This window comes from Schistosoma haematobium, chromosome ZW, assembly GCF_000699445.3.
Source record: "Schistosoma haematobium chromosome ZW, whole genome shotgun sequence".
Lineage (NCBI taxonomy): Eukaryota > Metazoa > Platyhelminthes > Trematoda > Strigeidida > Schistosomatidae > Schistosoma > Schistosoma haematobium.
The window spans coordinates 12,838,728-12,896,428 of record NC_067195.1 but is presented as its reverse complement, the minus strand read 5'-3'; the positions used below and the strand labels follow the sequence as shown (position 1 = coordinate 12,896,428).

Sequence of the window (57,701 nt, the reverse complement as noted above, 5' to 3'; positions counted from 1 at the left end):
ATTTGTCTATTTGAGAAACTGTTCCTGTCAGAGTGCCTCAGGATACAGTTATCGGGTCAGCATTATTTCTCCCGTACGTAGATGACCGTCATAGTCTTATATGATGGTCGACTTTGTTATATGTTGACGATGTCAAGATGTGTGAAGCGACAAATACTAAAAGTGATAGTTTAGCGATTCAAAATGGTCCCGAGTAATTATCTGAATGGTGTAAAATTTATAAATGCTTCCAAGTGCATTATGATGTATATTAGTTATCACTGTACAGATATATACACAGTGAATAACACTGAGCATCCTGTTGTGGAGACACACAGTGACTTAGGAGTCATCATCAGTCAATACATAAAACTACTGTTGTTGTAATCTTGGTGAAATTCACACCAACTTTCCAACATTTTTGATCATATAATTCGTTCTTTTCTCAGCAATAACTTCAAACCAGTGGGTATTAACTGGCCACTGATTTACTAATTAAAGTCATACTTAGATAACTGGCTCATTAGTGTCGATATAGTCTGTTCTATTTTTTGGGCTTCTGTGTGTTGTGGTGAGAACTTTCCTTTTGTCATATTCAATAAAGTTCTCTCTTTGGAATCTATCTTCTGAAACACTTCATTTTGCTGATATCTTAAAGCCTTGGAGAGAATTTCACGGTAGACAGAAAAAACTTGTACATCAAGGGGTTCTGACATGCCTTAAAATGTAGGCAGACAACAATAGATTCGTACTGACTACGTATGATGAATTTATCTCAGCTTCTGAAGAAAAGATCAAACCCACCTTTCGGGTTTTCTGGAAAAAATACATCAGTCCTTCTAACCGATTCGCTTCCAACATTGAACGTTTTCAGGCCTGTGTGCTCGTAGTAAAGAATATGTGTTTATATACTGTTAACATCTGAAATGTGGTCTATTTTCTTACAAAAGACGATTTACAGTCAGATCCCGTGACGTCGCTAACCTCCATTATATGCCACCTCTAGGTAAAAGTTACCACATAGTCCTAGTCTCTGTTCTACGTATGGTTTTCGATAACAAGGACCTATCAGCTCATGCTAGATCAAAAGTTTATAAAGCAGATATGTAAGATATTATACACTCATTATTCTCGTCAGATTGATCAGTAGAACGAGTCTTTCATTGAAACAGCTTCGTATGTATTCAGAAATCTGTACACAAAAACGTCAATGCACAGCACATCTCTTGGACTAAACCAAGGAGTTCAAGAAACTCCCCACTGTGAATCAATAAAGATTTTCTTGTCAGTCTCTGTAAGAAGAGAAGAACATGAGAAAGATTTAGGTTAATGGGAACTGACAAGACAAAATCTCACTACCGAGAAGCTAGAAATATTATTCGGAAGTTGTTTGAGGAGCACGACGAATACCGAATTCTTTCGGGAAAACAGATTATTCGTGCCCCACCGATTTACTGTTAGCCCGTAAAAATTGGTGGACTCCTAACGACCAAACGTTACCTATAGATTTACTCTACCTTGACGTCAGAAAGGTTTTCGACAACGTACCACACAACTAGCTGTTACATAAGTTAAGTAATATCGGGATTGGTGTCAGTTAATCAATGTGGATAAAATATTTCCTAGTTGGGCGTCAACAGAGAGGACGGATGAACTTAAATTTGTCTATTTGAGAAACTGTTCCTGTCAGAGTGCCTCAGGATACAGTTATCGGGTCAGCATTATTTCTCCCGTACGTAGATGACCGTCATAGTCTTATATGATGGTCGACTTTGTTATATGTTGACGATGTCAAGATGTGTGAAGCGACAAATACTAAAAGTGATAGTTTAGCGATTCAAAATGGTCCCGAGTAATTATCTGAATGGTGTAAAATTTATAAATGCTTCCAAGTGCATTATGATGTATATTAGTTATCACTGTACAGATATATACACAGTGAATAACACTGAGCATCCTGTTGTGGAGACACACAGTGACTTAGGAGTCATCATCAGTCAATACATAAAACTACTGTTGTTGTAATCTTGGTGAAATTCACACCAACTTTCCAACATTTTTGATCATATAATTCGTTCTTTTCTCAGCAATAACTTCAAACCAGTGGGTATTAACTGGCCACTGATTTACTAATTAAAGTCATACTTAGATAACTGGCTCATTAGTGTCGATATAGTCTGTTCTATTTTTGGGCTTCTGTGTGTTGTGGTGAGAACTTTCCTTTTGTCATATTCAATAAAGTTCTCTCTTTGGAATCTATCTTCTGAAACACTTCATTTTGCTGATATCTTAAAGCCTTGGAGAGAATTTCACGGTAGACAGAAAAAACTTGTACATCAAGGGGGTTCTGACATGCCTTAAAATGTAGGCAGACAACAATAGATTCGTACTGACTACGTATGATGAATTTATCTCAGCTTCTGAAGAAAAAGATCAAACCCACCTTTCGGGTTTTCTGGAAAAAATACATCAGTCCTTCTAACCGATTCGCTTCCAACATTGAACGTTTTCAGGCCTGTGTGCTCGTAGTAAAGAATATGTGTTTATATACTGTTAACATCTGAAATGTGGTCTATTTTCTTACAAAAGACGATTTACAGTCAGATCCCGTGACGTCGCTAACCTCCATTATATGCCACCTCTAGGTAAAAGTTACCACATAGTCCTAGTCTCTGTTCTACGTATGGTTTTCGATAACAAGGACCTATCAGCTCATGCTAGATCAAAAGTTTATAAAGCAGATATGTAAGATATTATACACTCATTATTCTCGTCAGATTGATCAGTAGAACGAGTCTTTCATTGAAACAGCTTCGTATGTATTCAGAAATCTGTACACAAAAACGTCAATGCACAGCACATCTCTTGGACTAAACCAAGGAGTTCAAGAAACTCCCCACTGTGAATCAATAAAGATTTTCTTGTCAGTCTCTGTAAGAAGAGAAGAACATGAGAAAGATTTAGGTTAATGGGAACTGACAAGACAAAATCTCACTACCGAGAAGCTAGAAATATTATTCGGAAGTTGTTTGAGGAGCACGACGAATACCGAATTCTTTCGGGAAAACAGATTATTCGTGCCCCACCGATTTACTGTTAGCCCGTAAAAATTGGTGGACTCCTAACGACCAAACGTTACCTATAGATTTACTCTACCTTGACGTCAGAAAGGTTTTCGACAACGTACCACACAACTAGCTGTTACATAAGTTAAGTAATATCGGGATTGGTGTCAGTTAATCAATGTGGATAAAATATTTCCTAGTTGGGCGTCAACAGAGAGGACGGATGAACTTAAATTTGTCTATTTGAGAAACTGTTCCTGTCAGAGTGCCTCAGGATACAGTTATCGGGTCAGCATTATTTCTCCCGTACGTAGATGACCGTCATAGTCTTATATGATGGTCGACTTTGTTATATGTTGACGATGTCAAGATGTGTGAAGCGACAAATACTAAAAGTGATAGTTTAGCGATTCAAAATGGTCCCGAGTAATTATCTGAATGGTGTAAAATTTATAAATGCTTCCAAGTGCATTATGATGTATATTAGTTATCACTGTACAGATATATACACAGTGAATAACACTGAGCATCCTGTTGTGGAGACACACAGTGACTTAGGAGTCATCATCAGTCAATACATAAAACTACTGTTGTTGTAATCTTGGTGAAATTCACACCAACTTTCCAACATTTTTGATCATATAATTCGTTCTTTTCTCAGCAATAACTTCAAACCAGTGGGTATTAACTGGCCACTGATTTACTAATTAAAGTCATACTTAGATAACTGGCTCATTAGTGTCGATATAGTCTGTTCTATTTTTGGGCTTCTGTGTGTTGTGGTGAGAACTTTCCTTTTGTCATATTCAATAAAGTTCTCTCTTTGGAATCTATCTTCTGAAACACTTCATTTTGCTGATATCTTAAAGCCTTGGAGAGAATTTCACGGTAGACAGAAAAAACTTGTACATCAAGGGGGTTCTGACATGCCTTAAAAAGTAGGCAGACAACAATAGATTCGTACTGACTACGTATGATGAATTTATCTCAGCTTCTGAAGAAAAGATCAAACCCACCTTTCGGGTTTTCTGGAAAAAATACATCAGTCCTTCTAACCGATTCGCTTCCAACATTGAACGTTTTCAGGCCTGTGTGCTCGTAGTAAAGAATATGTGTTTATATACTGTTAACATCTGAAATGTGGTCTATTTTCTTACAAAAGACGATTTACAGTCAGATCCCGTGACGTCGCTAACCTCCATTATATGCCACCTCTAGGTAAAAGTTACCACATAGTCCTAGTCTCTGTTCTACGTATGGTTTTCGATAACAAGGACCTATCAGCTCATGCTAGATCAAAAGTTTATAAAGCAGATATGTAAGATATTATACACTCATTATTCTCGTCAGATTGATCAGTAGAACGAGTCTTTCATTGAAACAGCTTCGTATGTATTCAGAAATCTGTACACAAAAACGTCAATGCACAGCACATCTCTTGGACTAAACCAAGGAGTTCAAGAAACTCCCCACTGTGAATCAATAAAGATTTTCTTGTCAGTCTCTGTAAGAAGAGAAGAACATGAGAAAGATTTAGGTTAATGGGAACTGACAAGACAAAATCTCACTACCGAGAAGCTAGAAATATTATTCGGAAGTTGTTTGAGGAGCACGACGAATACCGAATTCTTTCGGGAAAACAGATTATTCGTGCCCCACCGATTTACTGTTAGCCCGTAAAAATTGGTGGACTCCTAACGACCAAACGTTACCTATAGATTTACTCTACCTTGACGTCAGAAAGGTTTTCGACAACGTACCACACAACTAGCTGTTACATAAGTTAAGTAATATCGGGATTGGTGTCAGTTAATCAATGTGGATAAAATATTTCCTAGTTGGGCGTCAACAGAGAGGACGGATGAACTTAAATTTGTCTATTTGAGAAACTGTTCCTGTCAGAGTGCCTCAGGATACAGTTATCGGGTCAGCATTATTTCTCCCGTACGTAGATGACCGTCATAGTCTTATATGATGGTCGACTTTGTTATATGTTGACGATGTCAAGATGTGTGAAGCGACAAATACTAAAAGTGATAGTTTAGCGATTCAAAATGGTCCCGAGTAATTATCTGAATGGTGTAAAATTTATAAATGCTTCCAAGTGCATTATGATGTATATTAGTTATCACTGTACAGATATATACACAGTGAATAACACTGAGCATCCTGTTGTGGAGACACACAGTGACTTAGGAGTCATCATCAGTCAATACATAAAACTACTGTTGTTGTAATCTTGGTGAAATTCACACCAACTTTCCAACATTTTTGATCATATAATTCGTTCTTTTCTCAGCAATAACTTCAAACCAGTGGGTATTAACTGGCCACTGATTTACTAATTAAAGTCATACTTAGATAACTGGCTCATTAGTGTCGATATAGTCTGTTCTATTTTTTGGGCTTCTGTGTGTTGTGGTGAGAACTTTCCTTTTGTCATATTCAGTAAAGTTCTCTCTTTGGAATCTATCTTCTGAAACACTTCATTTTGCTGATATCTTAAAGCCTTGGAGAGAATTTCACGGTAGACAGAAAAAACTTGTACATCAAGGGGTTCTGACATGCCTTAAAATGTAGGCAGACAACAATAGATTCGTACTGACTACGTATGATGAATTTATCTCAGCTTCTGAAGAAAAAGATCAAACCCACCTTTCGGGTTTTCTGGAAAAAATACATCAGTCCTTCTAACCGATTCGCTTCCAACATTGAACGTTTTCAGGCCTGTGTGCTCGTAGTAAAGAATATGTGTTTATATACTGTTAACATCTGAAATGTGGTCTATTTTCTTACAAAAGACGATTTACAGTCAGATCCCGTGACGTCGCTAACCTCCATTATATGCCACCTCTAGGTAAAAGTTACCACATAGTCCTAGTCTCTGTTCTACGTATGGTTTTCGATAACAAGGACCTATCAGCTCATGCTAGATCAAAAGTTTATAAAGCAGATATGTAAGATATTATACACTCATTATTCTCGTCAGATTGATCAGTAGAACGAGTCTTTCATTGAAACAGCTTCGTATGTATTCAGAAATCTGTACACAAAAACGTCAATGCACAGCACATCTCTTGGACTAAACCAAGGAGTTCAAGAAACTCCCCACTGTGAATCAATAAAGATTTTCTTGTCAGTCTCTGTAAGAAGAGAAGAACATGAGAAAGATTTAGGTTAATGGGAACTGACAAGACAAAATCTCACTACCGAGAAGCTAGAAATATTATTCGGAAGTTGTTTGAGGAGCACGACGAATACCGAATTCTTTCGGGAAAACAGATTATTCGTGCCCCACCGATTTACTGTTAGCCCGTAAAAATTGGTGGACTCCTAACGACCAAACGTTACCTATAGATTTACTCTACCTTGACGTCAGAAAGGTTTTCGACAACGTACCACACAACTAGCTGTTACATAAGTTAAGTAATATCGGGATTGGTGTCAGTTAATCAATGTGGATAAAATATTTCCTAGTTGGGCGTCAACAGAGAGGACGGATGAACTTAAATTTGTCTATTTGAGAAACTGTTCCTGTCAGAGTGCCTCAGGATACAGTTATCGGGTCAGCATTATTTCTCCCGTACGTAGATGACCGTCATAGTCTTATATGATGGTCGACTTTGTTATATGTTGACGATGTCAAGATGTGTGAAGCGACAAATACTAAAAGTGATAGTTTAGCGATTCAAAATGGTCCCGAGTAATTATCTGAATGGTGTAAAATTTATAAATGCTTCCAAGTGCATTATGATGTATATTAGTTATCACTGTACAGATATATACACAGTGAATAACACTGAGCATCCTGTTGTGGAGACACACAGTGACTTAGGAGTCATCATCAGTCAATACATAAAACTACTGTTGTTGTAATCTTGGTGAAATTCACACCAACTTTCCAACATTTTTGATCATATAATTCGTTCTTTTCTCAGCAATAACTTCAAACCAGTGGGTATTAACTGGCCACTGATTTACTAATTAAAGTCATACTTAGATAACTGGCTCATTAGTGTCGATATAGTCTGTTCTATTTTTGGGCTTCTGTGTGTTGTGGTGAGAACTTTCCTTTTGTCATATTCAATAAAGTTCTCTCTTTGGAATCTATCTTCTGAAACACTTCATTTTGCTGATATCTTAAAGCCTTGGAGAGAATTTCACGGTAGACAGAAAAAACTTGTACATCAAGGGGGTTCTGACATGCCTTAAAATGTAGGCAGACAACAATAGATTCGTACTGACTACGTATGATGAATTTATCTCAGCTTCTGAAGAAAAAGATCAAACCCACCTTTCGGGTTTTCTGGAAAAATACATCAGTCCTTCTAACCGATTCGCTTCCAACATTGAACGTTTTCAGGCCTGTGTGCTCGTAGTAAAGAATATGTGTTTATATACTGTTAACATCTGAAATGTGGTCTATTTTCTTACAAAAGACGATTTACAGTCAGATCCCGTGACGTCGCTAACCTCCATTATATGCCACCTCTAGGTAAAAGTTACCACATAGTCCTAGTCTCTGTTCTACGTATGGTTTTCGATAACAAGGACCTATCAGCTCATGCTAGATCAAAAGTTTATAAAGCAGATATGTAAGATATTATACACTCATTATTCTCGTCAGATTGATCAGTAGAACGAGTCTTTCATTGAAACAGCTTCGTATGTATTCAGAAATCTGTACACAAAAACGTCAATGCACAGCACATCTCTTGGACTAAACCAAGGAGTTCAAGAAACTCCCCACTGTGAATCAATAAAGATTTTCTTGTCAGTCTCTGTAAGAAGAGAAGAACATGAGAAAGATTTAGGTTAATGGGAACTGACAAGACAAAATCTCACTACCGAGAAGCTAGAAATATTATTCGGAAGTTGTTTGAGGAGCACGACGAATACCGAATTCTTTCGGGAAAACAGATTATTCGTGCCCCACCGATTTACTGTTAGCCCGTAAAAATTGGTGGACTCCTAACGACCAAACGTTACCTATAGATTTACTCTACCTTGACGTCAGAAAGGTTTTCGACAACGTACCACACAACTAGCTGTTACATAAGTTAAGTAATATCGGGATTGGTGTCAGTTAATCAATGTGGATAAAATATTTCCTAGTTGGGCGTCAACAGAGAGGACGGATGAACTTAAATTTGTCTATTTGAGAAACTGTTCCTGTCAGAGTGCCTCAGGATACAGTTATCGGGTCAGCATTATTTCTCCCGTACGTAGATGACCGTCATAGTCTTATATGATGGTCGACTTTGTTATATGTTGACGATGTCAAGATGTGTGAAGCGACAAATACTAAAAGTGATAGTTTAGCGATTCAAAATGGTCCCGAGTAATTATCTGAATGGTGTAAAATTTATAAATGCTTCCAAGTGCATTATGATGTATATTAGTTATCACTGTACAGATATATACACAGTGAATAACACTGAGCATCCTGTTGTGGAGACACACAGTGACTTAGGAGTCATCATCAGTCAATACATAAAACTACTGTTGTTGTAATCTTGGTGAAATTCACACCAACTTTCCAACATTTTTGATCATATAATTCGTTCTTTTCTCAGCAATAACTTCAAACCAGTGGGTATTAACTGGCCACTGATTTACTAATTAAAGTCATACTTAGATAACTGGCTCATTAGTGTCGATATAGTCTGTTCTATTTTTGGGCTTCTGTGTGTTGTGGTGAGAACTTTCCTTTTGTCATATTCAATAAAGTTCTCTCTTTGGAATCTATCTTCTGAAACACTTCATTTTGCTGATATCTTAAAGCCTTGGAGAGAATTTCACGGTAGACAGAAAAACTTGTACATCAAGGGGGTTCTGACATGCCTTAAAATGTAGGCAGACAACAATAGATTCGTACTGACTACGTATGATGAATTTATCTCAGCTTCTGAAGAAAAAGATCAAACCCACCTTTCGGGTTTTCTGGAAAAATACATCAGTCCTTCTAACCGATTCGCTTCCAACATTGAACGTTTTCAGGCCTGTGTGCTCGTAGTAAAGAATATGTGTTTATATACTGTTAACATCTGAAATGTGGTCTATTTTCTTACAAAAGACGATTTACAGTCAGATCCCGTGACGTCGCTAACCTCCATTATATGCCACCTCTAGGTAAAAGTTACCACATAGTCCTAGTCTCTGTTCTACGTATGGTTTTCGATAACAAGGACCTATCAGCTCATGCTAGATCAAAAGTTTATAAAGCAGATATGTAAGATATTATACACTCATTATTCTCGTCAGATTGATCAGTAGAACGAGTCTTTCATTGAAACAGCTTCGTATGTATTCAGAAATCTGTACACAAAAACGTCAATGCACAGCACATCTCTTGGACTAAACCAAGGAGTTCAAGAAACTCCCCACTGTGAATCAATAAAGATTTTCTTGTCAGTCTCTGTAAGAAGAGAAGAACATGAGAAAGATTTAGGTTAATGGGAACTGACAAGACAAAATCTCACTACCGAGAAGCTAGAAATATTATTCGGAAGTTGTTTGAGGAGCACGACGAATACCGAATTCTTTCGGGAAAACAGATTATTCGTGCCCCACCGATTTACTGTTAGCCCGTAAAAATTGGTGGACTCCTAACGACCAAACGTTACCTATAGATTTACTCTACCTTGACGTCAGAAAGGTTTTCGACAACGTACCACACAACTAGCTGTTACATAAGTTAAGTAATATCGGGATTGGTGTCAGTTAATCAATGTGGATAAAATATTTCCTAGTTGGGCGTCAACAGAGAGGACGGATGAACTTAAATTTGTCTATTTGAGAAACTGTTCCTGTCAGAGTGCCTCAGGATACAGTTATCGGGTCAGCATTATTTCTCCCGTACGTAGATGACCGTCATAGTCTTATATGATGGTCGACTTTGTTATATGTTGACGATGTCAAGATGTGTGAAGCGACAAATACTAAAAGTGATAGTTTAGCGATTCAAAATGGTCCCGAGTAATTATCTGAATGGTGTAAAATTTATAAATGCTTCCAAGTGCATTATGATGTATATTAGTTATCACTGTACAGATATATACACAGTGAATAACACTGAGCATCCTGTTGTGGAGACACACAGTGACTTAGGAGTCATCATCAGTCAATACATAAAACTACTGTTGTTGTAATCTTGGTGAAATTCACACCAACTTTCCAACATTTTTGATCATATAATTCGTTCTTTTCTCAGCAATAACTTCAAACCAGTGGGTATTAACTGGCCACTGATTTACTAATTAAAGTCATACTTAGATAACTGGCTCATTAGTGTCGATATAGTCTGTTCTATTTTTTGGGCTTCTGTGTGTTGTGGTGAGAACTTTCCTTTTGTCATATTCAATAAAGTTCTCTCTTTGGAATCTATCTTCTGAAACACTTCATTTTGCTGATATCTTAAAGCCTTGGAGAGAATTTCACGGTAGACAGAAAAACTTGTACATCAAGGGGGTTCTGACATGCCTTAAAATGTAGGCAGACAACAATAGATTCGTACTGACTACGTATGATGAATTTATCTCAGCTTCTGAAGAAAAGATCAAACCCACCTTTCGGGTTTTCTGGAAAAAATACATCAGTCCTTCTAACCGATTCGCTTCCAACATTGAACGTTTTCAGGCCTGTGTGCTCGTAGTAAAGAATATGTGTTTATATACTGTTAACATCTGAAATGTGGTCTATTTTCTTACAAAAGACGATTTACAGTCAGATCCCGTGACGTCGCTAACCTCCATTATATGCCACCTCTAGGTAAAAGTTACCACATAGTCCTAGTCTCTGTTCTACGTATGGTTTTCGATAACAAGGACCTATCAGCTCATGCTAGATCAAAAGTTTATAAAGCAGATATGTAAGATATTATACACTCATTATTCTCGTCAGATTGATCAGTAGAACGAGTCTTTCATTGAAACAGCTTCGTATGTATTCAGAAATCTGTACACAAAAACGTCAATGCACAGCACATCTCTTGGACTAAACCAAGGAGTTCAAGAAACTCCCCACTGTGAATCAATAAAGATTTTCTTGTCAGTCTCTGTAAGAAGAGAAGAACATGAGAAAGATTTAGGTTAATGGGAACTGACAAGACAAAATCTCACTACCGAGAAGCTAGAAATATTATTCGGAAGTTGTTTGAGGAGCACGACGAATACCGAATTCTTTCGGGAAAACAGATTATTCGTGCCCCACCGATTTACTGTTAGCCCGTAAAAATTGGTGGACTCCTAACGACCAAACGTTACCTATAGATTTACTCTACCTTGACGTCAGAAAGGTTTTCGACAACGTACCACACAACTAGCTGTTACATAAGTTAAGTAATATCGGGATTGGTGTCAGTTAATCAATGTGGATAAAATATTTCCTAGTTGGGCGTCAACAGAGAGGACGGATGAACTTAAATTTGTCTATTTGAGAAACTGTTCCTGTCAGAGTGCCTCAGGATACAGTTATCGGGTCAGCATTATTTCTCCCGTACGTAGATGACCGTCATAGTCTTATATGATGGTCGACTTTGTTATATGTTGACGATGTCAAGATGTGTGAAGCGACAAATACTAAAAGTGATAGTTTAGCGATTCAAAATGGTCCCGAGTAATTATCTGAATGGTGTAAAATTTATAAATGCTTCCAAGTGCATTATGATGTATATTAGTTATCACTGTACAGATATATACACAGTGAATAACACTGAGCATCCTGTTGTGGAGACACACAGTGACTTAGGAGTCATCATCAGTCAATACATAAAACTACTGTTGTTGTAATCTTGGTGAAATTCACACCAACTTTCCAACATTTTTGATCATATAATTCGTTCTTTTCTCAGCAATAACTTCAAACCAGTGGGTATTAACTGGCCACTGATTTACTAATTAAAGTCATACTTAGATAACTGGCTCATTAGTGTCGATATAGTCTGTTCTATTTTTGGGCTTCTGTGTGTTGTGGTGAGAACTTTCCTTTTGTCATATTCAATAAAGTTCTCTCTTTGGAATCTATCTTCTGAAACACTTCATTTTGCTGATATCTTAAAGCCTTGGAGAGAATTTCACGGTAGACAGAAAAAACTTGTACATCAAGGGGGTTCTGACATGCCTTAAAATGTAGGCAGACAACAATAGATTCGTACTGACTACGTATGATGAATTTATCTCAGCTTCTGAAGAAAAAGATCAAACCCACCTTTCGGGTTTTCTGGAAAAAATACATCAGTCCTTCTAACCGATTCGCTTCCAACATTGAACGTTTTCAGGCCTGTGTGCTCGTAGTAAAGAATATGTGTTTATATACTGTTAACATCTGAAATGTGGTCTATTTTCTTACAAAAGACGATTTACAGTCAGATCCCGTGACGTCGCTAACCTCCATTATATGCCACCTCTAGGTAAAAGTTACCACATAGTCCTAGTCTCTGTTCTACGTATGGTTTTCGATAACAAGGACCTATCAGCTCATGCTAGATCAAAAGTTTATAAAGCAGATATGTAAGATATTATACACTCATTATTCTCGTCAGATTGATCAGTAGAACGAGTCTTTCATTGAAACAGCTTCGTATGTATTCAGAAATCTGTACACAAAAACGTCAATGCACAGCACATCTCTTGGACTAAACCAAGGAGTTCAAGAAACTCCCCACTGTGAATCAATAAAGATTTTCTTGTCAGTCTCTGTAAGAAGAGAAGAACATGAGAAAGATTTAGGTTAATGGGAACTGACAAGACAAAATCTCACTACCGAGAAGCTAGAAATATTATTCGGAAGTTGTTTGAGGAGCACGACGAATACCGAATTCTTTCGGGAAAACAGATTATTCGTGCCCCACCGATTTACTGTTAGCCCGTAAAAATTGGTGGACTCCTAACGACCAAACGTTACCTATAGATTTACTCTACCTTGACGTCAGAAAGGTTTTCGACAACGTACCACACAACTAGCTGTTACATAAGTTAAGTAATATCGGGATTGGTGTCAGTTAATCAATGTGGATAAAATATTTCCTAGTTGGGCGTCAACAGAGAGGACGGATGAACTTAAATTTGTCTATTTGAGAAACTGTTCCTGTCAGAGTGCCTCAGGATACAGTTATCGGGTCAGCATTATTTCTCCCGTACGTAGATGACCGTCATAGTCTTATATGATGGTCGACTTTGTTATATGTTGACGATGTCAAGATGTGTGAAGCGACAAATACTAAAAGTGATAGTTTAGCGATTCAAAATGGTCCCGAGTAATTATCTGAATGGTGTAAAATTTATAAATGCTTCCAAGTGCATTATGATGTATATTAGTTATCACTGTACAGATATATACACAGTGAATAACACTGAGCATCCTGTTGTGGAGACACACAGTGACTTAGGAGTCATCATCAGTCAATACATAAAACTACTGTTGTTGTAATCTTGGTGAAATTCACACCAACTTTCCAACATTTTTGATCATATAATTCGTTCTTTTCTCAGCAATAACTTCAAACCAGTGGGTATTAACTGGCCACTGATTTACTAATTAAAGTCATACTTAGATAACTGGCTCATTAGTGTCGATATAGTCTGTTCTATTTTTGGGCTTCTGTGTGTTGTGGTGAGAACTTTCCTTTTGTCATATTCAATAAAGTTCTCTCTTTGGAATCTATCTTCTGAAACACTTCATTTTGCTGATATCTTAAAGCCTTGGAGAGAATTTCACGGTAGACAGAAAAACTTGTACATCAAGGGGGTTCTGACATGCCTTAAAATGTAGGCAGACAACAATAGATTCGTACTGACTACGTATGATGAATTTATCTCAGCTTCTGAAGAAAAGATCAAACCCACCTTTCGGGTTTTCTGGAAAAATACATCAGTCCTTCTAACCGATTCGCTTCCAACATTGAACGTTTTCAGGCCTGTGTGCTCGTAGTAAAGAATATGTGTTTATATACTGTTAACATCTGAAATGTGGTCTATTTTCTTACAAAAGACGATTTACAGTCAGATCCCGTGACGTCGCTAACCTCCATTATATGCCACCTCTAGGTAAAAGTTACCACATAGTCCTAGTCTCTGTTCTACGTATGGTTTTCGATAACAAGGACCTATCAGCTCATGCTAGATCAAAAGTTTATAAAGCAGATATGTAAGATATTATACACTCATTATTCTCGTCAGATTGATCAGTAGAACGAGTCTTTCATTGAAACAGCTTCGTATGTATTCAGAAATCTGTACACAAAAACGTCAATGCACAGCACATCTCTTGGACTAAACCAAGGAGTTCAAGAAACTCCCCACTGTGAATCAATAAAGATTTTCTTGTCAGTCTCTGTAAGAAGAGAAGAACATGAGAAAGATTTAGGTTAATGGGAACTGACAAGACAAAATCTCACTACCGAGAAGCTAGAAATATTATTCGGAAGTTGTTTGAGGAGCACGACGAATACCGAATTCTTTCGGGAAAACAGATTATTCGTGCCCCACCGATTTACTGTTAGCCCGTAAAAATTGGTGGACTCCTAACGACCAAACGTTACCTATAGATTTACTCTACCTTGACGTCAGAAAGGTTTTCGACAACGTACCACACAACTAGCTGTTACATAAGTTAAGTAATATCGGGATTGGTGTCAGTTAATCAATGTGGATAAAATATTTCCTAGTTGGGCGTCAACAGAGAGGACGGATGAACTTAAATTTGTCTATTTGAGAAACTGTTCCTGTCAGAGTGCCTCAGGATACAGTTATCGGGTCAGCATTATTTCTCCCGTACGTAGATGACCGTCATAGTCTTATATGATGGTCGACTTTGTTATATGTTGACGATGTCAAGATGTGTGAAGCGACAAATACTAAAAGTGATAGTTTAGCGATTCAAAATGGTCCCGAGTAATTATCTGAATGGTGTAAAATTTATAAATGCTTCCAAGTGCATTATGATGTATATTAGTTATCACTGTACAGATATATACACAGTGAATAACACTGAGCATCCTGTTGTGGAGACACACAGTGACTTAGGAGTCATCATCAGTCAATACATAAAACTACTGTTGTTGTAATCTTGGTGAAATTCACACCAACTTTCCAACATTTTTGATCATATAATTCGTTCTTTTCTCAGCAATAACTTCAAACCAGTGGGTATTAACTGGCCACTGATTTACTAATTAAAGTCATACTTAGATAACTGGCTCATTAGTGTCGATATAGTCTGTTCTATTTTTGGGCTTCTGTGTGTTGTGGTGAGAACTTTCCTTTTGTCATATTCAATAAAGTTCTCTCTTTGGAATCTATCTTCTGAAACACTTCATTTTGCTGATATCTTAAAGCCTTGGAGAGAATTTCACGGTAGACAGAAAAACTTGTACATCAAGGGGTTCTGACATGCCTTAAAATGTAGGCAGACAACAATAGATTCGTACTGACTACGTATGATGAATTTATCTCAGCTTCTGAAGAAAAAGATCAAACCCACCTTTCGGGTTTTCTGGAAAAAATACATCAGTCCTTCTAACCGATTCGCTTCCAACATTGAACGTTTTCAGGCCTGTGTGCTCGTAGTAAAGAATATGTGTTTATATACTGTTAACATCTGAAATGTGGTCTATTTTCTTACAAAAGACGATTTACAGTCAGATCCCGTGACGTCGCTAACCTCCATTATATGCCACCTCTAGGTAAAAGTTACCACATAGTCCTAGTCTCTGTTCTACGTATGGTTTTCGATAACAAGGACCTATCAGCTCATGCTAGATCAAAAGTTTATAAAGCAGATATGTAAGATATTATACACTCATTATTCTCGTCAGATTGATCAGTAGAACGAGTCTTTCATTGAAACAGCTTCGTATGTATTCAGAAATCTGTACACAAAAACGTCAATGCACAGCACATCTCTTGGACTAAACCAAGGAGTTCAAGAAACTCCCCACTGTGAATCAATAAAGATTTTCTTGTCAGTCTCTGTAAGAAGAGAAGAACATGAGAAAGATTTAGGTTAATGGGAACTGACAAGACAAAATCTCACTACCGAGAAGCTAGAAATATTATTCGGAAGTTGTTTGAGGAGCACGACGAATACCGAATTCTTTCGGGAAAACAGATTATTCGTGCCCCACCGATTTACTGTTAGCCCGTAAAAATTGGTGGACTCCTAACGACCAAACGTTACCTATAGATTTACTCTACCTTGACGTCAGAAAGGTTTTCGACAACGTACCACACAACTAGCTGTTACATAAGTTAAGTAATATCGGGATTGGTGTCAGTTAATCAATGTGGATAAAATATTTCCTAGTTGGGCGTCAACAGAGAGGACGGATGAACTTAAATTTGTCTATTTGAGAAACTGTTCCTGTCAGAGTGCCTCAGGATACAGTTATCGGGTCAGCATTATTTCTCCCGTACGTAGATGACCGTCATAGTCTTATATGATGGTCGACTTTGTTATATGTTGACGATGTCAAGATGTGTGAAGCGACAAATACTAAAAGTGATAGTTTAGCGATTCAAAATGGTCCCGAGTAATTATCTGAATGGTGTAAAATTTATAAATGCTTCCAAGTGCATTATGATGTATATTAGTTATCACTGTACAGATATATACACAGTGAATAACACTGAGCATCCTGTTGTGGAGACACACAGTGACTTAAGAGTCATCATCAGTCAATACATAAAACTACTGTTGTTGTAATCTTGGTGAAATTCACACCAACTTTCCAACATTTTTGATCATATAATTCGTTCTTTTCTCAGCAATAACTTCAAACCAGTGGGTATTAACTGGCCACTGATTTACTAATTAAAGTCATACTTAGATAACTGGCTCATTAGTGTCGATATAGTCTGTTCTATTTTTTGGGCTTCTGTGTGTTGTGGTGAGAACTTTCCTTTTGTCATATTCAATAAAGTTCTCTCTTTGGAATCTATCTTCTGAAACACTTCATTTTGCTGATATCTTAAAGCCTTGGAGAGAATTTCACGGTAGACAGAAAAAACTTGTACATCAAGGGGGTTCTGACATGCCTTAAAATGTAGGCAGACAACAATAGATTCGTACTGACTACGTATGATGAATTTATCTCAGCTTCTGAAGAAAAAGATCAAACCCACCTTTCGGGTTTTCTGGAAAAAATACATCAGTCCTTCTAACCGATTCGCTTCCAACATTGAACGTTTTCAGGCCTGTGTGCTCGTAGTAAAGAATATGTGTTTATATACTGTTAACATCTGAAATGTGGTCTATTTTCTTACAAAAGACGATTTACAGTCAGATCCCGTGACGTCGCTAACCTCCATTATATGCCACCTCTAGGTAAAAGTTACCACATAGTCCTAGTCTCTGTTCTACGTATGGCTTTCGATAACAAGGACCTATCAGCTCATGCTAGATCAAAAGTTTATAAAGCAGATATGTAAGATATTATACACTCATTATTCTCGTCAGATTGATCAGTAGAACGAGTCTTTCATTGAAACAGCTTCGTATGTATTCAGAAATCTGTACACAAAAACGTCAATGCACAGCACATCTCTTGGACTAAACCAAGGAGTTCAAGAAACTCCCACTGTGAATCAATAAAGATTTTCTTGTCAGTCTCTGTAAGAAGAGAAGAACATGAGAAAGATTTAGGTTAATGGGCACTGACAAGACAAAATCTCACTACCGAGAAGCTAGAAATATTATTCGGAAGTTGTTTGAGGAGCACGACGAATACCGAATTCTTTCGGGAAAACAGATTATTCGTGCCCCACCGATTTACTGTTAGCCCGTAAAAATTGGTGGACTCCTAACGACCAAACGTTACCTATAGATTTACTCTACCTTGACGTCAGAAAGGTTTTCGACAACGTACCACACAACTAGCTGTTACATAAGTTAAGTAATATCGGGATTGGTGTCAGTTAATCAATGTGGATAAAATATTTCCTAGTTGGGCGTCAACAGAGAGGACGGATGAACTTAAATTTGTCTATTTGAGAAACTGTTCCTGTCAGAGTGCCTCAGGATACAGTTATCGGGTCAGCATTATTTCTCCCGTACGTAGATGACCGTCATAGTCTTATATGATGGTCGACTTTGTTATATGTTGACGATGTCAAGATGTGTGAAGCGACAAATACTAAAAGTGATAGTTTAGCGATTCAAAATGGTCCCGAGTAATTATCTGAATGGTGTAAAATTTATAAATGCTTCCAAGTGCATTATGATGTATATTAGTTATCACTGTACAGATATATACACAGTGAATAACACTGAGCATCCTGTTGTGGAGACACACAGTGACTTAAGAGTCATCATCAGTCAATACATAAAACTACTGTTGTTGTAATCTTGGTGAAATTCACACCAACTTTCCAACATTTTTGATCATATAATTCGTTCTTTTCTCAGCAATAACTTCAAACCAGTGGGTATTAACTGGCCACTGATTTACTAATTAAAGTCATACTTAGATAACTGGCTCATTAGTGTCGATATAGTCTGTTCTATTTTTTGGGCTTCTGTGTGTTGTGGTGAGAACTTTCCTTTTGTCATATTCAGTAAAGTTCTCTCTTTGGAATCTATCTTCTGAAACACTTCATTTTGCTGATATCTTAAAGCCTTGGAGAGAATTTCACGGTAGACAGAAAAAACTTGTACATCAAGGGGGTTCTGACATGCCTTAAAAAGTAGGCAGACAACAATAGATTCGTACTGACTACGTATGATGAATTTATCTCAGCTTCTGAAGAAAAAGATCAAACCCACCTTTCGGGTTTTCTGGAAAAAATACATCAGTCCTTCTAACCGATTCGCTTCCAACATTGAACGTTTTCAGGCCTGTGTGCTCGCAGTAAAGAATATGTGTTTATATACTGTTAACATCTGAAATGTGGTCTATTTTCTTACAAAAGACGATTTACAGTCAGATCCCGTGACGTCGCTAACCTCCATTATATGCCACCTCTAGGTAAAAGTTACCACATAGTCCTAGTCTCTGTTCTACGTATGGCTTTCGATAACAAGGACCTATCAGCTCATGCTAGATCAAAAGTTTATAAAGCAGATATGTAAGATATTATACACTCATTATTCTCGTCAGATTGATCAGTAGAACGAGTCTTTCATTGAAACAGCTTCGTATGTATTCAGAAATCTGTACACAAAAACGTCAATGCACAGCACATCTCTTGGACTAAACCAAGGAGTTCAAGAAACTCCCCACTGTGAATCAATAAAGATTTTCTTGTCAGTCTCTGTAAGAAGAGAAGAACATGAGAAAGATTTAGGTTAATGGGAACTGACAAGACAAAATCTCACTACCGAGAAGCTAGAAATATTATTCGGAAGTTGTTTGAGGAGCACGACGAATACCGAATTCTTTCGGGAAAACAGATTATTCGTGCCCCACCGATTTACTGTTAGCCCGTAAAAATTGGTGGACTCCTAACGACCAAACGTTACCTATAGATTTACTCTACCTTGACGTCAGAAAGGTTTTCGACAACGTACCACACAACTAGCTGTTACATAAGTTAAGTAATATCGGGATTGGTGTCAGTTAATCAATGTGGATAAAATATTTCCTAGTTGGGCGTCAACAGAGAGGACGGATGAACTTAAATTTGTCTATTTGAGAAACTGTTCCTGTCAGAGTGCCTCAGGATACAGTTATCGGGTCAGCATTATTTCTCCCGTACGTAGATGACCGTCATAGTCTTATATGATGGTCGACTTTGTTATATGTTGACGATGTCAAGATGTGTGAAGCGACAAATACTAAAAGTGATAGTTTAGCGATTCAAAATGGTCCCGAGTAATTATCTGAATGGTGTAAAATTTATAAATGCTTCCAAGTGCATTATGATGTATATTAGTTATCACTGTACAGATATATACACAGTGAATAACACTGAGCATCCTGTTGTGGAGACACACAGTGACTTAGGAGTCATCATCAGTCAATACATAAAACTACTGTTGTTGTAATCTTGGTGAAATTCACACCAACTTTCCAACATTTTTGATCATATAATTCGTTCTTTTCTCAGCAATAACTTCAAACCAGTGGGTATTAACTGGCCACTGATTTACTAATTAAAGTCATACTTAGATAACTGGCTCATTAGTGTCGATATAGTCTGTTCTATTTTTGGGCTTCTGTGTGTTGTGGTGAGAACTTTCCTTTTGTCATATTCAGTAAAGTTCTCTCTTTGGAATCTATCTTCTGAAACACTTCATTTTGCTGATATCTTAAAGCCTTGGAGAGAATTTCACGGTAGACAGAAAAACTTGTACATCAAGGGGGTTCTGACATGCCTTAAAATGTAGGCAGACAACAATAGATTCGTACTGACTACGTATGATGAATTTATCTCAGCTTCTGAAGAAAAAGATCAAACCCACCTTTCGGGTTTTCTGGAAAAAATACATCAGTCCTTCTAACCGATTCGCTTCCAACATTGAACGTTTTCAGGCCTGTGTGCTCGTAGTAAAGAATATGTGTTTATATACTGTTAACATCTGAAATGTGGTCTATTTTCTTACAAAAGACGATTTACAGTCAGATCCCGTGACGTCGCTAACCTCCATTATATGCCACCTCTAGGTAAAAGTTACCACATAGTCCTAGTCTCTGTTCTACGTATGGTTTTCGATAACAAGGACCTATCAGCTCATGCTAGATCAAAAGTTTATAAAGCAGATATGTAAGATATTATACACTCATTATTCTCGTCAGATTGATCAGTAGAACGAGTCTTTCATTGAAACAGCTTCGTATGTATTCAGAAATCTGTACACAAAAACGTCAATGCACAGCACATCTCTTGGACTAAACCAAGGAGTTCAAGAAACTCCCCACTGTGAATCAATAAAGATTTTCTTGTCAGTCTCTGTAAGAAGAGAAGAACATGAGAAAGATTTAGGTTAATGGGAACTGACAAGACAAAATCTCACTACCGAGAAGCTAGAAATATTATTCGGAAGTTGTTTGAGGAGCACGACGAATACCGAATTCTTTCGGGAAAACAGATTATTCGTGCCCCACCGATTTACTGTTAGCCCGTAAAAATTGGTGGACTCCTAACGACCAAACGTTACCTATAGATTTACTCTACCTTGACGTCAGAAAGGTTTTCGACAACGTACCACACAACTAGCTGTTACATAAGTTAAGTAATATCGGGATTGGTGTCAGTTAATCAATGTGGATAAAATATTTCCTAGTTGGGCGTCAACAGAGAGGACGGATGAACTTAAATTTGTCTATTTGAGAAACTGTTCCTGTCAGAGTGCCTCAGGATACAGTTATCGGGTCAGCATTATTTCTCCCGTACGTAGATGACCGTCATAGTCTTATATGATGGTCGACTTTGTTATATGTTGACGATGTCAAGATGTGTGAAGCGACAAATACTAAAAGTGATAGTTTAGCGATTCAAAATGGTCCCGAGTAATTATCTGAATGGTGTAAAATTTATAAATGCTTCCAAGTGCATTATGATGTATATTAGTTATCACTGTACAGATATATACACAGTGAATAACACTGAGCATCCTGTTGTGGAGACACACAGTGACTTAGGAGTCATCATCAGTCAATACATAAAACTACTGTTGTTGTAATCTTGGTGAAATTCACACCAACTTTCCAACATTTTTGATCATATAATTCATTCTTTTCTCAGCAATAACTTCAAACCAGTGGGTATTAACTGGCCACTGATTTACTAATTAAAGTCATACTTAGATAACTGGCTCATTAGTGTCGATATAGTCTGTTCTATTTTTTGGGCTTCTGTGTGTTGTGGTGAGAACTTTCCTTTTGTCATATTCAGTAAAGTTCTCTCTTTGGAATCTATCTTCTGAAACACTTCATTTTGCTGATATCTTAAAGCCTTGGAGAGAATTTCACGGTAGACAGAAAAAACTTGTACATCAAGGGGTTCTGACATGCCTTAAAATGTAGGCAGACAACAATAGATTCGTACTGACTACGTATGATGAATTTATCTCAGCTTCTGAAGAAAAGATCAAACCCACCTTTCGGGTTTTCTGGAAAAAATACATCAGTCCTTCTAACCGATTCGCTTCCAACATTGAACGTTTTCAGGCCTGTGTGTTCGTAGTAAAGAATATGTGTTTATATACTGTTAACATCTGAAATGTGGTCTATTTTCTTACAAAAGACGATTTACAGTCAGATCCCGTGACGTCGCTAACCTCCATTATATGCCACCTCTAGGTAAAAGTTACCACATAGTCCTAGTCTCTGTTCTACGTATGGTTTTCGATAACAAGGACCTATCAGCTCATGCTAGATCTAAAGTTTATAAAGCAGATATGTAAGATATTATACACTCATTATTCTCGTCAGATTGATCAGTAGAACGAGTCTTTCATTGAAACAGCTTCGTATGTATTCAGAAATCTGTACACAAAAACGTCAATGCACAGCACATCTCTTGGACTAAACCAAGAAGTTCAAGAAACTCCCCACTGTGAATCAATAAAGATTTTCTTGTCAGTCTCTGTAAGAAGAGAAGAACATGAGAAAGATTTAGGTTAATGGGAACTGACAAGACAAAATCTCACTACCGAGAAGCTAGAAATATTATTCGGAAGTTGTTTGAGGAGCACGACGAATACCGAATTCTTTCGGGAAAACAGATTATTCGTGCCCCACCGATTTACTGTTAGCCCGTAAAATTGGTGGACTCCTAACGACCAAACGTTACCTATAGATTTACTCTACCTTGACGTCAGAAAGGTTTTCGACAACGTACCACACAACTAGCTGTTACATAAGTTAAGTAATATCGGGATTGGTGTCAGTTAATCAATGTGGATAAAATATTTCCTAGTTGGGCGTCAACAGAGAGGACGGATGAACTTAAATTTGTCTATTTGAGAAACTGTTCCTGTCAGAGTGCCTCAGGATACAGTTATCGGGTCAGCATTATTTCTCCCGTACGTAGATGACCGTCATAGTCTTATATGATGGTCGACTTTGTTATATGTTGACGATGTCAAGATGTGTGAAGCGACAAATACTAAAAGTGATAGTTTAGCGATTCAAAATGGTCCCGAGTAATTATCTGAATGGTGTAAAATTTATAAATGCTTCCAAGTGCATTATGATGTATATTAGTTATCACTGTACAGATATATACACAGTGAATAACACTGAGCATCCTGTTGTGGAGACACACAGTGACTTAGGAGTCATCATCAGTCAATACATAAAACTACTGTTGTTGTAATCTTGGTGAAATTCACACCAACTTTCCAACATTTTTGATCATATAATTCGTTCTTTTCTCAGCAATAACTTCAAACCAGTGGGTATTAACTGGCCACTGATTTACTAATTAAAGTCATACTTAGATAACTGGCTCATTAGTGTCGATATAGTCTGTTCTATTTTTTGGGCTTCTGTGTGTTGTGGTGAGAACTTTCCTTTTGTCATATTCAGTAAAGTTCTCTCTTTGGAATCTATCTTCTGAAACACTTCATTTTGCTGATATCTTAAAGCCTTGGAGAGAATTTCACGGTAGACAGAAAAAACTTGTACATCAAGGGGGTTCTGACATGCCTTAAAATGTAGGCAGACAACAATAGATTCGTACTGACTACGTATGATGAATTTATCTCAGCTTCTGAAGAAAAAGATCAAACCCACCTTTCGGGTTTTCTGGAAAAAATACATCAGTCCTTCTAACCGATTCGCTTCCAACATTGAACGTTTTCAGGCCTGTGTGCTCGTAGTAAAGAATATGTGTTTATATACTGTTAACATCTGAAATGTGGTCTATTTTCTTACAAAAGACGATTTTCCTGCTGATCCTGTGAATAACTAGCAAATGATGATTCCTCCCTTTTTTTCATAAATAACTGTATGAAATATGTAATTCTGGAAATTTCTTCGTTTCTGACTTTCTATTTTTTTTCATTGCTTAATAGAATGCTTGACGAAATGTTTACGCCATCAATGATATATCACTTGTCATCATCAATAAAGTCAACACTTGATTTCAGATGGACGAATAACTTTGAAAAAGGAAAACAGGTAATACGGAGTGTTACTTACGCTATAACTAAATACGAAACGATTTTCCATTCGAAATGTCATTGCTTCTCAATGATCAAAAATCATCGGCCGACAGTGACCTATACGCCTTTGTAGTCAATATAACATGAGCAAATTTGAAGCTCATATAAGTCAGCTTGTTCTCAAGATGTCTTATGAATTTTAACTACATTTATTCGCACGATTTAGAACATGCAAACAGTAATTATTTGTCCTGTTTGAATAAGGTGAAAATAATCTCGAGCGTAATCAAATATGATTCATGATAACCGTTTAAATTTTTAGTGCCTTTTAAACACTGGGATTTATCTGTTATTATATAGGCAGTTCGGAGGAGACCTTGAACGGTGCATAAAATTGTCAAGACCCAATGACGTTCGACCCCAAGACGAACCTTTTGTTCAATTGAATGTCAGATATTGAAGATGCCTTTACTAACCAGGAGATTATTTGACAGTGTGAAATAATAATGTGATAATTCAAGTATTAAGAACGTTCGTGCGCGAGACCGAAGGTCCTGAGATCAAACCCTGTGTGCGTGAACGTGGATGCTCACTATTAAAGAGTCCCACACTAAGACGAAACGGTCAGCCGGTGCTTCCACGTTTTTATTGGAGGTCTTACATTAACCGATTCATGATATCAGTCGAAAACTTAGTAATATCCACAACCCCACACAGATAATAGCAAATAAGCTTATTAATTGGTAATGCGCGAGAAGACGAAGTTGAAAGAATTGAGGGGGAAACCGAAAGGTCAACAAGAAAGATAGGAGGTAGTTAATGATACGAGACATTGACACTCATCTGGTACGACAGGTCCAAAAGGGGTATACTAATCCATGAGTTAGTAGGTGTTCGGCGAGTCTCACCTTAAAGTTACCCACTACGAGGAGCCATTGGTCACTTAAGCTAGGAGAGCATACTAAACAGCGGCAACTCCTTACGAAAAAAAGTGAGTGGGTACCTGGGTGTTTGTTCCTTGATGTGCAATTTTCAAGAGTTGCCTCTAGGAGTACGGTGGCGATCTTCAGGCGGGATGCTGGTGTTATGGTGACTTCACATAATAAATAGGGTGTATGCCATTACCAGATCACCATTTGTTTTCCCATAACTCAGCAAGATTAGTCCTAGGTTCAGGAGTCCGTCCTCATAAGATTTATGTTTTAGTCCCACTACTCATTTAGTTGCCCGTCTCTGTACTTAATCTAAGAGATTTTCGTCTCCTTTGAATATAGGGGGAGCAACGACAATGTAAGATTCAAGGTGTGGCCACGTATAAATTATGAGAAGAGTTGGGAACGGTTCTGGGATGATTGCTTCAAGTTGTCTTCGAGTAAAGTGAAAGGTCGCGTTTTACTTGATTCCTTCCCTTATTTAGTTTCATTTGGTTTCCAAGCTTTCCGTTACTACCAGACTAGGATCAAGCACTCAAGAGACAATCTGGAGCATATTTTCATGGAGGACATGAGTTGTTCGAGTCCAATATGGAGAACGTTCATATCATGACATTTCCATAGGTTACGTTTAGACCCATTGTCGGCTTCCTGGCAGCTCTTGTGATTGAGAAAAGTACCTCAAACCGTAACTAACACTTTCGCGATTCATGTTGAAACACATTTGTCTCGTCCTGGTGATACACTTCAACTATGCACAAATGTTTTTTTAAGGCAAAAACCTAGAAAAACATTCGGCCTAAAAAATGTAGAAATTCAAACACATCAAATGATCAAACGTGTTTCCGTTCTCGGTTGCGGTTCTTGGGGTACTGCTATAGTCAAAGTTGTTGCTGACAATGTTGCATCGTCAGGCGAGTTCTATTCTGAGGTTACTTGTCCTGCATATGGTTTTTACCTCACAAATGTTTAGGTTTATTGGTATGTACGAGATGAAGAACATGACGATCAAAGTTTAACCACCTGGATTAATAAAGATCACACGAATCCCAACTATTTACCAAAATTAAAATTGCCTACAAATATTATCGCATCTTCTGACATCAGAAAAGTTGTTGAAAGTGCTGATATTATCATGGCCGTCTATCCTCCGTTTTACATCATATGGTTGGTAAACCATGTCAAAGAATTTGTCAGGGAGAAGGCTTATTTTGTTTCATTTTGTAAAGCAAGTTTACAAAAAGCCCTTCGCTGCTTTGATCACATCTGGTTTCATGTTTGTATATATCCCTAGTTTTGTAGGATACATACTTTTTATGTAGTTTGTGAGTACCAAACTCTGTCATAGCAGACTTTCGTTGATTAACTTAGACACTTGCTACTGTTAAATTTTACAGAATAATAGGATTATCGGCTAAAATTGCTTAGGAGTTTAAAATATTTGATTTGAGGATCAGATCAGACCAGTTACTTCTGTTAATTATCTAATCCATTCGTCTATTGCTATGTTATTATCACCCTAATTTGAATATCATAAAATTCAAGGGATATAATCACTTATCAAGGTGAAGTGTCAATTGTTGCTGCTATAAAGATCGGTAGTTCAAGTCATCCAATTTAGACACGTAGTTATTTCGCATGTCTTTGAGTTACTAAACTGCTAGATTACCTTTACTAAGATGATTGTTAATATTGTAAATACGGCAGTCGGAATACGATATGATAAGGAGTGCTGTATTTTACCCATGTCGTGCTAGCAAACAGGATATATAGTTACCAGAAATAGGCGGAAGTGTACGTTGTATTGTGTTGTTTCAACAATTGTTGTATGAAATATCATGTGAATTTATATTAGCCCATAGACTTAGTGCGATGAGATTACCTGTAAAACATAAAATATTTCGTATATATGCGAAAATTTTCAAGGACCGAAGTTCATAACTCGTCACACAAATGGATATAGCATAACCCATTGGGTGAACATGACTCATTTACTTATGATTTGGTTGTTCAGCCTTATTGCCAATTTAAACAATAACAGGCTTGATAAGATAGGTGCTATTTTAGCTCTTAATGTATGAGATTAGGCCTATGCTTTAGAACATGAGCTTTCAAAAATATACTTAGTTATGATAAAGGTCTTTTGTCTAATATTTGCTTCTCGTTTACAATAGTTTGGTGACAGTAAAAAAATAAACCTAGTTACTGAGAATACTTGCACATCTTTTATACTTGGAACAATATAGACATTTTTGAGGCAGAAAAAATCGATTATCTACTAAATAATAAAATATGTGTAATTATGCATGCACTCACTTTTATAGTACAACAAATAAGTAAAGTTGTGGGTCATAAGATAATTATTTATTTTTGTTAGTTTTGAATTAGTTTAATATATTTACAGGAAAGTAATCCCCATACAGATTACTTTTGGTAAATTGGCTTATAACTTTCTAAGACGTTTTATTTAAGCCGCAAGAGAAAATATAAAGCTTTATTAACGATTATCACTACTATTTTTATTCCTGTTACTGTCAATTAAAATTAATTTATCCATAGACCTTTTTGAGTCTGAACTTGGTGATAGGTTTTGAGAGTTTTGTTAAGTTTTACCCTACGTAAACATTCGATTTCAGTATTACGCTTAAGATTTCCCTTTAACATGATGGTTCTACAGTAAATTGAGATTAAAATTGAGGGAAAACAATCAAAACTGAACATAAGATACTTATCTTCTATATAGCCTTACATAGACGATGCTATTTGAATATTTTATGGTCAGCTATGCCCTCAACTAGAATTATTGTTAAAATATAAGTATGAAAGATACTTAACGTTACTGTTTGATATTCTATAAAAGTAAGTTGTTCTATTTGCTAACCTACGACTCAGCTTTTTTAGTAATGAACAGTTGTTACTATACGTTTCTAATCAGACAACATGAACACCAATATCCGTCGTCCTCCTTGGAGTTCTCCATGTTGGCGCACCTGATTCTTAGTGTTGATGTCCTGTTGAGACTCAGACATAGTGTCTGTTGCTCTAAACGCCAAGTTGTCCACGAAGCTATTGAGTGCAGAACTGTAGAGATCAAAATATGTTGTATCGGAAAACGAACACTCAAGATATTTTTAAAACCAAATATTGTAGGAGAGGATTATAAACACTAAAGATGAGTAAATGCTTTAGTGTGCATTCGTTTTTGATTACCGGTATTTTTCAACTATATTCTGGATTCGATTAAATTTATTTACTTCACTAAGTCTATAGAATAAAACAAAATCACAGGATTAGGTGTTGTGAGATTTTTTTAGTGTAAATGCGATTCTCAAGTAGTTTATTCCTCCCACTATTCAATAATAAATGGAGCCATTAATTAGCATCAGCCTAAGAATTACTGCTTATCAGTTTGACCTATTTGATCTAATTTTTAAAGCGGAACCTTTATTGTCAATAAAAGTTCACTTTCTTATACACTGCTATGGAAACACAACATAGTGATCTGAAAATGAAGCTACTAGTGTCAGAATTTATCGACTCAGCAAAAGTGAAACCTTAGATTTATATAAATTTTACTTTCACCATAGTTTAGCATTAATTAAATTATGAACTATCTGTTGTTAGCTAATCCGGATTTTTGACTAGTTGAAATTGGTTTTTTTTTCTAGAGAAAATTAATATAAGTGATAAGCGCAAAAACGATTCAAAATACTAAATTGTTTGCTTACGAAGAAGCTATAAAGATCATAGACTTGACGAAAAAACCTGCATTTTCTCAAAGTCGACACGCAAGATGAAAATTATTAGTGCTTGGTGGGCCCATGGCCTCCCTAAAAATTCCTTCATACGCTCCACTTTTATATGTTAATTATATTTGGATAGTAGACTGAAGCCAAATCTATGGCACGTTTTGTAAGCTTTTTTCACCAGACTTTTCACGAAAGTGTGTGAAGACATTTGGAGAGTAAACTAGTTTCGAATAACCCTTTCATGATTTACGACTGACATAATGTGGTTTCTGACAATAAAATTGTCAGTTTGAAAGATGTTTAAAAGTATGTGCGCGATTGTGATCTTATGAACATACATCTACCCACTAAGATAAATCCACGGTTTTTTAAGTCGTAACCAATCATTTTACTCACAAGTGGAAAACTGGTTTAGAATACTGAATTTTATGTCAAACTTGTTTAATAACTTTTAAAACAACTTGATGAACATTGATGTTTATTTGTTTATTTGATCTGTTTCGTTGTAATATGTCAAGAAGTTACCATATCGTCACCTTTTATGTATGCCAATAGACGTTTGTTTAAAGCTTATTAATATGTAAAAAATGAGTCAAGCTTAGAACTTAAATATTACGAAATAACAAGATTGCCGTTAGGTTTTCGATTTCAATCAATTGACGCAATGAAATATCTAAGTGAATGCTACAAAGTAAAACCGACAGTTTTGTCATCAAGAGGAGTAACTGAAAAGTATTAATTTATAAGCATACTATTTTTTAGATAATCGGTCAACTTGAGAGAGTAACCAATAAACTCTCTGTAGTTTTCAGTGATTCGGAGTATAAAGTACTTTTGCTATAGGGTTAGTACGTGGGCTTTATGAAGCAATCACAATGTATGAGCTAGGTCGCTTGAGGTATATCATCATAATCATGTATTACATTCAACGTTAATTATTACTTTTGTCTTTAAAATTCAATCCACCAAAGTAGATCATTGCGAACAGTCTAGGTAATAAGATAACACCGGTTCATAATGAATTTAAGGTTTGGACTCGTCACAATTTTAAAGACAAATTCTGAGTAAAATATTATAGACAACTTATCAAAAGGGTTTTTTGTTGAGTTGTTGCCTACATGAACTGCTTTATGATTATTTTCTTCTTGAAAAGTACGCATAAAACAAGTCTATTTTAATTAGAATAATTCTACATTTCTGACATATCTTCTTCCCTAATTTACTATTAACGTAATAAGTCTGAGCTAGAGTTTACTGAAGACTTCTTTCCTCGATAATTTAGTGTTATCAAGAGAACTCATTTTACAAAAAATATTTAAGTGGCCTGATTTATGCTCTTTAGAAGATTGAGTTTTGCACAAAGTACATTTTCAGTGTAAACTGTAGAAGTATGACCTAATTTGAATGACATAGTACATGGATACTTTAAAAATTTTCCTAAATCAAGTGACTGAATAATAAGCAATAAAAATTCTCCATAATAACTTAAGTCTTACTAGTCCACAAGAACACAAATAAAATTAACTGAGATTATACCCGTGAAAAAGATCAGTAATTTGTTTCCAAAGAGACCGTACTTTTTTCTATCAACATCAAAATACAATGGTAAAGTAAATTATTTGTTAATATTAATCATTTTAGTAGTAGTAACAGCATCAAACGTAAAAACCACTTGTAGCGCAGTAAAAAAGTAGATTTCATTAGTTAGTGGATTATAACATTGATTTCCAGTTTGGTCGTGTGTTGTCATGCATCCTTCTATTCGTGAAAGTGTAAGAACGGATTTCTGTCTCACTAAATAATACCAGTTATTATTATTACTAACATTATTACTATTATTATTGTTGTAAATTTTTGTGAATAATGTTGAATTTAAAGTCTAACATTACGTCCTGACACTGGTTAATACAACGGTTGATGACAAGGAAACACTAGACGGAGTGAGAACTCAGCAGCACACATCCACAAATCCACCATAGATTGAACTCACAACCTTCAGGCCATATGACTAGTTTTGAACCTTAAAATAAGTATCTTAACGTCTACTGGCTAACATTCTGAATTTAACTTATTTCGCAATATTCCCTGTCACTGTTGATATTTGTTTCAGACTCGACATGATTGATCTCCAGTAATCATAGATTCTCACTAGGACTTTGGGCATTGTCTCTCGAACTTAGCTAACAGTAACTACACAATGCGTGGCATTATTCGATATTGAGTAGACTGTTTATTTATATTATTAGGATCAGACTAAGGTTCAGCAATTATTATTCTATTAATTGCCACGTGTACTAATTTTTTCAAATGATAATTTATTTTGTTCAACAATGTATTTTTTAAATTAAGGGTCTAATTTTATGTCCTGGCGAAAATAGAATCAGGTTAGTAAGCGATCTTATACGAGAGCAAACTGGTAAACGTTGTTTGGTTGTTATTGGAGCAACAACAGCTCTTGAAGTGGTTGGAGAACAGTTCACCGAACTAACTGTTGGTTCTAAGAGTCTTGAATGTGGACATGAAGTTAAAAGACTTCTTCAGGTAATAACAGGTGGATATAATGAATATCTCTGAAGACCTTTAGCAATAATTCAATTTTTAAAATACAAAAAACACTGTTTATAACATCACAGTAAGAACAGAAAATCTGAACACTGTTTATCTAAGATTGCTTTGAATTCTGTTCAAAAAATTCGATAATATTCAAACTATATAGTGAAGTAACACAATGAAGTTGTTAGTTTTTAGTATACTGGTCATCTAATTAACATTTAATGTAAATCGTCTTCATTAGTCGTTTAGTTATTTGAAGTATTGAAAAAGGAAATTAAAATTTCTAACGAGATCTACCAGGAAAATCAATTAAATTAAATGAAAATTTTCAATCTCATCAAACTGGTGACATGACCCATCCTCTTTGGTAAGCTATCATACCTGAACTCGATGGTGAAAACGAATAAAAAACCCTAAGAGGCTGTCTTTAGGAATGTAGAGTGAATTTATTTTACAGCCCACTTGTATTGGTAAGTGGACTGGCTCCGAAGTGAATATATAAATGTATACCTCGGCTACAAAAATATAGTATTTAACACAGCTCATTTCTGTTTGAATTTGACATACCATTTATTCTTAAGATATTGTACAGGTTGTTTGATTTCCTCAACACATCACAAACAAACAGTTAAATAATCATCCAACGAAATGATTTCGAAAAGATTCTAATCTCAATTTCAGCAGCTAATCAAAAGCAAGTTGAAAGTGTCCCATCTTAAAAGCTGCATTAGAATTTGTGATTAATAACATAGCTTCTTATGTAATTGGTACAATCTTAAATAAACACAATTTATTGAACTTGAAAAATGATATGCTGGTTGAGTCCATGTATATGACATCCATATGAGCATATGGTAGATGGCAGCTTTCAAAGGAAGTAAGCTTTTATTTCAAACAGTTTATGCAAATCATTATGTTTCGACATATCTATCAGGAATAGATAAATAGATATATCAGAACGGGTTTGTGGAGATTTTAGAAATTTCACAGATTGAAATCATGAGTCAGTTGAAGCTAGACCACCATGGAAAACCTGGAAGCACTGGACGGCCGTTTCGTCCTAGTATGGGACTGCTCAGCAGTGCGCATCCATGATCCCGCACCCCGTGGGATTCGAACGCGGGACCTACTGGTTTCGCGCGCGAGCACTTAACCATTAGACCATTGAACCGGCCGGCATCCAACGGTGTTAATGTCTAACTTCAACCAATCCACGAAGCTTCAACTGACTCATGATTTCAATCTGTAAAATAGATATATACCAATGAGTTTGTGTACATTTTGATTCGACTTGAAAATTACATATTCCCAGTTATCTTAGTCTTCTTACTCACACACCAATTTAAAATTGAGTATAAGGAGCGTGTATATTAGCATTGGGTTGGTGGAGTATAGAAAAAACCAAATTGGAAATACTGAACAAATGAATCAAATAATGGAAGTCAGTATTGTTAAAAAGCTGTTCCAGTAGTACTTTAGCCGCTGCTTTCGTACACAGAAGTACATGGTACCTCTAATATTTAGTCATACTGAAACAGTAAATTCTGAATTTATTTAAATCAACGAATTTCCAGTATTCTTAAATCGAGACAAACCTTGCAAGTGTATAAAAGCAATCACAACTGTATGCTATAAACTCATCAGTTTAACGCAGTTCAACATATTTTATGAAGACACAAATGAAATAACAGTTATGGCTTACAATAAAATTTCTAATGAAAACTACACTCAAATGGTTAATATTCATTCAATAATTGAGACAAGATAATGTCCAAACAACTGAATTCTCCATATTAAATGAATAAAGAAATGTTGCTTAAAACCTAATCTAATTTGATTTTGCCAAGTCATTTACGCACTTTTTAAAAATAATTTGTACCTCATTCCATACTGACATAATCCTCTTTTTGAACGTGGAAAAAATAGTTAAGCTTGGTGAGATGACTAAACTGTCAGTAAATTATATTGTTCAAATGTAAATTATTGATAGTTAATATCTACTATTCTGTATGTTCTATTTGCATACGTCAATGCACAGACAGATTATATGAAATTAGTCATAACTCAAGACGATGTTGGTGTTGAATTATGCGGTTCATTGAAAAATGTCGTAGCGATAGCAGCAGGGATATGTGATGGTCTAAAGTTAGGTGATAATACGAAAGCAGATGTAATAAGAATTGGTTTCTGGGAAGTGTCTGAATTAATGCATGAACTATTTCCTGATAGAGGTTAGTTGAGTTGTGTTGTTATTTTGTTTTTTCGTTTCATCCGTTGATAGTTCTCAATTAATTTAAATTGAAAATGTATCAAGTTTCGACAAGTGAAACTGTCAACATCTGTGATAATTATGAAAAAAATACAGCATATAGAGTATTGTTCAGGTGTAGTTTCTTCGTAGTTCGCAACTTTCTAGTAATGGATACTCAACCCCATATATGAATAAAATATGGAGGCTTACTCTGATCTTAACTATATATATATATATTGGATGATGGTCACCTTACTTCAGATAGAAGTTTTTGCTGATGATGTCGTTCAGAAGGACGATGAAAGCTCCACGACCAAACCATCCAGCTCAGAGAACAAAACTCCACCAAAACTCAGCCTCACAGTCTGAGGCGTTTCCACTAATCTATCTAGGCCGTAATGGTAACGTTGCCGCTAGGTTGTGTAGGTTTGAATTTCACAGATACGATCAGTCCCGTAAAGACTGAAAGTTCTTCATGCTAACGAGCACCGACCAGAATAAAACTTCGGTCCAGGGTTTCTTGGTTACCACCCTAAACAATCAAACACCAAAATACAGTGCAGGTGATATCAAGTCATTTAAGCAAGCAGCCGAATTGCAACTCGATTGATAGAACTAAAAATACATTATATCGATCATTACTTCATGACCAATTAACTATTTTTTAGTAATTCAAAAAGATCAGTCAATTTTAATTCTGATAATTCCCAGTGAAATGTACATTATGAAAAGAAATTTTTTTCATGAAAGATTTCATTTTAAAAAAAATCGGAATTGTCATATTAATTCAGTAAATATGTAGTTATGTTTCAAAATCCATGTTACGCTTTGATAAAACACGCATATAAATAAATATAAGCTTTTGAGAATTGATTAAAAAAAAGTCATTTTATATCATGCATAATACATATCCGGAAACTATTATTTAAAATCATTAGTTAATCTATTTCTGCATTATTTCTACTTCCTAAAAAGTTGATAAAGGTCAATCACTCGTTTCATAGTATAATGAATTCATTCAATATTATAATTTTATCGTTAATCATCGAAACCTATAAAATAATCTTCAAGAATATTTTTGGAGATTTATTTATAACAAATCTACTTAAGTGAAATAAATTCTTAACAAGCGTTACATTATCCAATTAAAGGTTTGAATAATATTCTGTCACACAACAAGGTCAGTCAGTTTGGAAGCTTAATTGTAATCTGAGACTTGCTTTTTTACAAAATGATTATCGGTGAGAAAAGTCAATAATTGGGTATCATGCTTTCAGCTAAACCTGAAATTTTATGGTCTACAATACAGATTGACCTTAATTAGATAACCAGTGAAAAGCACAAAAACAGTGCAAACCTGTTTCATTCTAGCACAAAATTTCTCGTTCACAATAGTGATCAAACCCTGAACGTTAAGGTCTCGCTAAGATCAGGTAATATTTAAACCACTGAGCTGGTATTCCATGGTTCACACTTCTAACTTAAGTCAATTCGCCATTGTCATTGTGTTGAAGCCCACATGGAAATCTTATTGTGTGTCCTGTTGATCATGATTTGTACAAACTCAAATCCATTTAAAATGTGAATCTACTTTGAAGAAAAAAGCAATGGAAAATTACATTATCTGGCAAACTTGATTGCGGATATCAATATCAGATTAATGTTGCTAAGTAGTATTTTTTTAAACTTATCTACTCCTCAGAATTTTATTCAGACAAATAGCCAACGACCAACACTGTAAAATATATAATATTCTGTTGCTGAATATTATTATTCTAACGTTAAATTATTTCTAAGATTATGATTGTACAACATAATCTAATGTAGGTGGTAGATACAACTGCACGTGTTTGTAAAACGTATTGCCGTTTGGTAAAAAACAACGACTTCGTACAATATCTGTCCCACACAACATATGTGTGTCATGTCGTGTCGACAAAAAGAAACGACGAATTCGAAGCAGTACATTGCAAAAAAACGAAATTTAAAAACCGAAATTCATTGTAATCATGAACTGATCTAGCTTAGACCACCAAGAAAAACCTGGACATACTGGACAGCAGCTCCGTTGTAGTATGAGACTCCTCAGTAGAGTATGGTTTCGATTCCTGGTTGCTAGGTTGTGGATGAACACTTCTGATAATTTTCATACTAGGACCAAGCGGCCATCCACTGCCTTCTAGTTTTAAGTGGTAGTCTACCTAAGATCAGTTCGTGATTGAAACTATGACACCTGTACAACTTAGATAAAATTTTAAACTGACATTTATCTATTTATAAAAATAAACAGGTACAAATTATCTAACAACAGAGCAAAGTTGCGGAATAGCTGAATTATTCATGTGTAAGTTATATTATTATTATTATTATTATTTTGTTTTACTAAATTAGCTATGAATGTTCTTGTTAAATAAGTTAAAGTCGTTATTCAACATGAACTTGATCGATAGAACTAGATTTATATGTTATTAAATAATTGTTTAAATTAAATTTTATGAGGCCAGTATTCTAAAATTAATGATGGATTATTGAATAAACACTTGTATTTGAATTTAAATATTTCAAGTTTGAACAACTGTCATCTGTTTTTATGTAATAAGCCGAACAGTATTATGAGACCTCATATAAACAGTATAGTGCTGAGTCAGTATTTTAGTACCAATTAGAAATTTCATATTATCTTTTCAGAAAATGGATGTAACGCTTAGTATCCGAAAGCTGATAATGATACGAACTTGTTCGATATACAAAACTGGCTATTGAGGAGAAAATATAGTAATCATGGAAAGAGGTTTATTTAGGTTAAACAGATTCAAGTAGCAACTATATATATACGTGCCCCTTAGAAAACTAAGCTTTTCAGTGTTATGTCTCATCCATTCTAAAATAAAGCCATTTTTGATCAATCACTTGCATTTATGATTGGATCACTGTATAAGGAACTAATTAATTTGTTTGATTAGGTCACTTCACTCGATAATTTCTAAAATGTAACATATTTATCATGAATTCACATACATGTTAGTTATTAGTTATCATTTATATTTTTCTTGGTTACGTTAATTGTTAATAGTGTGAATGAAATGAACTTCGATATCCTGTATTGATACCAAATTGACATTAAACAGAATTTTATGCTATCTATTCGATTTTATATATTAAGGTTGATTACACCTGTCATATATTAATATATGTGTAGTTTTCTCATTATTTTTTGAAAAATTAACTTTTTCATTGTCATTACAAAAATTTGTGCAGATATTTGTGCGAATAAATTAGATTAGAATTTAATGAACATTTATTAAACGAACTTTAGCTATTTCATATTTTGTGATAAGTGAGGATATGAATTCCATTTAAAAGCAGATATCACCAGTTTAGAACAAAAATTGAGCAGACAAACGAGTTCAAAACAAGATTTACAGGATGGACTGATTTGACACGTGTGACAGAACAATGTGATGATCTGAAAACTGTATACTTGCTCTAAACATTTCGAACAATCTGGTCACACATATACCTGTCAAGGCATTTTATGTAAAAATTAGTAAAGTTCAAGTAAACGAAATGATAATTATCAGAAGGGATTTTGTGGAGATTTTAGAGTTTTCACTGGTTAGTCCTGGGCTCAAATCTCGCAGGGGGAGAGGTTGTGGGTGCACACTACTGAGGAGTCCCATCCTAGGACCAAACGTGCTTCCAGGTTTTACATGGTGGTCTAGCTTCAATTGACTCATGATTTCAAACAGTGAAATGACAATTGTAAATAAGTAAGAGAGAAAACTAACATCGTATGGGAAGAATAAGAAATTGTCGCATCAGCCTAGATCATAAAGTGATTCAGGGATTACCAGGGTAAAGTAAAGTTTACGACGAATTTTTTCTTTATATCTAAGGGGTGGTTCGAATTTATGAACAGCTAAGGCTTCTATAGATCTAGGAATTCGTCCTTGGTAGTTTCAATACAACGTTTTAAAAGCTATACTGATGTCAGTTCTACGCCCCATTTCAATTATTTGATTTACTATTGATGAACATGGTTTTATACTTTCCACGTTTATCGGAGCATTTGAAACTAACTGATTTTGAAGTCATCTAGGCACATGCTCCATAAACCTTAATTGCATTGTTTAATCACACCTCCCTATATATGCGGACCCACACAAATCTGTGAAATAATTTTGAAAAGTTTCACTTCTATCATGACCAATTATTGATAATGTTGTCCAAAAGAGTGATAACAATTTTGTAATTAAATTTTTCAGCCTATGGAATACTGTTATAACTTGTGGCCTTGTGCCTTATTAATATATAACGTAATGATGCCACCTATTAGAGAACAGTGCTTTGTCGGCCAGACCAATGACGCACAAAACCGTACGAGTAGTCTAGATTCTTAATCGGTCCTTCTTCCTGCCTAGCCCTACCTTTTAAGTCCAGAACACAAATCTCAGGTCCGCGATATGAATCATGCATTTCAGACATAGTGAGTTTATACATAAACCAAACAGACCACATCGTACCATAAAATGGAAAATAACATTTGTACAAGATCTAGCCAAAAGTAGCTGTGATTGTGGTGGACTGTAATTAATGAACTGGGCATAAATTGAGGATGGCAATTCGTATAATAATAGCCTATAAGTCAAAATAAAGCTTATAATAAGAATATGAAATACTACAATGGAAATACTGCAAAACAACTGTTTGATGAAACAATCATTTCAATAAAAACACAAATTAGTTCACCAACGAATAACCAGCTATTTAAATTTCATGTTTCCCACATATCCCCTCTAAAAATTTAGCAGGAATCTAATCTTAACCATTTTTAATATGATTATTCTTTCTATCTTTTCCAAGGCATGTCTCATAAAATCGATGACATTTCCGATATAGGAGATCTAGATCTGTTGAATATTAGTATTGGAAGACGATTATCTAACAATGATAACAATAGACCATCAATTCGTTCCATAACTGATAAAATACCATACAGAACTTTTGTAGACGGAGCTGAATACGCAAAACAGGTAGTTTATTTGTTTGACTTAGCACTTGTTTTAAGCTAGCACGAAATGTTCTGGGAAACAATACTAAATGTAAGGACATTAGCTAATTAGATTATCACAATAATGTATACTTTGATATACACTTTTGACTTGTTGAAAACAGTAAAAGATTTGGATATACACTCTTGACATTTTTTTATCAACTACGTTCATTTCCCCAAACGATTTCGTTCATTATATCAGAGCAGTTTAGCGATCTTTGTTTACTACGACGTCATCTCAGTGAACAATACCACTTAGCTAATTGTGGTCCATTTAGATACTTCAAATTATTCGACCTGTATAAAAATATTTATTTATCGGTATTGTTAACCTGATGAGGATTAAAGTATACATTAGAGTTAATTGGTTGAGTCCGTCTAGGCATATTACGTGCCTATGCTCACATGCCATCTGAAAACCCAACCGTAGATGAAAAATTAGAAAATAGACAATTTATTGGAAAAAACTGATTATGCCCCTAGTCAGGATCTCAGCCTACATGTCCATGTCTGGATCAGAAGGATATATGTATACGCCTCAATTATTTATTTACCTACTGATTTATTTTCTCAGTTCAAGCTTCTCAGTCAGGCATTCCATTAGCATGGCTGGATGAGAAAGCCTACCAGAAGTGTATGTATTGACATAAAACGTGGTGGAACTTAACAGTTTATTTTTTATCACACTGAAGTAAACTGGAAAACAATATTTCAGCAGAGACCTAAAGTTAATATCTTTTCATATAGGTTAATTCTAATTAGCATTTGACTGATTAAATAATTTAAAAAATATTGTGTGTGAATAATCGAGTATTATTTAGCTGGAACACTAACCAGAATCGAAGATTTTCGACGATTAAACATTCTGGTTACTTATATTTTTTTCAAATATATATCTCCCACTCTATTCATTGGTACTAAAATTATAGTTAGTCAGTAAAATAATTTATCTTTGATAAGGCCAAAATCATGAGCTTTATTTCCGTTAAAAGACATGATACCTTTATAGTAACCTGAAATTTCAAGGTGAATATGTAATAACAATCAGAATTCCACCCAGTAGTTTATACCTTTTCTGTACAGCATCTATGGTTATGTTGGTACAATCACACCAAATTATAAAAGACAGCAGTTTATTGGTATTTACAGTACCATAAATATGGAATAGAATATATATAAAATATTTCAACAATACCGGCACTGTATTATACAGCCAAAAAATATGTTACAAAAAACTCGTAAAATTGAATCCATAGTATAACAAACTGATATTAGCGAGAAATAAAGCAAATTATTTGTCAAAGAGAAAAAGCGTTCCAGATAAACAATCAGGTAGTCGACCAACTCACCCAAGCACATCGAAACCAGTATGGCTTTCGTTAGGGATTTACGGTATCATACAAAAGTACGAATCCCACAGAACCAAAGTTGTAGAAAAAAAAATACCAATAACATCATCTGAACTAAATATTTAAGCCATCCAAACGGTTGGATGGAATAAGAGCAATGAGGTTTTACAAAACGTCAAATAAAAGATCGGTAATATAGAAAGCATACCGGCTGGATTCTATACCATACATAAAGTATGTCGCATTTTCATACCGACTCAATATCCCATGGTGCATTTTTCAAACCTCAGTGAATTCCCAAAGTATGAATCGACCATTCAGTGGAATGGATATTAGCTGACACGATTAAACTTCAGCATAGTACCCAGTAACATCTAATTTTGGTTTGTTTCATGAATGTTATTTACCATTTAGACGTTTTTCCATTAATTTTTCAAACCAAATTTTACAGACCTCGTTTTATAATAAGCAATGTGAATGAAATACACTTTTCATAATGTTGTTATCATTATCGTTCTTATTTTGTTTCAAGATATACAGTATCTTAGCTGACAGACGTCGTACTGGACATTTTCCATTATTTGTCGCTGTTCATCGTATTTGTCAGAATGAAATAAAGCCACAAGAATTAATTACATGTTTACAGTCACATCCTATTCATGCTTAACTATTACTTATGAGCAACAAGTCAAAATAAACACAATTTATGCTATTTTTTATTTTTGCCATTATGAGTTTCTTACTGTTTTAAGTACAAACATTCGAAAATAGGATTTCATTTCTTATTTTACAAATTCTTGCTTTTTCTATGAATTTCAGCCATTTAATGTGATTTTGCACAATTATACATGAAATGAGATTATAGTCTTTTCAATCCTTTGCAATATACTTTTGTTTTACTTAGCCAACTAATTAAGCCGATTCGTATCGGTTGGATTATCATTACAGTTTTTGCTGCTCACACTATGATTTTGCTACATTTTTAAAATAAATAGATTAACTGCTATGGGAAAATAACCATTGGATTACAATTTAGATTTTTGATATGTCTGTTAGATAATGAAACATTTACGTATTATGCTGTTTCTCTTTGATAAGACAGTCAAGTTTTTTATGTTAAGTATGATCTAATTATTCAGGTTGTCCAATCTTCCATGGGTCGTTTGTTTATCTATGATAAGTCTTGCGGAATGAATGCTATAATTCGTCCCCTAAGCTATGCTGTAACCCCCAAGCTAGAACTATACAGCGACCTGAACACGAGAGAGAATACTTAAAGTATGCGAGAAATAGTTTACTCCAAGGTTCATTTTAATACAGAAAATACAGGGGTTTTATAATATTCTGAATGTCCTTGGGTTGCTAGATTTTGGAATGCTACTAAACATAGTAGCAGTGTAGCAATCAGCCAGTCAGAACCTCTACATGTGACGTTTCGCTTCCTTGATATTTTTGGCAAAAACTTCAAGTGAACGCTGATTGGACGAAACGCGTCTTAGTGATTCCTGATGCTTGCTTGTCTTCTGCAAGTAATTTTCTGGATCACTCCAACAATCTACTAATCAAATTTTAATTCCAGTTGTTTGGTAGTGACATGAGATCTGGATAAATATTAGTGAAAATGACTAAGTAGGCACATTATAATTGTATACGGTAAAACAAATTTTCGATAATAACCTCTGAAGTGTTATACCAGTTCACTTTCTTATATACACCGTAAATCAAACTCTATCAGTTCGAACAAAATACGTACTAAAACTTACAAAAAACGTTTCATATTCTTAATGATATTGCATATAAACATTTCTTTCTACAAATGATCGATTTTATGTGATGATCAATCATAAGTAAATACGATACAACGAAAATGTTGGAACAAATATAACATAGACCCGTCATATAGCACAAATTAGCAAAAGCACGATTTGTATTGGATCATTAAAACAAGAATTATTAAGTATATCCAGTCAACAATTACTAACAGCTGGTTCTCAGTAATTTATAAAAACAAACAAAACTGAATTTTTGAGAAAAGTATTATACAGCATAAAAATATGAGTAGTTACTATGCAGAATAATCACTGATTGCTATTTAACCCCAAAAGGGGATTGTAAATTTGGAAATGCAGGTTAGACTAAATGATATGAATCTAAAACCAATAAGGATAATATTTTGTATAAAACTGTCTACTTTGTTACAATACCTACTTTAACATGTTTACTGAATAACAAAATCACTTTATGTAACCTATTCTAATTAGTATCCAACACATAATTCATTTAGTTCAGTTTAAATTCTCATATCATAAAGCACCTTACTATCTATTCATTTCAAAATCATCAAACCAGTAAATTTTTCAATTGTCTTTTACAAAAAAAGAACGAAGAATAAGACATTCAGATTTATGCAAAAACATTTCGAAACAATAAAATAAGTTCGGTAAAATACACGCATAAATGTTGCTACAAAAGATTAAAGTGAAGATAATACAAAGTGTACAAGATACAAATATCATGAGGTAAGTATTAAAAAACTATCAAACAGAAATCTGTCAAACTGTTAGGGTAGTCAGTTCTGACAATTACTATTCATTGTTTAAAAAAATACAAATATTTCATATATACATTTAATTTAATCACTATATTTTAAAAATTCCAGTAAAGAACGTTGTCGTTGTCTATTGTTGTTAGCAGATGAAGTCTTTTTCGATTGACTCTTTCTTTGGTTAGAATGTTTAATAGTTTGTTGTGATCTTCTTTCATACCTATTCACTTCTTGTGAATCTCGTTTACTGCTTCTTTTAATAAGTAAGTCGGTGCGTACATCCCCAACACCTAAGAATTAAAAAGTATGTATATCCATGATGAATTTTATTCAATGAATTGTTTGTTAAACAAACATAGAATTTAAAATATTAGAAAAAAAGGAAATGACAGAAATAATCACTCTTTTAAAAACAAGTCAAGTTATATTCAAACGGTATATTACGATTACGATACGTTCATGTTAGTGTATATTTATAATTTAACTAGTCTCAACTAGGAAAAACAAATAGAAAGACTCCTTACTGAAGTACACTTTAAAAACATCAGTTTATTGAATCATTTATTTAAATAAAGCGATAAGAAGAAGAACACGAAATTCATTATATTTTACGGCTTCTTATTAGCTTCTCATACAACTTTAATTTACATTATTAATATTACTATCAAAAATGTATATATACTGTACGTAATCAATGAAGTTTAGTTTGAAATCACATGAGAAACAAGAGATAATATATTTAACATAATAGATAAGATTGATTCAGATTTCGCATGTTGAGGACGAAGTTGTAGATTGTTGTGGATGCGGAGGAATAGACCAATAATTATCATGTTAAGTCCAATGGTGTCCTTGGACTTTAAATGGACATTTCCTACTGGTCGATATCTGTTCACTTGTTGAATATTGTACAGAATGTTGTTTTCTATTTTATGGTACGATGTGGTATGCTTGATTGGTATATAAACAAAGTATGTTTGAAATATAATGATTCATATCTCCGAGACTGTGGCTTGTGTTCTGGACTCAACTGACTGGGCTAGACAGGGAAGCGCAAACCAATCGAGACTCTAGGCCGTCCGTACGTGTTTACGTGTCACTGTAATCGATCGATAAATACGCTGTTCTCTAATCTCTTCAGTCAAGGACACAACAATTAGCACAGGGTAAAAAACGACAGCAACATAAAGCCATAACATAGATGATGATGAAGAGACGATCAATAAAAATATTGTTAATAAATATATGGTAATTAAGGCACCTAGTTGACATACAATTTAAATTAACATAGTGAGTGAATATCGGTGGAAATAGTCTTAAGTCAAAAAGTATAATAAACAGATAATTTAATTGACGAATGTTAAAATAATATAACTATTTTATCATGGTAATGAGAGGTTTACCACAATAGCTTTCTGTATACAAAAATCAGGTCAAAAGTGCTTGATGGCAGTAGCCCTTGCAAAGCGGAGTAAAAGTAGTGTTCACTGGTTGTTAATTATTTTAAGACTTTATAATCGCCACACTTTGTCATCTATTCATTAAATACCTAATAATAGCACTGGTGAATATTCTACATCCTTTCAAACACAACTTGAGCGAAATATTTTTCGAAAACCTTGTAGACGCCATTTTAATCATAGTCCTTCCCAAAGACTTGCTTCCGCAAGTACATGTAAATTCTAAAGATGGCCTTAGAAGGGAACTGACCAATTTTTGATTGATTTAAGGAAAATCTGTTCTATCTTTAAAATACTAGAACTGCAGGAAATCTTTTTTTAGCGCTGGTTTAGTACTCTTATCAATTCTACCTGAAATCTCCCTTTTGAATCACAGATGAAGACAGATTTATTGTTAACAATTGTGTTTGGGCCTTCCTGTACTTAATAAGAGACCTCTTTCTGTACTTTATAGGTCGAACACAAGCTCCTATTAAATGGGATTTAAACTAAAGTGTTTGTAACGGAAAGGACGAAAAGTATTATGACTTAAGTATTGCCTCGTCCATGAAGAATGAATTTATGTTATTCCGCAGATCTTGTTTTTCTCGCATTATCCAAGATATATATATCCTTCAGCTTTAATATGTTCAAAGTTTATTACAGTGGTTTTCCACTTAATATACATAAAAACTGGTACAACTAACTGGGCATTAAAAGCGAATGCACCATACAAGCAACAAACTAACGTTGTGAAGAAATGAGCATTTGTAGAAGAGATATTTTTTGGTCTTTTCCAGAAGTTTGTGAAATATACATAAAAGATGCCGTATTCAACCGAAACTTCCTTACGTGATCATCAGCATTTGAAATATGTACGCATGATAGAAATTCTAAAAATTTTTAGATATATTTCATAGGCTTTGTTTATTGAACCACCAGACCATAGATAGGTTGTATTATATATTTTAAAGAGAATTTGAAAGACTTGTAGAATATGTTCGCATGGTCACTGATATCGCAATATTGGATTCATTTATATTAGAATCCAAAAAATTGCGAAGATTCGCAGTTGAAGCAACCCCCACCGGAGGTATATGATCTGAACCAAATAGATTACTAGACATACTGTATTGAACGAATGAAAAATAAGTTTGGTCAATAGGTACTGGATTTGACTACTCGATAATTTCGGCATCATGGTCAATGTTTCGAGTTTTATCTAGGATTTCCTCGGGTCCCAGCTTTACGTCTAAGTGGGACTCATCAATGTTGTCGGTCGTTGATCAGTTATCTGATTCACAGAATACACAGATATTCCACAAGTCTTTCCAAACACTTAATACATCCTATCCATAGTCAGATGATGCAACAAACAAGTACTAAAAATTAACTCAATTTCGATCGAACGTACATGTTCTTAAATGCTGATGATCATATTACGAAGTTTCAACTGGTTATTACATCTTGCATATCGTACAAAGCCCCCTAGAAAAGCTTGGTCAACCAAGTATCTCAGATGAAACATGTCTCTTTTGGTCTAATTTTAATGTACTATTGAACTTAATAATAGAGTTACTGAGTTTAAACGTTATTTTGCATTTCATTCAAATGATGATATTGGTAATGAAGTATCCTGTGTATTCATTATAAATCCTGATCTAACATTCGCAAACATTCATGCTATACCTAAAATATCTACGTGTACAGGTAGATGCAGATTTACGCCAAGATATTATAGAAAGCCTTCAGAATCATAATGACCATATCACTGGAAACACTCGATTTGCATCAACCAGATTCAACTCTTAGGAGAATCAGAAGACGAAATAGACTACAATAAAATATCACCCACCTGAATCAGCCCATATAACAGGTAGATACTTTTCAAGAGCAGGGCTGATGAGCTGGGCGAACCAAGACATATCACATATCTGTACTCACATGCCGGTAGGTAAGAGATTGTAGCAAGGAACACTACATGTCTTTGTCTATGTCAGAGGGATATATATATGTATACCGATTGTTAATGTACACTTTATTCCAGTTAAGCAATTACACATTCTTACTCATTTCACATAGCGGGTTCGGGCTGACGAAAAGCAAGCATAAACACAGGGATAGAAAGATAGTTTGTTGTTGTTGCGGCAGTGATGATGGTGAGAGTACCGATAAACCTGTTGACAAGTGAACATAGGACAATACTATCTGAATTCTTACCACTAATTTTAACATTTTCTTCTGTGAATAAAGTCCTTGACCGTTTTTTTTTCAGACTAAACAATTTAGTTGGAGTTCCATGTTCGGAATAGCCGCTACTAAATTGGTGTAAAAAAAAGTCGGAAACATAATTCTGAAAAATCAATTCGCAACCTCACAAAGACACGAGTAGTTAATAAATATGGTATATATATATATATATATATATATATATAGGATGAAATGTGAGGTTGGCTGAGAGGTTCGAATCGTAAGTATTTGGTTATCAGCTGCCAATTTTAAGGGACTTAATAATATAAGTATCAAGCTCTCCACTTCTATGAGGTGCTCGAGATGAGACTTATAACAATATTTCTTGCTGCAAAATTTACCGGAATGAGTGAATACTTGATCACACAAATTAACTAACTGTCGTTCCGAGTAACTGTAGTGTTCACTTATGCAAATATACGGTTATCGAAGTATGTGAATATATGCTTTCCAGAGTTTGGGAAATACTGTGTGATTTGTCCAGTCTTTTGATCAATAGATATTTTCAATAATCAACTTTCTTTATTCAACAACAATGTTAAAAGTCTGAAACTTGCTGAAATACCAAAACCTAGCAATGAACACCACTGGTAAATGATATTGTCATTATTTAGTTACTTCAAAAAGTATCAAAACTGATTTAAATAACAGAATTCAAATTGATTAAATGAATAACTATCGCAGATCTTTCTTCTACTTAACGTCGAAATATCAGGAGCAGGTTCAAGTCAGAATTTGCGACAATTTACAAGATTTGAAAGTAAAATTGAAATTTTCCACTACAGTATTAAACATCGAAGCCATGTGTGTTTGAAAATCACTGATATATTATGAAAAGGCTAAAAACTCCACTAAACATGAATTGTTGAACATTTTTGCTTTCTTTCTCTGTTTTATTTTGTATCAGTATGATGTAATAGGGTTTGTATAAGGTTGAAAACAATGGAGATTGTTTTTCGATTAATCAAAATTGAAATATAGCAACTACAGTACGTTAGACATACCTTTTGGATATTTTATTTTCATGTCTTACAAACTTAAATGGAATAACGGAAACAAACATAAGATTACGCAAATGTTTTGAAGAAACAGTGGTTTGATCCTAAGAATATATTGCTTGAACCGCTTGTTTCTTGATATTTCCAATAGGAGCTGCTGTTTTATTTGCAATGCAAGTACATAGTCATAAACGCAACTAAGACATGAAATATCGTTAGAATTGAGAAACGCAGAACACTAGGTAAAGACAGAAACTGGTTGGTGAGGTAGTAAAACTTCATTGACTGAAGTGGTTAGGACAAGTAATATATGTCCTTAACTATCGCCTACTTCAACGCGCTAATTTAGGAGTAAGTTGTAAGAAAACTGAGAGACCAAACTAAGACGCAACATAAATTCATGAAGTTAATGACTATTAGATTGAGCAGTGTTGATAGGTGCAGATAATCTGGCTGAGGTCCACGCGTTTACAGTAACCAATAATTAGACACGTTGAGTGATATGACTCAGAATCAGCTGTAGTAGTGCAGATTTATCAACTTTTTGTCTTCCTTTACATCACAAACTATAAAATGATCCCATACTTCATATTTTTTCAAAAATTTTTTCTTGCACCATTTCGTATATGTCTAGTCTACATCCTACCACTGATATTATTACAACTACTATTCTGCTACTTGCCTTGCTAATTTCATCTCGTTGTACTAATGTGATGTTGCAACTTGAACCGGGCCAGGTTTTACGCTACTTATAGATGATTGATTTTAAACACATTCAGTATTTACAATATGAACATAATGATAGAAATATTAGTAATAATTTAACACACTTACTTAATGAATGATATATTGGATTGTGAATCCTCATTGACAACTTGCCAACATGGTAATGAACTGGTTTCATTAATGGAGTCAGCATAACTAACTAATGGAGAACAATGACCGCTAACCCATTCTAGGTTAGATTGATAATGAGACATGAAAGTTCGTTTAGGCTATAAAAGTAAGCAGTAAATAGCTAGATACTGATGAGAAAACTTGTCGTGAGGCAGTTGCATGCTGTTACCTAATGCAGCTGCCTTTTCCATCTCTCTTGCTTTCGGCTCCCAAATGCCCTGGTATGGCCGAGAGCGGGGTGGGTCCGCCCTCCCTCTCGAGATACTCTCACACGGCCATGTGTATACAGCCTCTGCCAGGGAAGTCCTACTCACTGCCTTCTCGTGGCGGGGGTGTTGTTTACGAAAATGAGACGACGAAAAGCAAATGTCCGGCGCTTTAACCGGATCCCAAACCAATGGTGCACATGGGCTCCAGTATCCTGCAGGAACAAATGGCGTATGAATCAATCGTTGGTCACCGGCTGCCATGGGACTGCATCTCCTCACGATGCTCCACTGCCTTGTGGGTTAGACCTATAGGTCAAAGGCTCGGGGTGTGGCCCCCTAAGATAACCATCTGCTTCGGTTTGGGCACCCGGGCAGTATCACAGCCCAAACGCAAATGATGAACTCTCTATATCTATGGAAACTACTTTTCTCGCTTCGAATAACAATCAAATGATTCAAATTATTATCATTACTATTATTGTGCCAGCTGGCGTCATCCCTCTGCATCTCAAGCCTGGACTCAGATTGATCACATCGCGATCAGCTACCGCTGGCGTGGTTGTGTACAAGACTGCCGCTCCTTTTGGAGTACCTATCTGGACTCTGATCATGCTTTGGTCTGCGCCAATCTTACCTTACTTTTCAGTGGCCAACGAAGTGACCGCCATCAACGGATTGATGTTAGCAAGCTGGTTGCAACTTCTGCTGCTAGTAAGTTACAAATCACCTGGCCCAGATGACTTACCTCCGGCTCTTTTTAAAGATGGTGGTGACTTTCTGACTAAGGAATTGACGACATTGTTTACAACGGTTTGGGAGCTAGAGAGTGTACCAATGTCATGGAATGAGTCGATAGTTGTCCCTATCTTTAAAAAGGGTTCACGTCGTTCCTGTAACAACTATCGGGGGATAAGTCTACTTCCGATTGCGTCCAAGCTATTGGCTTCCGTCATACTTCGTAGGTTGTTCAAAACCCGAGAAAGATTGACTTGCGGGGATCAGGTTGGTTTTCGTTCTGGTCGAGGATGTATTGATCATATCTTCACCCTCCGTCTAATGTTAGAACACCGCCATACTTATCAAAGGCCAACAATCGTAGTGTTTCTTGACATCACGGCTGCCCTCGATTCGTTAGACAGGACTGTTCTCTGGGATTTTCTATTGAAGAAGGGTGTGCCTGAGAAGTTTATTAACATCCTATAGGCCCTATATACAAACACCTCAGGTAGAGTGAGGGCATACAACCACCTTTCTCCATTCCTCCATTCGAGCAGTGGGGTTAGGCAGGGTTGCAAAATCTCACCATTCCTCTTCAACTTCGCCATCGACGACACTCTGGAAACAGTTCTGATGGATGCAAGTAATGGCGGTGGGAATCTGTTGCCTGGAGAAAGACTTCTCGACCTTGAGTATGTGGATGATATTGTCTTACTGAGTGATAATTCCCAAGGCATGCAATCCGCACTTAATCAGTTGGTAATCAGTGTCCATAGGTACGGTATGGGCTTTGCAGCTCCGAAGTGCAAAGTACTTTTACAAGACTGGCAGGATTCTAATCCTGTACTCACCCTGGATGGTGAGCAGATAGACGTAGTCGAGAAGTTCGTGTATCTGGGTAGCTGCATAAATGCTGGTGGTGGCGTGAGTGATGAGATCAATGCACGTATAGTGAAACCCAGAGCTGCTTATGCCAATCTGGGCCACCTTTGGCGCCTTCGTGATGTTAGTCTGGCTGTAAAAGGTCGGATCTACAACGCGTCGGTGAGAGCAGTTTTGCTCTATGCTTGTGAAACCTGACCTCTCCGAGTTGAGGATGTTAGACGACTTTCTGTGTCCGATCATCGTTGTCTCCGAAGGATTGCTGACATTCAGTGGCAACACCATGTTAGTAATGCAGAGGTTCGGCATCGTGTGTTCGGGCATAGAGACGATAATCCGATTAGTGTCACCATCTTGAAACACCGACTTCGGTGGCTTGGACATGTTCTACGAATGTCGTCCCAGAGAATTCCACGTTGTGCATTATTTGCGGACTCTGGGACTGGTTGTAAAAAGCGGAGAGGTGGTCAGTGTAAGACATGGTGTCGTGGTATAAAAGAAAGCTGCAAAGGGCTGGCTTGTGTTGGTCCTTCACGACTCCCTGGCTGGGGTCCGAGAGATGATGCAACACGGTGGCTAGAGACGTTATCAGATATGGCTCAGAATAGAAGCCAATGGTGATCCTGCTTTAACCTTTTACTTTCTTCATAAAAAGTGGTTGTGTCTTCCTTAACTGAAAGATTATTATTATTATTATTATTATTATTATTATTATTATTATTATTATTATTATTACTACCATACACTAGTCTGTGGTCGTTATTGTTCCCTTTCTTCTCTCTTATACGCACCTTACATTCTTTTTCTCTTCCCATTGTCATTGTTTTGTGTGGCGCATATATATCTGGTGCCCTCTTGTACCAATATTTATGTGTTCAAATAAGTAAACCGAAGTAGATGGTTTTCTTTGGGAGTCATATCCGGAGCCTTTGACCTTAAGGTTTAATCAACAAGGCAGTAGAGCAACGCCAGGAGATGCAGTCCCATGGTAGCCGATGACCAAAGATTGGTCCATACGCCACTTGTTCCTTCAGGATACTGAAGTCCATTGGTTTGGAATTAGGGTTTTTCAGCCCACCTAGGTAGACTCTCTGTGTCCACCAACCCGGTTAAAACGTCAGACATTCGCTTTTCGTCCTCTCAATTTCTTTAAAAAATACAACCCCGCGACGAGAAGGCATTGAGTAGGACTTCCCTGGCAGTGGTTGTATGCATGTGGCCAGGTGAAAGCATTTCGAGAGAGCTCCTCTCCCCACCAATGTACAGAAACGAATCAGGAAAGGTACAGAGAGTAACCTTTTGTTATCAGTGATATTCTGCAGACAATGAAAAAATTGTTGCATACTAATTATGGGGTATACATCATCAATGCATTGAGAACTGATGATGGACCACTGAGAATAAGCTGTACATAAAGATGAAGGTATCGGGGACTAAATGTCTAGCTGTACAATGGAAACACTACAGCATCATATGCTAATCGTTTTTATTTCTGATACAACAGAATGGTGTTAAACTGGCTATGGAGGTTTGTGTGTATGGTGATCCAATGCAGTTTCATGGTAGCCTGTGACTAGTATAGGTTAAGTCCTTGAGCCCATGGATAGCATTTATTTGGGAGTTAGGGTTTCGCAACTCTCTTAGGTGGTCATTCGTATCCACCAACGAGGTTTATGTGCCGGATATTCGTTTTCCTCCTTTCACTTTCGCCAATCAATAATTATGAAGAGACTTCAATTTGATCATTGGATAATGCCTTAGTTCAGCAATTTGTAATCATGTATACAACGCCTAAGCTACCTCGGCTGAGAATGTTGAGGACAGTTGTTTCTACAGAAACGTCCATATTTGGTAACAACATTTAAATCATCCTTAAAATAGACAGTAAATATGGAATTAGATTTTCAACAAGTGGTCCCATTAAAAAATTGGTTTTTCTGACTAAAACATATTTTACGTAAATCATTACAGTGTTTGCTGTACCAATCATTGATTAGTAAAAATAAAGATGAGGTCAGTTATGAGGCGACATAATAGGATAAAAAACGAATGTGTTGAAATAGGTAACTGTTAGAGCATTCTGTTTGTCTTCATAAGCTACGAGACAATGCAATCAAGTGGATTTAGACTCACAAATCCTTTATTCGAACAGTGTTAGACGATTGGAGGTAGTCGACAGGAAACCGTACTTAGGTTTTATGCCAGCTAACAGTCGTTAGCAAATTGCACCTGCAATCTTGAGGGAACTGATAGTTTCCATAAGATTCAAACAAGTGTCACTTAACTTTGCAGTCTGAAATATTACCGCCAAGCTATTCGGGTCATAACTGTGAGTGCTGGTCGAATTTCATCAATCAAATTGGAATGTGGCCACTACTCTAAGTGATTAAACATTGCATGCAGTACTTTGAGACGTTATGTGCTAAGAAGTTACAGACAGAAACATCAATAACTTTACGAGGCCATTATATTAAACAGTAACGTCAAAAAGTATTTTCAGAAGGGGTTTTGTGGAGATTTTAGAAATTTCACTGGTTGAAATCATGAGTCAATTGAAGCTAGACCACCATGGAAAACCTGGAAGCACTGGACGGCTGTTTTGTCCTAGTATGGGACTCCTCAGCAGTGCGCATCCACGACCTCGCCCCCTGCGAGATTCGAACCCACGACCTACTGGTTTCGCGCGCGAGCATTTAACCATTAGACCATTGAACCGGCCGGCATCCAACGGTGTTAATGTCTAACTTCAACCAATCCACGAAGTTGAGCCGCCGTACACCATTGGCCGTCCAGTGCTTCCAGGTTTTCCATGGTGATCTAGCTTCAACTGACTCATGAATTCAACCAGTGAAAAAGTATTTTGTTTAAAAATATCTGGTTGTATCTAAACAAATCACACGAGAATTCTACAAACCTTACTGGTGTAGAATCGTATTTATTACATGGTGAAATACAGTGTCAAGTATGTTATGTATAGATTCGAAGTCGAGCAGGTGAAGAAAAATATATATGTGCATCATTTACTTTAACTAGAACATACCATTGGAGGAAATTTATTCTCATCATTCATTTTAATTTGTGGAGAAATATGATCACTGGTAAATGGTGATGATTTGTTTACGATTGGTGTAGATGGAGACATAAACATTGGAAGCAGTTTACATGTACGACCATCGGTAGTTGGTGTATTAGACTTTTTCAAGTGATTCGGGGGTGTATTCGAACAATCGTTAAATGAATACGAACTATTTGTCGTTGACAATGAATTGGGATATTTAGTCGAAGCGATTTTCAGTCTTTCAGATTCAGTTACAAGTAATATACGTATGAGTTTAAAGGCTCCTCTACCTCGTAAACTTCCTCCTGCATGTAAGGGCTGGTACACAGGATAGAAAATAAGGAAAATTGACATTCAAATTGTAGACGAAATATAAAGTCGGATGAAAAATAAATAAGACTACACAATTGAGAGTCATACAGAATAAACTATTCGGAAATATTATTACTATTAACTCACTTACCAGGTGCAAATTTATGTACTTGATTTCGAGTCACACTTTGAGTCTGAGGGCTAGTGATACTACCTGGCTGTCTAAGATTAAAGTAGGTGGAACGGGATCCTAACCAGAGACGTATTGATTGAAGGTAGAACACCTTAACCACTGAGCCACTGTTCTATTTCAGAAGCATAGATCACCATGGAATTCTAAGGTGTAGTAATGCCGCTACAAATGGTCAGTCAGTCATAGACAACTTAAGAAGTAGGGATTAAAATACACATCGGTTTAATTTGCAATACCAATGTTAGCACAGGGAGGGTAAATTATCAGGGAGAACACGAAAAACCCTGTAATCATCAGCAACAGAAACTTCATTCAACTGTCTGTTGTTCAAATTATAAACTCGGCTAAATAAATCAAATTAGTTATCCTTTACTTCTAATTTTAAAATTGCTCTTACATATATGATCACAAAGTATTACAGCATAGAAATTTTCGAAATGTCAATTATTCAAACGTTTTAATGCAACTCACTTATTAAGTACAAGTCTGCATATTGTCTTTCAGACACACCGTTTTAGGGCTGACTGTAATATTTGGATACTCCACAATCATAGTTGGTGGGACGAGGTTTGAACTACCAATGTAAAGATGACAAACCAAGTGTTGCAAACCACTATGAAACTGTCTCACATTCAAAAATAAATAGACGGCTTCTTAACATGAACTCAAACATTAAAGATATCAAATACCAGAGAAATAACTGGTTATGTGTGCCATTTTTTAGGATCTATTTCATGCAAATCTGAACTTACTAGTGTCCGTTCTAAATGTTTACTTATTTTTAGGTTTGATTTGCTAAAACTTCCAACGCAATACAGTTTAACTAGTTCAACTAATAATCATCAGTTGTAAAAGATATTTTATATTTCATGAGATATTTATAATTTTCAAGATAGTAAACAAACTAACAGTTGAATACTCAAAAATGCATACGAAATATAATTTGCCAACTATCATAGGTTCATTCTATATTAAAAAGGTTTTTTGAATCATTTACACTGTTTTTCATTAACTGAAAGATTACATATCAACTGTAATTACATGATCTTGTCAAACCTGTGAAAACTATTTATTTATTTGAACACATAAATATTGGTACAAGAGGGCACCAGATATATATGCGCCACACAAAACAATGACAATGGGAAGAGAAAAAGAATGTAAGGTGCGTATAAGAGAGAAGAAAGGGAACAATAACGACCACAGACTAGTGTATGGTAGTGTAATAATAATAATAATAATAATAATAATAATAATAATCTTTCAGTTAAGGAAGACACAACCACTTTTTATGAAGAAAGTAAAAGGTTAAAGCAGGATCACCATTGGCTTCTATTCTGAGCCATATCTGATAACGTCTCTAGCCACCGTGTTGCATCATCTCTCGGACCCCAGCCAGGGAGTCGTGAAGGACCAACACAAGCCAGCCCTTTGCAGCTTTCTTTTATACCACGACACCATGTCTTACACTGACCACCTCTCCGCTTTTTACAACCAGTCCCAGAGTCCGCAAATAATGCACAACGTGGAATTCTCTGGGACGACATTCGTAGAACATGTCCAAGCCACCGAAGTCGGTGTTTCAAGATGGTGACACTAATCGGATTATCGTCTCTATGCCCGAACACACGATGCCGAACCTCTGCATTACTAACATGGTGTTGCCACTGAATGTCAGCAATCCTTCGGAGACAACGATGATCGGACACAGAAAGTCGTCTAACATCCTCAACTCGGAGAGGTCAGGTTTCACAAGCATAGAGCAAAACTGCTCTCGCTGACGCCACCACCAGCACTTATGTGGCTACCTAGATACACGGACACAAATAAAATGAAATGACAATGTGAAAACCGTCATATTCATTGATTTCCAAAGTTCTCTCAAATGTATTTGTACAACTGTCATGATATTATCATGGTCCTTCTTGAAGTACATAGTTAAATCTCCTTCGGATATAACTTCAAGTCAAAATGACTGATTAATCTTTTGTAACATCAAACAAATGATGATTAACTCAGGCACTAACCCTAATCAAGAGAAGGCAAATCTTTGAAGCAATCCGAGTTGACTAGGTAGAAATTGGATATCAAAATCATTTACGTATATTAATTCCAGCTCCATTGTATTTTTGTACACTTATTTAGAATTATTATTTGAAATATCAACATATGAATGAACATAACTCGAAAACACACCCAATGAAATAGTACAAATTTTAAAAAACTTCAAAAAAACTTAAGATCAAAACTCACTCTATCCGGTGTATCACGGCACATGTTTGAAATAATATTTGTGGAAGGCAATTGATAAATACGTTTAACAAGACTATCGCACACAGTAGGGATCTCTGAAAAGTTGATAGTCGTCTTCATTTTTCCATGCATACTTTCATCAACTACACCAGGTTTCCGCAAAATACTACATGAAACACGAATACATTGACATACAGATTTCACAGCGTCATCAATGGTCATTAGTGAATTAGCAGTGTCCGATGCCAACAAACTATCATCAGCAGCCCCAGACAATACATCGTGACACCTATTGATAGAATCCACCAGATGAATCAAACCTGAAGACCACCGACGAAGCGGATGATCACATTCGGGAGCGTAGCTGGAGTCCCCTAACCTCATGCGACCAACAAATGAGATGGCTACCTAAAACAACGAGAATATTATAGTGAAAATTCCCATTTTGCCATCATGGCTCTGCACTAATATATATGTTTTACAATAATAATAGAATACTCATCGAGTGGATACGTTACGCAATAATTACATGATGACATTTAAATTAACATTGAGTAATTGGAAGAAAGAGGATTATTAATATTCAAAGTAATTATTAAATCAAGAAGTTGCTATGTTGCGTAATATAAGAAACAGAGAAGGAACAGAATTTTAACGGATGTTCAATAGGATAGTAGTTACGTAAAAGTCAAGAGATCAATGCTGAGAAGTTATAAAGTTCAAAAGCAATAGAAACAAAATTACAAAAATTAAAAAAAAGAAGTGGAAGAAGTATGAAAAATCGTTCTTATGACGGAAATCTTATACTGAAGGCCAGGGCAGAGAAAGTGGTTGTACGAATTTCTTTTGGATACAAAAGTAAGGTTTGTGAACATGGATTGCGATGGCTTCCGCAATGTGCAAAAGGTGCACTCGTAAACCATGTGGTAGATTTGATGGAATATTGTAGATAACCTTAAAAGCTTTATTCAATCCGACTTGATGAAGTGTGTCAACCAATTGAGAGAGAATAGAACTTTTAATCACTTTCACCTGTCCTTTGCTTAGTCATGTCGGATGATGTTCTGTAATGCGGTGACGGACCTGCCGAATTGTACGCCCTATGTAACTGGCTCCACAGGAGCAGTTGAAACGATAGATACACATAGATTTGGCGAATTCTGGCAGTCTGTCTTTAATGGATGTTCTTATTTTCGGGTGGTTGTAGAAGATGAAAAACTAATTGAAAAGAAATTTCTTCGCTCAACGAGAATATTAGTTGTTGGAGTAACCTAATGCAAAATATAGTAATGAAATAGAAGACAGTTTGTTAATTCAACCAAATCAAGTTGCTGAAAAGCGATTATGAAACTGCTTAAGTGTAGAACGGACATATCTGTGCGAATTCCACAATGTCGATGACTGACTGGATTCTACTCATACAACCTGAAACTTTAAAATGAAAAAAAAGTCACAAAAATATAACAGTAGGTTATTATTCAAAAACGTTCATCTCCACTAATTGCGATAAATTCCAAAAAAATATAATTCAAGTTAATATAGGTGTAAATGCACTAACTTGAGTAACTGATAGATTATCTTGTCGAGCCAATTTTCGAAGCGATGTAAAAGTTTGTTCATTCAATGCTCGATAAGGCAGGTTAAATATTCTTAAAAAACGTAAGGAATCCTTAATGTTAACTGCAAGTCCAAGATAACTGAGAAGGGTTTCAAGTAAGACACATTCCTAGATAAGTAAAATAAGTATAAAAAGATGACTTGCCTTGTATCGGGTGTTGAAATCAATCTCACATTGCCGAAGACAATAGAATTTGCTTTCAGTAGTTGAAAGACATGGAAAGCATAGGTGTGGTACATTAAAATCTGCCATAATTTCAACCATTAGATGCTATTTGATTGTATTTTATAGCAATCAATCAATTGATTACCTCAAACCAATCTAATTTGTTCGACTGAACAATATAACGATAGT

General features: G+C 35.7%; 2 protein-coding genes across 5 annotated transcripts; one reads left to right on the top strand and one right to left on the bottom strand.

Annotated features, from left to right (window-relative positions):
• Positions 1–25,843: 25,843 nt before the first annotated feature.
• Positions 25,844–41,052, top strand: GPD1L_10 (Glycerol-3-phosphate dehydrogenase). 4 transcript variants are annotated; one of them, XM_035729973.2, is made up of 7 exons: positions 25,844–25,952; positions 25,995–26,249; positions 31,120–31,311; positions 33,362–33,554; positions 35,865–35,918; positions 38,438–38,607; positions 40,509–41,007. In XM_035729973.2, exons 1-7 carry the CDS (start codon positions 25,851–25,853, stop codon positions 40,641–40,643), a joined length of 1,101 nt encoding a protein of 366 aa, XP_035589334.2. In that variant the 5' UTR covers positions 25,844–25,850; the 3' UTR covers positions 40,644–41,007. The 4 variants fall into 4 exon arrangements, with proteins under 4 accessions (XP_035589334.2, XP_051070427.1, XP_051070426.1 ...); XM_051218663.1 differs by having other exon boundaries at positions 25,995–26,253; XM_051218662.1 differs by lacking the exon at positions 31,120–31,311 and having other exon boundaries at positions 25,995–26,253; positions 33,366–33,554; positions 40,509–41,052.
• Positions 41,053–41,765: 713 nt separating this feature from the next.
• On the bottom strand, positions 41,766–50,427 carry MS3_00002803 (uncharacterized protein). The gene is made up of 5 exons (XM_051210435.1): positions 48,043–50,427; positions 46,181–46,278; positions 46,030–46,137; positions 45,816–45,996; positions 41,766–42,811 (listed from the first exon to the last, which is right to left on the bottom strand). Exons 1-4 carry the CDS (start codon positions 48,186–48,188, stop codon positions 45,938–45,940), a joined length of 411 nt encoding a protein of 136 aa, XP_051070425.1. The 5' UTR covers positions 48,189–50,427; the 3' UTR covers positions 41,766–42,811; positions 45,816–45,937.
• Positions 50,428–57,701: the final 7,274 nt, after the last annotated feature.

Excerpts from the sequence above, each read along its gene's own strand:
- GPD1L_10 (XM_035729973.2), top strand. The coding sequence starts at position 25,851 with ATGATCAAACGTGTTTCCGTTCTCGGTTGCGGTTCTTGGGGTACTGCT. Across the intron at positions 31,312-33,361 it reads AAGTTAAAAGACTTCTTCAG|ACAGATTATATGAAATTAGT; the intron begins GTAATAACAGGT and ends GTCAATGCACAG. Across the intron at positions 35,919-38,437 it reads AATAGCTGAATTATTCATGT|GCATGTCTCATAAAATCGAT; the intron begins GTAAGTTATATT and ends ATCTTTTCCAAG.
- MS3_00002803 (XM_051210435.1), bottom strand. The coding sequence starts at position 48,188 with ATGTCTCATTATCAATCTAACCTAGAATGGGTTAGCGGTCATTGTTCT. Across the intron at positions 46,279-48,042 it reads TCCAATATATCATTCATTAA|TAGCGGCTATTCCGAACATG; the intron begins GTAAGTGTGTTA and ends ACACCAATTTAG. Across the intron at positions 45,997-46,029 it reads GAACCCGCTATGTGAAATGA|TGTACATTAACAATCGGTAT; the intron begins GTAAGAATGTGT and ends ACTGGAATAAAG.